Source organism: Citrus sinensis, chromosome 4 (genome assembly GCF_022201045.2).
Source record: "Citrus sinensis cultivar Valencia sweet orange chromosome 4, DVS_A1.0, whole genome shotgun sequence".
Lineage (NCBI taxonomy): Eukaryota > Viridiplantae > Streptophyta > Magnoliopsida > Sapindales > Rutaceae > Citrus > Citrus sinensis.
Window position 1 is genome coordinate 9,871,104 of NC_068559.1, and position 72,089 is coordinate 9,943,192.

Here is a 72,089-nt window from a genome sequence, read left to right on the forward strand (position 1 = left end):
AGCTAGTGTCCAAGAGGCTCATTTAATGAAGAGTATTCTTTCTATGTATGGGCTGTTTCAGGACAGAAGGTCAATTATAATAAGTCATGTATTTCCTGTAGCATGAATGTCAGAGATGTTGTTATTCATCAAATTTGTGAATTAGTCGGAGTCACAGAAACAGTAGATTATGGTATTTATTTGGGATTACCTTCGTCTATTGGCAGAAAAAATTCTGATGCTTTTCGCTATATCAAAGACAAAGTTTGGAAGCACCTCTAAGGGTGGAATCAAAAGTTGTTATTCAAACAGGCAAGGAGATTTTGCTCAAGACAGTTGCACAAGCAATGCCCAATTATGCCATGAATATTTACCTGCTTCCTCTTAAGCTTTATAGAGAGATTGAAAAGATGATGAATTCCTTTTGTTGGGGCAGCAAGGGTAACGGCATTAGAGGTATTATTTGGATGAAATGGGACCGGCTATGCAAACCTAAGAACTATGGGGGAATCAGCTTCAAAAAACTACATCAGTTTAACATCACTATGCTTGGCAAGCAGGGTTGGTGTCTTTTCACCAATCCAGGTACTCTTGTGGCTAAATTGTTTAAGGCAAGGTATTGTCCTTAAACTTCTTTTACTGAACCAGCCTTGGGTAGTAATCCAAGCTATGTTTAGCGATCAATCTTGGCAGCATAGAAGACTATTCTACAAGGCAGTCGTGTTCAAGTTGGGGGGGTCAGCAAATTGTTATTGGTTTGGCACATTGGCTTCCTGAAAGTGAGAATGGCTTAGTTACTTCGTCTTTGCTCGATAATATTGTTACTGCTACAGTGGACAGTCTAATGGTTCATAACCACCGCCAATGGGATTATGATGTAGTCGCTGATATTTTTAATAACAAGGACCGCGAGCTTATCCTTCAAATTCCTCTTGGTACTCGTCTCCAAAATGACACTTGGTATTGGTTACCCAATCCTAAAGGCTTGTACACGGTTCGCAGTTATTATAGGATGTTGGAAAATCTGTCTAATCCTCCTAATAGTGGTATTTGGTGAAAATTATGGCAACTTCCAGTTCCTGCAAAGGTTAAAAATTTTCTTTGGAGAGCTTTGGTTAATGTTGTTCCAACAGCTGACAATCTTTTGCAGCATCGAGTAGAGGTACATCATTTATGCCCTATTTGCAATGCATCAAATGAAACCATTTATCATATTTTGGTTGATTGCCCTTTTGCTAAAATTTGTTGGATGTCATCTGTGATTGGTTTTGTTGGTAGTTTTTTAAATTTTGGAGATTGGCTAGAAGCTTTATTTGCTCGCTGTAATGGAGATGATTGTAGTTTGGCTGCCATGATTTGTTGGGGTATTTGGTTAAATAAGAATAATAAAGTTTGGAACAATATCAATGGCAGGGCCACAAATGTGCTCAATTTGGCTGGTCAGAGCTTGTTTCAATGGCAGCAAGCTCACAAGAGTTCTTACTTTGCACAGGCTTCTAATACTCTTGATCATGGTCTGGTTTGCTGGAAAAGGCCTCATGAAGGGTGGCACAAGTGTAATGTTGATGCAGCTATTTCACGCTCTCGAGGCACAATCAGCTTTGGGGCTATCATCCGGTGGTCTAAGGGTGAGTTTGTTGCAGCAATGAGTGGTTTCCTCCCTGGCAAATTTGAAGCTCGCGAGGCTAAAGCAATTGGCGTGCGTGAAACTCTTAGTTGGCTTAAGAATTTTTCAGTCTTTCCTATTATTCTTGAGATGGATAGTTTACACGTCTTTAATGCTCTATGTGATACTGTTGTTCATCCTAATGACTTTGGTACTATTATTACTGATTGTAGAGCTTTGGCTCTCTCTTTAAGAGATGTTTCTTTCTCTTTTGTTCATAGATCTGCGAACACCGCCGCTCATACTGTTGCTAGGGTGGAGGGTTCTATGTCAGGTCCGGGTGAGTGGAGTCATGTTCCACCTACCTGGTTGATTAATTTCTTGGTCGATTAATGAACTCTTGTTTCCTTCAAAAAAAAATTATTGAGGATAATGCAACTTGTAATTTCTGAGTACATTCTAAATTGGATAAGTCCATTCGAAACATTGTATGTAACACTATAATAACTTTTTTCGAAAAATCTATATATATTTTAGTCAGTGCTCTTTTTTACCAATGTACTAATGCAGCACCAAAGGAATTCTAAAAAATGGAACTGAAATTACTGAGGATTTACAGCAACATCAATGATTTAAAGGAGGACTAAGCAAAAACTTATTGCAAATGGGCTCGTTCAAGGAAAATTAAAGGAATTAAAGTGTTCGATGAATTGTCTCAGAGAACCATTTAACCAGCAGCGCCAGCAGCTAACCATCCACTTGTGGAGATGAGTTGGCACATGAATCCTATTTACATGACGAGCTCAAGGAAACAACAATACCAATGTATTTATGTCACCTGTATAGTGCAACCATTTAAGGCCATTAGACCAATTCAATCGTAGCTATCGGATCATTGTTACAGCTGTGAAGTTGTATTGAGATTACTTGATGAGAAACTTAGATACCCTACATGTGTGTATATGTGTGTGTAGTCTGTTAAACTAAATCTATCGAAATTTACCATATAAGTTGGCGATGGTAGTGCAATCAATCCAGGGCGATGGACGGTCGCTTGGTTTTGCTCCGCTTGACAACAAATAGACATGATGGGGTGATGGTCTATTGCCCGATTTAGATTCTTTTTAAAGAAAAACGTTAACTTTGGTAGACATAATTCGTACATATATTTCTACTATATATATTAATAGTTAAAAATGAAATAGTACGCTCCGAAAATACATTTCATATTTCTTTAATCAAGCATTCTTCATATCTCTCTGTTCTTAACATAGCATCACTCACAAATCAAAGCACAAACTCACAATCTTCAAGCTCTGCCAATGAAACACATCAAACCCTTGGCACATCAACTTCTTGGTTTCTATCAACCTTTACATCTCTTGGAAGATCCAGGTCTAAACTTGCATTTTAAGTTATTGGATATGCTCCACTAATATATAGTCTCGTTTCCATAGGGTTCTCAAGCCGTCAATCATTTTACAGGTCGGAGGGGTCGTCATCCTCAACAGACAATTGAGAGATTTTATTTTATAGAAAAGAATATGGGATGCCGCTTAAACTATGTTATTTGTTCTTGTTTATAGGAATGCATAGCATTTGATTTGTATTGGCCAACTTTAAGTGCCATCAAGCTTATATTTAAACTAGAGTGACTTCCATTTATATAAGCTAGGCGATCATACTCATTCTTTTTTTTTTTGAGGGAAATATGGAATTCATTAAACAGCCAAAGCATCAACTAATCAAGGGGGTGGAACAAACCTCCACTCACCCGAACCTGACATAGAACCCCCCACCTGAGCCACAGTATGGGCAGCGGAGTTCGCAGATCTACGAACAAAAGAGAAAGCTACTTCTCCTAGAGAGCGAGCCAAGGCTCTACAATCATCAATAATTGAACCAAAACCATTGGGGTAACTAGTCTTATCATGTAAAGCATTGAAAACTTGTAGACTATCCATCTCTAGAATGACATAATGGAAAGCATACTCATTCTTAAACAAATTAAATATGACAAACTTCAGCACAAAAATCCCAATTTTTTTTTTTTTTTAAACGGATTCAATACTTATGGCTTCAATACACAAAATTACACCTTAATTGATTAAATGTCGTTGCATCAGTCCCAAGAAAACATTCTTCTTATCACCATTTTAACTATCTTGCCCTGTGATCAGTAAAAGTGTAAAAACATACAAATATAAAGAAATAAGATACAATATAAATTTGCATCTCTAAAAGGTAAAGGATAATTTGTATCATTCAATTACCTCATTGCATGGTGGATACAACTCTAGTTCTGAGAAGAATGTTCTTGATTGATTGTAATTGGCGGCCAACATTAGTCATGTTCATTCGATCTTGGACATCCCCATTTAACAAGCAACTCCGATTCTTACCATCGAAATGAGACATTGTATAATGTTATTGATTCTTTCTTAGCTTTACCTCTAGTTACTATTAATAGCTAAATCTTCGTCAATCATTTAGAAGTGTTAAATCCACACTATCCATCATATGATCAAGTAAGAGTGTTTCATATCACCTTCAAACATTTTGTCTAATGATTTTTTTCTGTAAACATCTACACTTGTTGACACCTCACTTTCTAGGCTATACTCTGTCATTAAAAAATTTACATAAAATAATAGAAGATTTTATAGTAGAAATGAAGAGTGCTTGGAAATGTAAAAAATGTTGAAAATTTTATTTGGACAGTTACGGTAAAATCTTCATCGGAGGAAATAGAGACAGATTTCTCTCTAATGGGAGTAAATTTCTGAGCAAGTCACAATCTAGATTACTTTATTTATTTATTTATTTATTATACAAAAGGAATCTAACCAGCGCTTAGGTTAAACAAAAACGAGGGAACGCCGCAGTCCCTAGTCCATCACTAAATAGCCAAAAGTTCATGCTTGGGGGAGGGTGTTGAAAGAAATAGAAACCAAGGGGAGGGTGAGAGCCGTGCCCGCAAGGAAGTCAGTAGTAAAATTTGCTTCCCTATACACATGGTGCACCAAAATCAACCAATCTCTACTTAGCAAATCCTTGATGCTCCAAATTAAAGAAGAAATAGCATTACTGTGATAGTTAGCAGCAATATGGACGTTACCATATTAAAGATACGTTTGGGATTGAAGTACTGTAACTTTTAAGCTACAGCTGCTATGGAAAAAAAAATATAACTAAAAAATAAAAGTTAGTAATATATAGTAAATATAAATTTTAAATAATAATTTTGATGAAATTATTAAAGATATAATAGATTTTTCATTATACAAGTGAAAAATCATATTAACATAATTTTTAAGATACAGTAGCTAGTGTATACCAAATACTTTAGTGTTATAACTTTTAAGTTACAGCTGCCCAACCTCAATTTCAATCGCACCGTAAGATTGTAACAATTAAAAAAAGAAAAAAGAAATACTCCTATTAATTTTTAACTAAAATATTATTTTATTGGATGTAACGGCCCAAATGATCAGCCCATTTTATATATAAGACCAAACAAATGGGCCACGTTTTGGGGGGTAAAATAGACCCATTTTGCACTACGTATAAATTTCAAAACTTTCAAATATGAAAAAACGGAGTCATCAGTCACCACTGCCAATTTCTCGCAAATGGATAACATCTTGTCACTCTCTGCTCCACATTTCCCTCACACCCCCGCGACGCTCCTCACCCATAAACCCCACCACCCCACCACCACTTCCCTCTCTTTCTCCCTGAAACAGCCGCCGCCGCCATCCCCAACACCACCGGAACCGCACAATCTCCACCGGCCCCCCAAATCCTCTCTGCCAACCCCCAGCAAAATCCCCAAAAACCCCTTAAAAAACCTCCTAAATTCCGCCACCACCCATGTCCCCTCCCCTCCTTCTCATTCTCTCTCCGCCAAACTCCGCCTCTCCAGCAAACTCTCCCCGCCTCCTCCTCCACCTCCGCCACCGCCGGCAGTAGAACAACTTCAAGAAACCCAAAGTCAAGGAAATGATGAAATCCCTGATGCTGAAAATTCATCTCCTTCTTCGTCTTTGGCTGCTTCTCAAGAAGAAACAGAGTTCCGCCAAGAGGGGAAGATTTTCGTGGGAAATTTACCCAACTGGATTAAGAAGCACCAGGTCATGGAATTCTTTCGCCAGTTCGGGCCCATAAAGAATGTGATTTTAATCAAAGGGTATAATAATTTCGAGAAGAATGTTGGGTTTGGGTTTGTGATATACGATGGTCCTGCGGCAGAGAAGTCTGCGATGAAAGCTGTGGAGTTTGACGGGGTTGAGTTTCACGGGAGAGTGCTGACTGTGAAGCTTGACGATGGAAGAAGATTGAAGAACAGGGCGGAGGTGCGAGCGCGGTGGGTGGCGGGCAATAATGGAGAGGAATTTAGGTCCACATGGCACAAGGAGAGAGAGTGGCACAGGAGGGAGTTTCGAAAGGCCGTGGAGACACAACCTGAGAATTGGCAGGCTGTTGTTAGTGCTTTTGAGAGAATTAAAAAGGTATTGTGTTATCTTCGATTCGTTAGCTTAAGAGGTGTTTGATAAATTATACATATTTGATAAAATTTTATTAAACCATTTTCAGAATTTCAAGATAATGTGGAGGATTTTTTTGTTTGTAATGGTTGTTGAATGTAGCGCTATATTTGCAATTGCTGCCCTTAGACTGATTTTGAAAGCATAGCAGCTAAATGTTTGGTAACTACCCACTAATATTTAGTTGGTAGTTTACTAACAAGGCATCCATTACACTTAACACTGCAATGGTTGATTAAGAGCCTTGACAATAACTCCAGATATACCCTTGATGAAATCTAATGAGAGTGAAAGTTATCTTTGACTTTTGGATCTTGGATGCCCATGGGTTCTTGCATTTTTTAATGAAGTTGCGTGCTTGTGATTTCTAAGGTCTATGTTGAAAAGAATTGGTATCAATCATGATGATAATGAGGTTTCCTTGAGTTAATTTTGTTCTGGTTGGCATTAAAATACTCATTTTTTTGTTCATTTGTGTTTATGGTTTGTAATGGGAACTTCATTTGACGGTAAATGGTGCTTGTTTTATGGGGGAATTAGGAGACTTTGCCATCAAGGAAGAGCTTTTGTAGTGAAGTCTGTTAATATACCATGTTTAAGTTGTTTGAAATTTTTATAAATAGTGCTGCTAGCGGTAAGAGACAAGCAAAGTCGTTTCTCAAGTCCCTTTTCATTTTTTTCGTCACATAGATATTGGTAATAATGTGGTCAACTCCTCAGTTATGAGAATCTTAAGATTATAATGTATTATTTCTTGATCATGTTTGTACAAGAGGTATTTGATAAATTATCTGAAGTTTTACTGAGGTTTTGTGATCAATTTTAGAGTTTCAAGAGGTGTTTCTAATGGATATTAGAATCTAAAGATTTAGGTATATTTCAAATTTTCTGCCATTCAACATAATTTTGAAAGCATAAATACTCATTAGTAGGCAACTGATGTTTACTAACAACCCGTCCACTTATACTTGACACATCAATGGTGGAATGAAAGCCAGAACACTTCATTTCCAAAAATGTCCTTGATGAAACATGAGAGTTAGTGAAACTTACCCTTGACTGTCGGCACTTAGAGGCCCCTTGGGTTCTTGTATTTTTAACTGAAATGGTGCGTTTATGATTTATTTGGTCTATGTTGTTCAAAGTCTGTGTTTATGGTTTGTACAAGGGAACTTAATTTGATGGTGAAAAGTGAAAAGAAGTGCTTGTTTTATGGAGAAACTGGGAGACATGGCCGTTGAGGAAGAGGTTTTGTTGACTAAAAGTTTTTAATGTATGTGTTTAAATTGAATAACTTTATAAAATATGGCTGTCAGAAACAAGAAAACTGGTTTCTCTGTTTCCTTTTCCTTTTCCTTTTTCGTATTACTTAAGTATTGGTAAGAATGTCGTCAACTCCTTTGGTTAAGGGCATCTTAGTATGAAATGTATTATTTCATCAAGATGAGTGCAAGAAAAAGGTTAACAGTGATTACAATAACTTATCCTGATCGTGCTGACTTTTTTTGCCTGCTTCTCATTTTTTTTTTAACTTAATTTTGTTTGATCTTGAAAGCCTTCAAGAAGAGAGTTTGGTTTGATGGTGAACTATTATGCAAGACGAGGGGACATGCATCGTGCTCGTCAAACTTTTGAGAACATGCGAGCAAGGGGAATAGAACCAACTTTACATGTCTACACGAAGTAAGAATTTCTTACAGGATAAATGACTATCCATAACTTTGATGCAAGTTCAGTGAATCTGTCTCATTTTGTGTTGTTTGAGCCCTCTTAGATGACAATTATTTTTGGGTAAAGTATCTTGTTTGCAAATATATGGCTCAAGTCAGGGTTCCTCTTAGAGGACTTCTACCAGTTAAGAAATATGATAGAATACCTTGAGTTTAGAAATTGTATTTAGCTTGTGAGTTTGTTGTGTTTTATTATAATGTCTGGAATGCCTTCTTATACTTGCTGCAATGCCTTTCTATCGGTTTTAATGAGTATACATGGTGGCTGGTCCTTGTTCAGACATTAAAGTGGTTTATTTGATGCAGCCTTATTCATGCTTATGCAGTTGGTCGGGACATGGAAGAAGCTTTATCTTGTGTAAGGAAAATGAAAGAAGAAGGCATCGAAATGAGTTTGGTGACTTATAGTATAATTGTGGGAGGATTTGCTAAAATGGGCAATGCTGAGTAAGTAAATCAGAGTATTTTCTTTCTTTTTGGGAAATTGTATATATTCTTTTTCAAGAAAGTATACTATTTGGTTTCTGAAGTAAAATCATCTGCTAGTCTTTAAACATTTTGATTGTCGTCACAGTTCTTACCGAGCTCTTGATGTGAGATTTCATTTTGGAAATGTTCTATGGTGTCATATTTAGAACTTTAGCTATTTTCCCATTGTTCAAATTTGAACTCATATAAATTTTTTGTTGAATTGCATCATCAGGTTGCACATATATTGCTAAAAAATTCAATAATTCATGGAAGCATCAAATGTTCAAAATTGTTGACAATAACTTGGAGTATAAACAATGACTTCCTTTATTCATATTTCAAGTAAAACAAATATTACACTTGTTCGTGAGATAAAGGCTAATTTCATCCTAAATCTCTTTTGAGTTGGTCAATTTTGTCTGGATCAAATAACTGTCTGTCTAGGCCTGTCGAATTACTTGTTTTGGTTTCTTAACTTTTGGGCTAAGTTCTTCACTTTAGTGAGCCACATTACAGTCTCAGTTGAAGTGGGTTCTCTAGTTCTCTTGCTCTGGTGAAACATTGGTATTCCTGGAGTAGTTGTTTATTTATGTGTGTTTAAATTCTTCTATCAACTATGTTTAGTTAAAATTGTAGTTTGATTTCCAAGTCCTTTTTTTTTTGGGGGGGGGGGGGGGTTTCTTTACATAAAATTCTTTAAAACCATCTCAAATATTTTCTGGGAAAAGGATAAACATGTATAAATCCATATCTAGGACTAGGACAATCTTTTTATTCTAAATTGGCCTTCAAACATGTCTAGTTTATTTTGCTTATAATATTGATTGACACAAATATGATTTGGTTATGTTCAACTGTAATATTCTACAAAGGGGGGAAAATGATTTTAGAAACTCCTTTAGTTGATTTTAGATGGTAACAGGTGGTCATGAACTATAACATTGCAGTCATGATAATCTGTCTATGATTCCTTGATCCTTGATCCTTGATACTGATTTCTGTTATTAAAATTATGGATCAGTAAAATTATGGATCACTGATGGATCACTGAGACTGACATGGCTCATTTCTTTTATGAATTTAATCATAGTACTTTGGAGGCTGAATTAGAATGTTACTAGTTCTATCCAATTAATGCAAGAAAGACGATGCAGAGGTGATACAGAACTTGCATTTTAAGGCCAGGCATAAACAATTTGAATTAGTGACTGAAAACTGGAGAATAAGTCCACACACGGAGAAGGAGCCAAAGGCTGAGGGAAGTAAGGGATTGAGCAGAAATAATGAATGCAATGCAGCTGCTAGGGATTTTTGAGTGTATTAGGCTAAGTGGTAGAATATTTCTCTATCTTTCTTTTCACAATTACTTAAAGTGAAACAGTGATTACTAACTTTACATGGCATCAAGTTCTGGGGGTACTTGCATCCTTTAATGTTGTTTTGATGTGAAACAAAAAGACAAGTTAGTCCAGAGGGTTGATGATATAATTATATTTGTAAGCAAACCAGATCAGCAAACTTCTTGATAATATGGCACATGTTTAGTTCTCCTGTTCACATTACCAAAAGGTTTAGAGCAAGATGTTTAATGTGCAACTGTGAGATACTAGGCTGTTTATTTATTTTGTTCTGGGTATCATATTGGCTGTGTTAGGACCAAAACGTCTCTTCGACAGCTGTTACAATTTAATACTGTCTTATCTTTCTGTGGAAGAGCTGCAGATCATTGGTTTGAAGAGGCCAAAGAGAGACATGCAACTCTGAATGCAATCATTTATGGGAATATTATATATGCTCAGTGGTGAGTACTGGACATTTCATCGTAAGTTTGTCGTATTTTCATGAATTATGCATGTTCTAGTTCTTGTATCTGAGCCATTCACTACTCTTTATTGGATGAATTATTGTGTGTTATGTTTTATAATTTTTGGCTTATATTGCATTGTGTTGATATTTAATTCATGCATTTGTGAATTCTTAGCAACCAAATTTCCTCAACATTCTGCAGATCCAATGCAGAAGGAACCTTTTGCTCAATATTTAGTTAGAAATGGATATCCTTTGTAACTTTTTTAGTGCTCTGTCTATCAAATTTTTAAGGATTTATACGCTGGTCTTATTTTTTGCCAAATGTTCTCTTTTTAGTATTTCTCAATGTGATTTATGTTCATGAGGCTGAAGAAGTGTGGAGAGAAATACTCTTTTTCCTTTGTTTCTTACTGCTTGTTTTTCTGTCTATTTTATCTCTTGTAGTCAAACTAGGAATATGGAACGAGCCGAAGCCTTAGTGAGGGATATGGAGGAAGAAGGTATAGATGCTCCTATCGACATATATCACATGATGATGGATGGTTATACAATAATTGGCAATGAAGAAAAATGTCTGATTGTGTTTGAGAGACTTAAGGTAAAACCTCATGCTTAATATATGACGTAATTTATATTTGTTTTATTTCTTATTTATTTTGAAAACTGACACTTTTAGGATTTTAAGTGCTTTACTTGTGCTGAAGTGGTAGAGAGAAAATTGATGATTTTACGGGGTGGGGAGAGAAACTTAAATTGACATAACTACTTGAGCAAAAGTGGGTTGAATTATGTCCTACAGAACTGCAGTACACTACTTTGATTTGTGAATGGAATTGTTACAGTAGCTGATACGGTGATTCTTTGTTTATATAAAATTGCTGAGGCATCAGTTATATCATTTCTTTAATCATTTATCAGTTGTATGGATAACTCTGTATTAACATTTGGTGTTACTTTGCTGCAGGAATGTGGTTTTACTCCTTCGATAATCAGTTATGGGTGCCTCATTAATCTTTATACAAAGGTAATGCTCTTTTTTAATTTTTTGGGTCAGGTTGAGACTGATTATTGACAAAGGAATACTCATAATCCCTCATTTTGATTTATAGTTGCATAGTTCTATGCTTCAATGATCTTCTGGGTCTATTTGACCTTGCTGTTGGTGTTTGGACAACATATTGAGTAGTTGTATGCTTGCTTTTTCAGATTGGAAAAGTTTCTAAAGCCCTGGATGTTAGCAAAGTGATGAAATCATCTGGCATAAAGCACAACATGAAGACCTATTCTATGCTAATTAATGGATTTCTGAAGTTGAAAGATTGGGCCAATGCATTTGCAGTTTTTGAGGATGTGATGAGAGATGGTTTGAAGCCTGATGTAGTGCTCTATAATAACATCATCAGGGCATTTTGTGGGATGGGTAACATGGATCGTGCGATTCATATTGTCAAGGAAATGCAGAAGGAAAGGCATCGGCCAACTTCGCGTACATTCATGCCCATCATACATGGTTTTGCAAGAGCTGGAGAGATGAAAAGAGCCTTAGAGATTTTTCATATGATGAGGAGGAGTGGATGCATTCCAACTGTACATACATTCAATGCGCTGATTCTTGGCCTTGTTGAGAAGCGCCAGGTAAGCTGTAGTTTTAACATCAAGAATTTTGAAAGGCCAGATACCAGGGTTGCATCCTGACATTCCTTCTTTTAACCAGCGTTCATTGCTATCGTGAAGCCTATGACTGTAATCAAATCTGTTAGGCCCTTAGAAAATGGCACGATTGTTTAACTTCTCTCTTTGCTCCGTGGAGCACGATTTTATTGCACAAGACAATCAAAATTTCTGCTGTACCTCTCTCTGTTTTTGGCTGCCATTCTTTGTCTCAGATGATCATATATGAATATTTTTTCTACCTTTGTAAAAACCTTTATAAAAGGAACCATGTGAAATGGCCTCTGGTGTTCAGATCATAAAACCAACATGTTTGTTACCTTTCTAAGTTTAAAATTATGTGAAATGAATATGAATAGCTTAACTCGTATGTCGCAGTCTTGAAGATTTTTTACTTAATTGTTTGTTTGTTCCCAATGCCTTGTATGTACAGAACTCCAATGATGAGAAGATCCTTTTCTTATATGACTGTTTCTGTCACTGTACTGGGTGCCAAGGGAAATCTTGTTGTTCCTAGCAAAAAACTATAATCTTATTACTTTGATTTTGAAAGATGATGATATGCAATAACTTGTCTATTGTGAGTTATGTTGCAGTGCCTTATTTTCTCATCTTATAAGTTAGATGGCCTTTCTAATTCAAACTTTTAGGTTGTTTCTTATACACGCCTGGAGCCTGCTACACATGCAAGTTCACGTGCACACTTACCTATGCATATGCACACTGATGAATTATTTAACAGAACCTGTCTTAGACTCTATTCTGCTGCTCTTTGATGAAAATTTGTTAATAATCATTCTTTTTTGTTCCTTTCATTTTCCCTTTGGCTATTAGACATTTTATAAAGTGAAGTATTATTCACTTTCTTTTTACATTAGATGTATTTTGACTTCTCTTACAGATGGAGAAGGCCATTGAAATATTGGACGAGATGACGCTGGCAGGCATAAGTCCAAATGAACATACATACACAACCATCATGCATGGCTATGCATCGTTGGGTGATACTGGAAAAGCATTCGAGTATTTTACTAAATTGAGAAATGAGGGTCTGGAGCTTGATGTATTTACATACGAGGCATTGCTGAAGGCATGCTGCAAATCTGGCAGGATGCAAAGTGCTTTGGCAGTCACAAAAGAAATGAGTGCTCAAAAGATTCCACGAAACACCTTTGTCTATAACATTTTAATTGATGGGTATGAACGATTTCATAATTGTAGACTATGGTGCCTCCCTGTCATTTCTTTGAACTTATTTCATTTGGTAGATGTCTCCAATATGAGGAATGTATATATTCGATTAACTCATTCATTTTTGTTTCCTGCCTCTTAATTCTGTTGCTTTTTTTTTTTTCAAAATACAGATGGGCTCGAAGAGGTGATGTTTGGGAGGCTGCTGACCTTATGCAACAAATGAAACAAGAAGGGGTTCAACCCGATGTCCATACTTACACATCTTTCATAAATGCTTGCAGTAAGGCTGGAGACATGCAGGTAAGGTTCTCAATCCCAATGTTGACAAAGTTTTATTTATTTTCTTTTATATGGTTTTTAATTACTATGAACTCCCACAAGAATGATGAATGAACATTTTTTCCTTTTAAATCTGTTTAGGAGACATTATTATCCAAGAGCTCAATTCTTGTTTTGTCAAAAGCTAATTAAACTCGGATTAAGTTAGGATTTTATAGGGTCCCTTAAGCATTGTTCAGACTTGGAGTGGTCGTGGATTCAAAGGTAAGACTTTTGAAAAATGGTCAGTTTGAATTATCTAATGTTTATCATGGGAAAACAAATGCAAAATACTAAAAAATATAGAGTAAAAGATTAGATAGTAGGCAAATTGGTAACTCTTTGGTTTAATTGGCACTTTTAATTCTTGTTTTTGTTTTACATGTATTTTGTTCAACAAGTTTTGTAAAAACTACTTGATTTTGCCTTTAGGTGAATACCTCTAATTATATACTTGTCCATTGATGATACACTTCAGAGGTTGGAGAATGTTTACCTTCCATTTGTGAAAGCATCCTCTTCTGACAAAAGTCTTGGTCCTGCTTTCATTTTTTTTTTTTTTCGCCAATTGTTCAGTCTATAGTGGGTTCATTTTACACACCAAACTTGTGTTAGCAAGTAGTGTGGGTATGAAAACAGTTAATTGTCTACTTCCACCTAAAGATTTTCATGCGGTGCAATCTTAATTCGATTGAATTAAATTTCTCAGAGTGCAGCAAAAGCAATCAGAGAAATGGAAGAAGTTGGAGTGAAGCCAAATGTTAAAACCTACACCACATTAATCAAGGGGTGGGCACGTGCATCTCTTCCAGAGAAGGCTTTGAAATGCTTTTCAGATATGAAGTTGACTGGGTTGAAGCCGGACAAAGCTGTCTACCATTGCGTGATGACATCATTGTTGTCAAGGGCTACTGTTGCTGAATCTTATTACACAGGAGCACTATCTATTTCTAGGGAGATGATGGAATCTGGTTTAACTGTGGATATGGGAACTGCTGTTCACTGGTCTAGGTGTTTACGCAAGATTGAGAGAACAGGTGGAGAGCTTACAGAAGCTTTGCAGAAGACTTTTCCTCCAGACTGGAGCTCACACCAGTCGCTTGATGCAAATTCCAATTCTGACACCGATAATGAAGCTCACGTTAGTGGTGACGATGGTGACTTATATTTTGCTGGTGGGACTACTGATGATGATGATGATCACGATAATGACAATAACAATGATGATTTTAAGCACGGGTTGTTGTTTTAACTTACGTGCAATATCGGGAATTTCAGCATGTACTAGCATTGTGATTGCAGCAGCGTGAAATATATGTGTTTGAAGAGGAGGTTTCCAAGCTTGAGTTCTGAGCTTGCGAGTGTCCTCATATCAACTAAAGGATCGTAGTTTCTTTTCAGCTACTGACATGGTGGGTTAATTGCATTTTGAAGTGACAATCATGGGAGGTGTTGCCCAGAATGCAGAGTTTGTATACTAACATATTCCAATTTGAAAATCCCAGAGGCTTTTGTTTTCAAGAACCAGCCTCCTTAATTATCCAAGAGTCGGATTATTGGCACCCTACTGAAACCTCTTAAACTCCATCCGCTATTTTACGATTTTGACTTTCAATAAAGTTATTAAAAAAATTAATATGACTAAAACCAAAAAAAAAAAAATGTGAGATCAAAATATGGTAGAAACAAATTAAAAATATTCAAATTTTCAACTTTGGAAGCGGCGGGGCTACTATTCAACGAGGAATCGATGGACACTGCTTAGCATTATAAGCTGTTGGGTACATTTGTATGACTGTGCTGTTTGTTTTTTCGTTTGTTGTTCTTAGGTTTATTATCATGCGGTAAATATTTAAAGGAAGCAAGAGATTAATACTGTGAAGACTGAGCAATTTGATAAACCCTAAATTTGATTTGTGATTATATTAACATTCATTTGCAAGTGTATTCAGAGAAAAAAGGTAAAATAAACATAAATGAGATGCAGCTCCTTCATTCTCACCAAGCCTTAAATTTTTATATTGCCTACAAATCTAAAGTTAATTTCCAGACATAGATCATTTACAATATTTGGTTTGTTTTATTATCATACGGTAGTGAGTGGCCAATGAAGAAAAAGAAGGAGATAGAAGGGAAATCCAAAGAGTGGGAGCAAAGCAGGATGAAAAGATGGGCTAGCTACTGAGTAATTTTGGAAATTAATGGGGTTTCAACAGAAAATTCGTATCTTTCTGAGTGGGTATCAATAGTCTAGAGTAAAAAAGTTTAAGAGAATTTAAAGATACCCAACGGGTAGGAATGGCAAAAGATCGGGTCAAGCCGACCCTAAAAAATAGTTTTCATATTATATTAATATTAAATTATTTTTTAATTTTTTTATATTCATGTTATTTTAATATTTTCTTCTATACATGCACATTACTTCAATAATTTAGCAACTCAAATTTGTCAATATCTTGTAATTTTATGACCACATCCCAAATTCATTCATGTTACTTTTTAATTTTTGTTCTCTTTCTAGTTATAATACCATGAATATAAAACAAAAGAAATAATTTTTCTAATTTAAAATAAGTAACAAGGCAAAGGCAAAATATACAATATAATTAATCACAAAATAATTCACAAAACAATCAATTAATAGGAATAATTTTTTTAATTCAATTACATAATCCAACTTTAAACACACACAATGCGATTAAATTAAAAAATACAATTCAATTCCAAAACCATTTCAACTCCACACACAAATCAATTCCAAAATCCAACATGAAAAACACACAATGCAATTAAATTAAAAACACACATGTAATTCCACAACCATTTTAGCCATACACAATTCAATTCAACAACCCAACATAAAAAATAAAAAATAAAAAATTCATTTCTTATACAAATAAAAACACACAGTTTAGTTCCACAACCCAACATTAATAAAAAAAGTCTTATACAAATAAAAACTCATAATTCGGGTTGGGTGACGTTGTGATGTGTGCGTGTGTAAAACTTGTGTTAGCTCTTTTATTTTTCAAATAGGGTCGGGTCGGGCCGGGTTAGTTTAAAGCCCGACCTTTACCCGAAATTTGTTAGGGACTAAAAAATTTGATCCTAGCCCGACCCAAGACCTAAAATTTCAGGTCAAATCTCTAAAAATTAGGATTGGGTCAGTCGAACTAAATTGCCAAACCTACCAACGAGTCGCACTAACCAGCACACTTTATTTAGAATATGCTCATTTGTATTTATGGGTTGGCACGACATAACCCACTTGTCATCACATTAGGCAAATGGCTGGCCCAATACTGTCCATGGGAATGTGTGGGCTGTGTTTGCTCAATGAGTCAAATAGGTTGTGCATAGGCTTTTATATAGTTGAAAAAAGTTAAATTATTTGCCTTCCACGAGATCCTAGGGATGGCAAAAATTCCTACGGAGGCGGGGACCCTTGGGATTTTTCTTATTCGGGAAGGGTGTGTGAACCATTTTATATCCAATTTTTTAATTGGAAAAGGGACGAGGACAATTTTTTACCCAGTTTCTTGTTCGTGGAATGAATGGGGATGAAGTGGAATCCCTATCCCCTACCCATTTCGCCATTTCTTCGTATTAATTTTTAATTTTGATTTTATTTTTTAGAATTATTAATAAATGAATAATGAAATTTAAATTATATTAAATTTTAGTATAAATAAAAAATATCAAAATATTTATACAAATTTGCTATAAAAATTTCGAGCCTACTTAACTAATTTGTAGTCCTGAATTGCTATTCGACTCTACCTTATTCTAAAAGCCTTGAGCCAAAATTGTTTTAGATTATGAGTCATATTACTTATATTATTTTTATTATTTTATATTTGAAACCTGATTTTATCTCTCAATTTGTCACATTCCTCGAAGAAGAACAGGAGGAGCATGAGGTGCAAGAGTAAATGTTTTTATTAAAAATATTAATTTCAGTATCTATACATATTTTATTTATTTCATTATTGATATAAAAGTAATTTCTTTTTATTATAGGATTATAAAGATTGACAAAGATAATTATTCTAATGATTTGTATTTCGTGGTGTGATTTTTGTAATGGATTAATGTTAGTGTAAGATATATTGTCATATCTTACTTTTGTTTAAATTTTTATTTTAATATGATTAAATCAAGTTTAAAATTTAAATTTAAAAACGTATCAGTTATTCGGGGATCGGGGACCCTTCGGGGATCCCCTCAAGAAATTTCTAATGGGGACGGGGAAGGGATGGAGATATATGCAGAATATCGGGGATGGGTGCGGGAATGTCAGTCCCCTCCCCTTCACTCCCCTCCCCACCCCATTGCCATCCCTATGAGACCCAAACCTTTGATGTTAGCAAAGGGAGTGTAAAAATGGTATTTTTTAAAGAGCAATGTTAAGGATTTTAATATTTAAATTTCAACCAATTTAGTATTCATCAATTAGATAGCAGAATAGAATAACAAGTAATTTTACATTTATCATCTAATAAATGAGTAAAACATAATATTGGACTTAAATTAATACTCAAATGTTAGGATCTTTAGTGTTATTACTTTTGAAAAGGTAGGAAAATAATAAATTTGGAAGGTCTCTGTTACTTTTTGAATTTTATTATTAGGACGGAGAATTGGTAATTTCCCATTATTTTTCAGTTTTAATCCTTGTTTGCTTCTTTTTGTATTTTGAGAAATCTCAGGGATTCAATTGAAATTCTCGCCATTAAATGATATGGACAAAATCACAGCTCTATTTCAAAGGTTGAATTTGCTGTTTTTGGTTGTTTCCATAATTGCAACGGTTACTTAAGTTTTTGCTTTTGTCATTATTTTAGTTGGTATTCCATATTTAAGAAATACAGTGGTTTCAAATGACATTTGTCCAACAGAAGGCCTAGTGGAATTGATTTCCAGGCCCATTTTTGCCCATGGTTTTAAATGCTCAAATTTATTTTTAGGTCTCACTAAGTAGACTAATTTCTTTATATATTTTTAAGTCTTAATAATTCTTTTTCAAATATCCACATAAAAGAAAAACTTTAATTTTAATCAAGTTTTTATATTTTTCAATATGGACGAAGCTATAAGACAAAAAACACGAATTCTAATTTTCCAAAAAAAAATTATATATAAAAGTCTTTTTTTAAGGGTCATCTAATCTTGAAAAAAAATATGTAGACATTCTAATAAAATAACTATTATATTATTAGCTTTCTTCAATTTTAAACTTAACCATGTAATATAATTTATTTTTAAAATACTAATTTTATTAATTGTAATTTTTATACAGTGAGTCCTTGCCCGTTGTGAGTCAGTGTACTAAAATACCGTGTCCTCTCATTCCTTATATATAATAGTTACTTTTTTGTAAATGAATATAGTTTAACATCGTCCCCCACAATTTTTCCCGTTATGGCCTCTCATTCTCGCAACTCAGGCCAAAATCAAGAGCATAGTTATGAAAATGGCGTTGATACTGATGTTGCGAAAAGAATAATTGAAGGCCTGAACGAGATTGAACTAACCATAGATCAACTTCGTCAAGAATTTCACAAATCTCTCGATCTGAATCAGACAGTGTCTGATTCAGCTTTGGTACCTTTAAATAATCTTGCTTTTGCAAATATATGCGCTTAGATAGAATTTTTAAGTTCTCTGTTAATAACTCAATGTTAAATTTTTTTTTTCCATAATAATTCTTTACTGATACTTACCTTTTCTTATCCTCGTCTCGTCCGCCCGTTCATAATTATATGATATATTTAATTTGTAGGAATATTATGACTTTTTTACCTTTATTAATCATTTTTTAACTATTGAAATTCAACATTTTTTTTACAACATTGTTATTTTTTCTTTACTAATCATGTATACTAAATATTATTGTGTCATTTAGATATTAGCTTATTTATTTACTCTTTTTTTTTGTTTTTAATTTTAGATTGAAGAAGGATGCCTCATGGAAGAAACCAAAGTTACTGAAATGGAAGCTGGCGATGGGCAAATTGCAAATATAGATTTGAATTTGAGTCTATCTCCTCCAAATGGGAAGCCAAATGGTCAAGAATCATCAAATCAATCAGAAAACTCATCCCCAAAATCTCAACGTTCGTGCATGTCTTTGGACTTGAATGTCAGTGCTCAGGAAGACCAAGAAAGCACCAACCCGCGTCATGCAAATTTGCCATCTTTAATTTTGATGGGCTGCACGCACTGCTACATTTATGTGATGGTCTCCGAAGCCGACCCAAAATGCCCCAAGTGCAGCAGCTCCGTTCTTCTTGACATGTTCCGCGAGAGCCCGGCCAAGAAGTCGAGGAAGAATTAAGCAGCTTGTTTGAATAATATTTTTCTAGATTTTCTCTGTTGCGGACACCTCAGCTGAGAATTATTCCTATGTTATCGTCGTTTGTTTTGCCTTTTTTTTTTTCTTTTTTAATTTTCTAATGTCTTTCTTTCCTTTAATCTGTTTTGTCGTATCGTAAAAATTGTGTCGTTGTTGTTACCTATAAAATTTCCTTTTATTTGAAGGAATCTCTTTCTCTAAATTGGGAAAAACATTAAGTATCTTAAATAAATGAACTTTTTTCAATTAAAGTTTGTTTTGTTTAATTACTTTCCTTAGTAAGGGGGAGTAATAATTTTGGTATAACTAAGCTCTCATACAATTTTCATGCTCACGTGAGGCTGCCCATGTGAATTTCTCTTTTGTCATTGCTGGTTACGCTTACAGGTGTGGGCCTCAAAATATAATAGTAAGTGTCTACCAATTTTACATTTTATAATCCCTTTTATTTTAATGTTTGTAGGTTTATTAGATCATTATTGCATTATTTGGGACATTGCATTTTTGTGGGGACAAAAAAAAAAAAAATTGTATGCTGTAGGCCTTCTGCATGCAATTTTTCACCTTCGGCTTCAGAAAAACGCCCAAAGTTTCTGAATTATTCGTTTTTCGAAGATTAGAACATAAGTATGACACGTTGCCTCAATTTATTATTAAGATTGTTTAAAAAATAAACAATAAAACCTGGATAAAAATGTTGAAAGTTGAAACAAAATAATAAAGTAGTGTAAGAAATTTCACCAAACAAACACACATGAAAAAAAAATCTATATACTAGACAATAATTTATGTATGTGCTATTTGAATTCACCAATTTTCTCTCTAAATCCTCTATTTAAATTAAGTGTTTATTTTCAAAGTAATTTTTGATAAAACTACTTAATTAACCCTACTTCTATTTTTCTTCCAATTCCTCAATTTCATTGTTGGTAATTCAAACTGTTAACTTTCATTCTTAAATAAACATTGACACTTACTTCTCAACTTCTCAAAATCAACTTTAGAATAGTTATTACAAATTGGGAGATAAATAACCTACTATAAAAGAAAGAATATCAATCAATTTTTACCAGTCATGAAAACCATAAAAGTTTTCTTGGTTTAATATTTATCCTTGAAACAAAAAATCTAAGAGGAACAAAAGGAAAAAAAATGGTAATAAAAAAAAAGTTTAATTTACTAAAAAAAGAAAAGAATCGGTGGCCAAAAAGAATGAAACTGAGATTCCAGGATGTGTAATGCGATAGACAAAGAAAATACGAATCTTAAAGAAAAGAGAGAATATGAGCGAAGGGTAGTTTTGATATTTTAAAAGTTTTTATTTTAATAACTAATATAATTTTTTCAAGTGGGTATAGAGAGGAATTTGGTAGGTTTAAATAACCTCACTCGTAATTTATACAACCAAACTTAATAATTAAGCCTATTGGTGACAATATGCCATCGTAGAGGATGTAATTTACTGCCATTTATGTATGGGCCTAGCCCACATCTTATTTGATAAAGTCGGCTATTAGCACCCCTCCAAAATACTCTTAAAACCCCTTTTTATTTTGTTTAATATCAAAATTATCTCTTTTTTTTAAATAAACACCTTTTTCATTTATAGATCTTTCAATTTATAATAACCTTTTCACTCTTACAAGCCTTAATACCTGTATTCTTCTCTTCAATCTTTCTTTATTATTTAATTTCTTAAAAAAAATTAAAAGAAAAAGTAAGAAAAATCTTATGTTAAAAAAATAATGAATATTTTGCGGATGTAATACAATTTTAGTATACCTATAAACCTTGGGTGCAGCAATTAGTTTGAGAATCCTTAAAAAATTATTTGCAGCTAGATAAAATACTTTCCCACTATGTTGTATCGTAATTTGGTTGCTATGTTTATTATAAAAATTTTGTTTTGGATTATAAAATTACTTCTTAAATTCGGATTGGATTATGATAATAAAAATAATAATATTGTGCAAGTAAAATAAATTGACGAGTGAGAGAGAGAATATAAGTGCAGTTAATCCAATTTGTATTTATCCTTGATATGAGTTTTATGAGATTAATGAAGCGGTTCCAACAGTCCAACTTTAATTGATTGTTTATTAATGATCATGATGTTTTCCCAGCGAGCAAGCCTAAATAAGCAAGTACAAATTTGCAGCTACAATTATATCCTTCGGTATTTTATTAACGATCATGATGTTTTCCCTTGTGGAATAACAATATTTAGGATATTCTCTAAATTATTGCAAATTTTAATTTACTTCTTTTTTTTTTTTTCAAAAGATAAGGGAAAAATGGGATGAGCTGATGTAAATTATTTATTTTGTTTACAAAATTAGGGAAAATTTGAAGTTTATAATAATTTAAGGAGTATTTAAAAAATTATCATTTCAAGAGGGATAATCCAAAGTTAACTCTTAAACTAATTACCCTTTTCTTTCTTTTATTTTTTATTGCAAGCAATCGTATCCCCATTTTCATGTCCTCTAATTTCATCTTCTTAATTTGGTTATTTAGATAATCTAAGTCGTTAGTTTCAAATATTATCTTTTTGCCGTTGGTTAAAAACTAATTAAATTAAGAACAATATTGCTCTTTAATTTTTGTTAATTTTTAAACAGTGTTCTCTACACAAAAATGAAAAAAATTTCTAATGTACTGTTTCTATAGATTTTACTATGTTGTATTTACTAGTACGTACCTAATAATATATATATAGGGTTCGGTTATGTTAGAATTTATCTACGGTGGAGTACGAATCTCAGCCACACACGCAAAGTGATAAATAATAAATAATGAGTTATAATATTTTTTTTAATATTTATCATTTTACGTGTATAGTTAAAATTCGTACTCCACCATAAATAAACTCCAACATAGCCATAGCCATATATATAAAAGGCGTAATACATTTTTCAAAACCTTACATAAAAATTGAGTTCTACTTCTGGAACTGCTTTTGTCTTCTTGTGAATGCACCTCTCTTAATTGTATACTCTTTTACTTTTTTGGATTCCGAGTTCGAAGAAGAAGCAAAAAGATAAATTAAGAATCAACGTACTGAACATTCTCACATCTTTAAGTTTAAGTTCATGTTCATGTTCTCTTTGAAACCTCATCCCCCACCAATCCAAAGATTGAAAGTGAACCGCCAGCCAGCACTATTTTTTTTTTTTTTAATTTCTATGGTTTGTGCTCAATCCACATGGCATATCATGGTCTTCCAATTTAATTTAGACAAGCTATCAAATCTTTGATTCAGTTGGATGTCCAATATAAAGTTGACAATTTAAGTTAAGTTAAACTAATCAGTACAAAATATTTGAAAAAAAGGAAAAAAAAAACAAAAAACAAATGCATCTCAATGAGCTTACAAGAAGAATCTCCATGGATAAGCACCAAATTGTAATTTCTTATTGAATAATTATTTGGTTAAGTGTGACAAAGACAAAAGTTTGTAGCTGATTGTTCCATGTTCTTCCCATATTATTGTTGGCGGCTTTTCCTCGAAGATATAAGAAATGGTTTATTAAAAATAACATTTTATCTTTAGAATACATTCCAGCACCGACTAATTAATAAGAAAATTCCAATTGCTTTTTTAATCAAACAATTTTCTACAATTCATATTCAAATCCTGGAGAAAGTACATAGATAAAAAAATTGATTTAGGCTTTTTTATGCCTTTAGCCACCCGATACTAACGGTATGTGCAAGTGATGTATTCTTTTAGTGTTACAGTGAATTCAGTTTCTATCATCCCAATTTCGTAGTGATGTTTAAATATCAGTGCTTGTATAATTATAAGGGTATATTTGCTTCATGGCAAGTCACATGCATTTGAGTGATTTAAAAAGAAATATTGCAAATAGGACCCAATGAGTGGTCGTTGTGTTCCATAATTTGTTTGATATATAATTGGCAAATTAATTTATAAAAGGCCAATGATGAAGAGTCAACTGGGCATGTTCGAATTCTTAGTATTTAGATAATAAAGAAATGCCCTTTGAGTCAATCATGAATGTGCTTGGAGGAGACAAACCAGTTCATCTCCAATTCATGAAACCGACACCGAGGATCTCTCTTGCATTTTAAATTTCTTTTTTTTTTAAAATTTTTTTTCGTCAAGTTATTATTATAAGCTTAATCACTAACCTTCAACTTGGTGTGCTTGAATGTTAATTAATATAATCAATTCTATAACTTTGCACTAAATATGAGATTAAGAAACAAGTGCTTTGTCACAATTAATGTCCTATTTGGGATTGAGGTGGTGTAACTTAAAAGGTACAATTGTTGTGGAAAAAAAATATAATTATAAAAAAATATTAATAATATGTAGTAAACATAAATTTTAAATAATAATTTTGACAAAATTAATAGATTTTCTATTATACAAATAAAAAATCATATCAACATAACTTCTAAAGTGCAGCGGTTAATATTTATCAAACACTTTAGTTCTGTAATTTAAAAGTTACAGTTGTCTAACCTCAATTTTAAATGCATCCTAGGTTGTCTGAATTTTATATGGACAAGGCAAACATCAAAACAACACGTGTTATTACTAAATTATAAATATCTAGAGTGTTGCACTTGCACACTTGCACTATAATGGAATTTGATCTAAATTAAACTCTTTGTAAACAGTAGTAAATTATGGTAAAACATATGTTACTGAAAATTTGTTAAGCCCGTGCATTAGTATGGTTACACATATTACATTTATAGGCGTAAAAATGCTACAAAAGTATTGTATAATGACCTCCTAATTAATGTTAAGGTTTGAATTCCTTTCGACTGTTTTCTTTAATTCTGGAGTAAACTTGTTGAGCGTCGGTTTGGTATCAACAAAGTCTCTCCGACTCTCAAATTAGAGGTTGAGAAATTGACTCTGGAAAAAATTAGCTAAAAAAGATAAATTCAGAAAATTTGGTGAGTATGCTAAATTGATCTAGAATTGCTTCTAGATCTCTGATTTTTATTTTCTCCCCTTTTTATCCAAACCCTACTCACTTCTTTGAATTGTTATTTATAAAGAGATACTCAAAGTTTAGTGCGAGATTAGATCCTTTGCAATCTAATCTAGTCCATTCGTTTTGAGGGATGAATATGGTCCCTTTCTTCTTCTACATTTATTTTTATATTTTTTAAATGCATGATGTTATATGCGGTGGCGGAGCCAATAATTCAATCTATCGGGGCCAAATCAAACAATAATATAATTTAACAAATGGTTAACAAATAAAAAATATCAAAATAAAAATTCATTAATATATTGAATTAAATACATTTATAATTGTACTCAACATACTTTCTTATGTTGAAAACATTGATGAATAACCTCATCATAAAGTTTATAAAATATATCATGTTATATATTTTCAAAAATACTATCATTCAATCATTGATATTTCATTTGATTTCACATATGATTTTTCACAAAATTCATAGTTGAAATTCCCTTTCAACTATAATTGTTGCACATGGTAAATCAATCTAATGTTATCAATAGATAAATTAATAAATATAATTCTTCTCAGTACAAACTATTTTTCTTGCCACCTCACCAAGCCCTTTCAATCTTGAAAAATTGTTATCAGAACACACATCCATAATGTAAAAATCAAGTTAAATTTCAAGTGCCATAAAAAAAAGGTCAACAACAAGGTTGAATTTCAAGTGACATAAGATGTATTGAAGAAAAACCATTTGAATAAAATTTTGCAAGATGAAATAGTTTCTAATTTTTTGTGTGAGGAGAGTTAGGAGCCTAAGGATTTCAATATAACAATATTTCTTTGTGGGTTGGGAGTACAAAAACATATATGATATTTTAGTTATTTTTAAATTTTAACAAGGGCTTTTATGGTAAATCAAATTTAAAATGAGACAAATATCACAATAGATTAATAAAATTTGGATAGTAAAGCAGGGATTGAAGCCCCTACTAACCCCAATGTGGCACCATCATTGGTCATGTGCATCTTCTAATAAATCACATGATATTGAAATTTTATAATTATTTTCAGAGTTTCATTTTTTAATTTAATTGTCATGTGACCAATTTTAAGCGGCCCACGTAAGCTACTCATGCACATCCGGATTTCTCAACTTCTGAGTGCTTAGGGTCCATTGGGTGTGCGCAACTGCCCTAAACGAATCCTTATTTAATCTTGTATATATGTTGCCAGTGGGCCCGTAGTCCATTGGCACGCCCATGCCCTCAACAACCTTGATGGCATGGGTTTAAGTCCCAACGCTCGCACAACGCTGAGACTTGACTCCCTTGAATAATGGGGGTTAATTGTCTCCTCATATTAGAATAGAATCGATCTCCCTCCAATATTAATAGTGAGGGTAACATTCAGACTGTGCTGTAATAGGATTACTCAGAAGAGTCCCGATTAATTTCTGATTATAAATATCAATAGAACCCTACTGATTGTAATATATTAGTGTATCAAAAAAAATCTTGTATATATTGACAGGTGACACAATAGAGGTGGTTAATTTATGATATCGACGTACAAGAACTTAATAATTATCATTCAACATTTTTTTAGCTTAATTACAGGAATTTACGGAAATCTGAACTGAAGGAAGCTTTTCAATTATAGCCATCAATCAACATGCAAGTCAATTCAAGTTTGCTATTTTATCAGAAAAGAACAAACAACTATGAAAGAAGAAAACACCTCTCTGATCAATAGAAAACTGAACAAGATTTTACAGTGATGGTCAAGAAACTCTTACCCTATCTAGTGGTCAAAGAAATTAAATTTGGATAGTAATTAGAAAAGTAAAACCGCAACCAACATTTTTTCCTTTTTTGGGTGAAGTACATGTGATCATTAGGACGTTTTAAAATGTCCCAAAATAATGAATTTGTTAATCTAATGAAAGATTGCACATGCATCTTGTCTGCGTGTAGATAACGTATCTGTTCGTGGCAATCTCTGATGCCAGACTTGATGATTCTCTAATACTAGCCAAGTTTATTTATTTCATGTGAGTTAGTTATCTTTCATAACCTGAATTTTTAATGCGATCGATTTTATTCTTTATTATTATTATTATTATTATTATTATTATTATTATTAGAGATAAGCAAGGACCGCATTAACAATAGGCTTAGGGTAGTAAACAGAATTTAATACAACAATTATTGTTCCAGGACACCCATCCATTCACATGGACAATGTTACAACCAGTACGGCTTATATATATATTCGAGAAGAGATCGAAACATGTGCTTTAAATAATCGTAGATATATGTTGTATTACAAATTTCTTAGTTTTAGATTGTAAAAAATTTGCGTCTAAAATCATATTTTCTTGGGGTGTCTTTTTTTTTTTTTTTTTTGACCTTTCAGTCCCTCCCAACTAATTATCTAATTAGCCACTGTAATTTTAAAAAAAATTAACCAAAACATCATTATTGTTACTTCCATTCTCGAGGGTAAAGTAGTATCTTTCTTTTGATATAATATAAAATTCAAATAAATCTAAAATATTGGCTGGTGGGTTGGTTTACAGGTGGCAATACGGTGTAAGTGGAACAATTAATGCTACGGATTTTGGCATTTGAGTGTCACAATTTAAGTCTCAATTATTATAGTAACATAATTGTAAGAAATTTGGTAACATAACACAAAAATCATGTGGATTCTACTGTTGTATTAACATGATTTTTATGGAAACGGTAAGTTACCGCCGGCTGTAACTTAACATTTATCTAATTGTATAATTGTCACATTTTAATATTGTTAATAACTAATTTAACGTGGCAGATAACTAGTTACATATAGATTTTTACATCGGTGAAAGACTGAGATTTCCGGGAGGTCTGGCTAGTGTTAGTCAATAGTCATGATGGCGTTGGCCGACCTAAAAGTTTATTAAAGTCAACTCATGAATCAACCGTGGCCGTTCATTGAACTGGCTAATGAATGATATTGATGGCTGATTTGTAATCACAAAGTTGGAAAAATAGGACAAATACGTGAGAACTTCACGACACAGGAACAGTTGAATCACAATTCACACACACACACACACACACTTGTGCAGTTGTGCGTCACCTTCGGTAAGTTGGGGTCATGAAAACGGACTCGTCTAACTAAAATAAATGGAGGTTGCTATGTTACGGACTCTGTATGTAACACAGCAAATGGGGTGCTTCCACGCGTTGCAGGAGAGAGGAAAAGCAACCCAAACTCAGCTGTTGCATACAGAATCTGCAACTAAGGTGAGTTCTAAATATGGCAAACTCTATCTTACATGCATGTAAGATACATGCCTCTCACATGAATAGTGTATATGTGGGACCCACACACTATTTATGTGAGAGGCATGTATCTTACATGCATGTAAGATAGGGGATCCCTCTAAATATTAGGGTAACTAATATTATTAATTAAACGAAGAGATATTTTCAGAAAAAAGTCCTTGGTTTGTTAATATAGGTGTTTAGGTACCTGGTTTCAAAAGAAGAGGCGGCACCATACATATAGTCCACAAGTTTTTAAACTTAAATCACAAATTTAAAATATAAAACTCTTCTGACTTATTTATGATATTTTAAAGTAATTACTGTTGATTTTAGTCTTAAGATCTCCCAAAAAAAAAAAAATAACCTTTGCCTTTGCCTGTCGATGACGGATTCAAAAAGATTACTTACTGGAGGTTAAATTACATAATAACCAGATGTGAAGACTAATATTCTATGAGTAAGTAGTTTTTCAATCAGGGATCTTGACTTTAATAAAATCAAGGATTAGTTAAAAAATAAAAATTTAGATTTTAATACATTACATAACAAAATACAATGCATTGGAGTCTGTGCTTATTTTGTCTTTTAGCTAATCCAAATTAGAAAACAACTCTCTATGGGTTACTTAGTTTATAGAGGTTATTTTAATCGATTTAATGGGGTTAAATTAAATAATAGTAAAACCACTCATTTAGGTTATTGTGGACTTTTATTTTCTTAATTAATAGGCATTCTTAAAGTTAAAATTTAAAATTTATGGGTTTATGAGTTTATAGTGCTATTTTTATAAATTTAATCGGCTACTTGAATAGATTAAATGGGAGCTAATTAATAACTCAATTAATTTTTTCGAAATTATTTTCTCCGACGAGGATTTGAACCCCCATTAGTATTGCCTTTCATTGTAATTTAAGTTAATTACATTAATGAAAGTAAGGAAAGGGGGCAATTAGGTTTAGGCTCAGCAAATGGACTCATAAGCACAAGTTTGAGTCCCCTCACAAGAGGGGAACTCTAACAAAATCCCATCCCACAAATGTGGTTGAGATAGATAATAACAAATTCAAAACAAAAGGTCGAATTTTTATAATAAATTTATGAAATTTAAGGACTGTTGCGGCTAATTAAGCACAATGCTTGACTATAAAAATGACAAATTAGAACAAAATTTAGGGCTACATTAAGTGACGGCCGGCTAAATAAATAGTATAACCAGCGTCCAAAAGGTTATTGAAGAGAGGAGCAATTGACATTTGTTTATAATTTAATTTAAAAGGATCCCTCTAAGTTACGGATATATGATGGCTTTATTTTAATTTATATAGATTTCAAAAAGAGGAGCGAAGCACCTAATAAATGAGAACTCACAATCTTCACTCTTTAATTAATGCACAGGCAAGGACAAGTGTGTTGTATAATCAACCATTCCTTTTAAATAGTTCACATGAATTTCGCCTCTTTGTTTTTTTGTTTTTTGTTTTTAATTTTTTTTTAATTTTGCTTTCTTTTATAATTTTGCTTTAATTTTGTTTTTAATTTCTTTTTTTACTTTTTCATTATCATTTATAGTATAACCCAGACAGGATCAAAAAGCCAACTGAAACCACTTCAGTATGTGAAACTCTTGGACGAATTAAGAGACAAGGCCAAAATTTAACGAACAAAAAACCTCATGCCCAAAATAGTATATGTGAAATTCCTTGTTCCTATTTTTTTTTTATTTTAAAATTTTTATTTTTTATCATTCCATTTCTTGTATTTGTAGGCTTTCAATTTTTGTATTACATTGCCTTACTTTTGTCTTGTCTCTTGGATGCCCTCCTTTGATGTTGTTTTGAAAGTCAAATTTCTTTGCCTAATTTTCTTTTCAACTTTTCTAGTCTTGACGGTGCGATAAAATTTTAGTAGTAGCAAATAATTAAAAAAAAAACATATACTTAAAAATGAAAACGACAAAAATTAAATGTTGGAAATTGATCTAATAACATTACAATTGATCATACAATCATGGGGTAAAAGTTTGTTTAGTCCCTATATTATGAGGTTAGTGTCCATTTAGTCCCTGTATTTTTAAAAACACCTCAAAACGTCCCTGCTACTAAATATTGACACTTATGCCATTATTTTTTTTTATTTTTAACTTGCTTTTACAATATTATATTTTTACAATAATGTTTCTTTTTTGGATATTAATAAAAAATAAATTATCAAATTAAACTCAAAAATAAAATTAAAAAAAAGGCATATATTAATTTTTGTGGAAGCTCACGTATGTCTAAAAAATTAATATCATAAAAAATTACATTATCAATTTTCTTAGAAAAATTAATATTTTAACTCAAGAGTGTGTTCCACAAAAATTAATATATATATTTTTATTTTATTTTATTTTTTGGTGTTAAACTGGTAATTTATTTTTTTCTTTTTAATAATGTCTAAAAAAATTATTATAATAGAGTTATTTTTTTCTCTTTAATAATGTCTAAAAAATTATTATAATAGGACAATATTATAAAAATAAGTTAAAAGGAACAAAAGATAATGGCAAAAGTGTCAATAATTTAATGGTAGGGATGGTTTGAGGTATTTTTAAAAATATAGGGACTAAACGGGCACTAACTTCAAAATATAAGGACTAAACGAGCTTTTACCCTACAATCATGTTAATTAATATTGTAATTACATTATAAATAATATTTATAGACAGAAGTCTAATGAAAAAAAAAATAAAACTTTGCAATGCACACGAGATACTTAAATCCTCGACTAAGAATGAGACGGAGTAGTGCCTGTCATTACACCATAAAATTATTTCTTTTATTAATTGAAATTATAAAAAGATGATATGAATACTCTTATAATTTAGTGAAATGGTCACGGTTTCAAAAATGGTATAACAAACTTTTTGTTGGACATGTTTTGATAATCTATGTAATTATTTCAAAATATAAAGAAAATATTTGTATTTATGCATGTGTGTAACCATTTGAGAAAATTAAAAAAAAAAATTCTTCCCAAATATTTTATGAAACCATAGGATATGGCGTATCTTTTTTTTTTCCCATTGTTTTTCCTAGTAACCTTTCAGTAAAAGCTTGAGTTACTAACAACATTTCTCTAAACATAAAATATTAGGTGAATATTAAAATAAAATTAAAATTAAAATTGACAAAAGTAGTGTCACTGTGGATATTAATTAACACAATAAATTGTACATACCCACAATTTAATACACACATGACAGGCCCTACCTTTCCCCCATTTCCTTTCCATCTCCCTTCTCTCACCTCACCTTTCCTTTAAAATATATATATCTCCATTGCCTCTCAGTATTATAAGTCCAATCCAAAGAAACGAAACTCAACACGGCAAAAATGGGGAAGAAGATGATGAAGCTGCAATGGCCTTCTTGCAAGTACCCCAAGACTCTTTCTTTCAGAGCTGCTGGTGCTGTAGATGATGACATTTTCAAGACTGTTAACTCTGTCTTCTTTGATCCTTGTATTGATAACAATGGAGTTGAAGTTCAAACACCTGAGTCTTGGTTCACAAACTCATCATTATCCGAGTCAGCCAGTTACTCTACGGAGTCTCATGAAGATCATCCAGTCGATAACGAGTCATTGGAGATCATTGTACGCGAAGCAAGATCGGAGAGGCTCTTCTTCGATCCCGGAGGTGAAACAAGTTCCATTCTCGAAGAAGCAAAATCATCATCATCATCATCTGATGAAGCAGCAGCAGCAGCTGCTGCTGCAGCGTTTAGTCCGTTCAAAGAAAGTGTTGTGTTAGCAATGGATTCGGAGAACCCCTACGTTGATTTCAGAAGATCAATGGAGGAAATGGTGGAGACACATGGGTTGATCAAAGATTGGGATTGTTTGGAAGAATTGTTGGGGTGGTATTTGAGAGTTAATGGGAAGAAGCATCATGGGTTTATTGTTGATGCTTTTGTTGATTTGCTTGCGAGTTTTGCAGCTGCAGCACCAACAAATCATAATCATCATCATGATTCTACTTATTTTTCAGCCATTTCTTCTTTTAATTATTCTTCATCTTCTAGTTTATCTCCTAATTTGGGTTCAAATCGTCAGATTTATGACGATGAAAAAAAGTTAGTAGTATCTTAGAATGTTATATGTGTGTAATATATATCATGCATTTTTGTGTATATTAATATTATTTGTAGGTTTTTAAAGAGAAATATATTAGCAAGAAGTGAGAATTGAAACTCTATATACATCTCTCTCTCTCTCTCTCTCTCTCTCTTAGCATTCCTTCGTCCATTGTCATAGCTGTCTTGCCGCCGGCATGAGAAATTCCGGTGCCGGAATTAGATTCCCTTACCATTCATCTATTGGATAATCTATTATTGTTTGGGAATAAGTAAAATTATGGTTGTAACTTGTAAGACGTAGAAAAATCAAACTTTCATCATCCGTTGACAATATAAAAGCTACAGATATTTACAACATGGAAATTATGAACATCCACTAAAATTTTGAGAATATATCTGCTATGCGCGTATTACATTATAAAGGTTATTGATAACCTAAACAGATACGCGATAATGATTATAATGTGCTAATTAAGTGATTTTGAAATTGGTTGAACTGATTGATAATGTACTGAAATGGTGTTCATGTGGGATCCGGGATACAACTTTAATGAAATGACTGTAATCTCATTTATGCAGTGCTAGAAATAAGGAAACGGAGACTAACAAGTGCGTAAATCAACTGGTATGAAGTTGTTCTGTCTTAATTAAGGTCTTCGGTTCGAGGTTTGAGAATGCAGTTCTGTTAAATACTTGTTGGGAGAGTTTTGCAGTCTTAATGGTCCTATCCGACTCAAATCTGAATTAATCAGGAGCCAATATAGTTCTCAAATACCAAATAATTTAATGCACAAAAAAAAAAAATGAAATAATACTATACTGTGTCAAGAAATTTTAGAGTAAATTAAAGATATTATATTTAATTAATATATGTTTAATAGGTTTAGCTCAATTGAATATAACTATTAATTTATATATAATATACGTGTATTAAGTACGTACAATGTCTCCAATGTGTTCTAAAATTTGTCGTTTGTGTTAGTGTGCAGTCCAAATGACGAACAGTAGTTGGCGACGGCGAATTTGGCAGTTATAGAAACTGTGGGTGGGTTCACATAATCGCATTTATTATTATCAAGACCCAACCCAGCCCAACACGTTACACGTGTTTCTGAATTTCTAATCCATAGAACTATCAATACGTCCTTTTGACATGTGAACTTGGTTAGCCCCCCATGCACAGAAATATTGATAATCACTCGAGTCTCACAAATTTAATTAATGTAGCGGTCCAAATTAATTTAGCTGCGTCAATTACTGTTGTAACGGAACCAACCCGTCCCCACCAGTGGTAATTGTGGCCCCCAGCCTAATGGGCTATTACGGCTACAACGTCTGATAGCCCATTAGGCCCAACTATTTAAGGAGACCACCACTCTGTAATAAGGGCAAGCATTTACGCTAAAGAGTGGAGGCTATTGGCACCGCTCACCCCTCCTTCATATTGACCATTTTAGTCATAATTAAAAGTGCATAAAAGAGCAACAATCATCTCTTAACTGCTGAATATGTTTTTTCTTAAGACCACAGAATATTTAATAACTCACTATAAAATCAGCAACTTTACTCACTTCAATACTTAATCCCTAATTAGCTGACTAATAGTTTTCCTGTACCATTCAACTTTTTATCTCCCAGAAAATTACTAATCATAATTTCATAAAATAGTGTTTTTTTTTTTTTAAAAAAAAAATCAAATGGGTTTAAGTAGTGGCTATAATATAGATAATAATGCGGGATTTGTTTTCAAATTTTAAAGAATTTTTTTAACAAATGAAATCGCAAAGAAGGCAGGCCAGATTCTGGTATTGCACACTTGTGCAACGAAACTTCGCGACTTTACTTGGAAAGAAGATGGAATCAAGGGTATTTAAGGAATAAAAATGAGTGTAAACAGAGAGTTTAATTATTTGGTGGTTGCTATTAAGAAAGGGGTATCAAGAGCTTTTTATGGGGGTGCCAATAGTTCAGCTCCACGCAAAATTTGCAAGTAACAGATTCCCTGCACTCGAGAGCTTGAAACTTTATCCAAGCATGCTTACTCTTTTCCTTCAAATTATGTCTTTAACTCTTTATTGTCGTAAAAGTAAGATATAAAAAATTTCATTCCTCTTCACACCTTCACACTGCGGAGAGAAGGAGATGAATTTTTTTTTATCTTACTGTCGTTTATCTAAGAATAAATTGTTAGTGTGATAAGACCGAACTCCAAATGCTTGTGTGAATATATGCACCCATTAGCAGTCAATTCAACAAATTGAAAAAGCCATGACATTACATTGAAGAATTGCAAATATATAAATATATATATATATATATATTGTCCCCGCAGGGATGTCACAGAATATTGCTCGACTTACATAACTTAGTCGGGAATCATTCTTTATAGCTGTCCCAAGCAGATGCAATTATTATTTACTTATTTATTTTGTAATCTTGTCATGAGCCAAGATGCAAACTAACAATATGAAACAATAAGTAATATATTGTTCAATTGCAAATGATATAGTAGTTCAAAGCAAGAGTAAAATAATTTTACCACTTGACTGGGATAATATTGTCACAACTTGTGGTGTCAATCCCGTATTTTCACCTAGAATAGTAATAATATACTAATATGAGAAACTAGAAGCCTTGATTCAAATGAATGATCACCTGCATCCTAGCCTTCTTACTCGGAATCATTAGCAGCAGCTTCTCCATCACCGGAACCCTCACCAAAAGATCCATTGTCAAGTTGGTATCGAAGTATTCCCCCAATGCCACCAAATCCCTTACAGAATTGGGACCCTTCTTGTGATTTGTCTGTGACAATCTCAAGCGAGCAGCCAAACTGCTTGTAATGATCAACCAACCACTCCAAGAGTCCCATTTTGCCCTCAACTTTTAGATCAGCAGCTGCAGCCGAATCCTTGAAATTGCTGGGGTCAGCTTCCTGCCTTTTGTTCAAGTGCTTAATGACAATGCCATTCGTCACACTGTGTTTCAATTCATACCGATTTATGTCCAAATCTTCCCAGACAATAAGAGTGTGAATGGCCCCCATTTCTAAAGCCTTTACAGTATCATCTACACCAACGACAAACTTACCTGTATCCTGGCCAATTTCCTCAAAGAACTTGCCAATCACACGCTTTTCTTTCAGAACATTCACATTGGCTATAACATCAGATGAGAGTTCTATGGCCTGATTGAAGCCGCTTACCCCACCATACGAAATGTCTAAAACTTTCAGTATTTTAGCCCTGAGGCGGGGATCAAACATTCCGGATTGGCTCAGCTCTGTTTTGAATTCAGCAGATCCTGCGAGTATTAGCCCGGTAACATTTGGCTGGTTGGTTGCAGGATCTATAAAGCACTTGGTGGCGAGCTCTGCAGCTTCCCTGAGGTAGTTGTGGCGTTTCTCTACTCTAAGCCGAGAGAACCTGAGGGCTGATTGACCGCCTCTTCCATGCTTCTTCGGAAGATCAACTGTAAATTTTAGAACCACCTCGCGGCTGCTGCCACACAATGTCCCAATGAGTGTTCCATTCCCATCGATGATGATGTATCCGTACTTGTCATCACATTCCAGGAGTCAATCGACAGTTTCTGTGTGGAACCTACTGTCACAGACGTACAGAGAAGAATTTATGGGTTTAAAGGGAACAAGATCATGAACAAACTTCTTTTCCTCTTCATCTTCGGTTACACCCGTTCCGGTGAACAGGACAAGTCCATTGCTGGGAACATTTTTGTAAAGCTTGAGCCTTGACTGAGCGTAAGTGATTGCAGCCTGCACGGATTGGCGATTCATCCTCTTCTTAATTTTTGAAGCATTCTGATATTCCTCCCCGAGCATCTTGGTGACTCTGGGTATCTTATCGCGTGGATTTACGACCAGAGAGATCAGACTGGTGCCATCTCCTTTTACAGCGCTGAGAGTCTTGATCAATTTTTTCATTTTCCACATCTCAATGTTCGAGTCAGTCTCTGAGTGTTGTGCCATTGCAATATATGATAACTGGCAAGCAAATAATAAACACGTGCATAATTAGAACACAATTAGTATCCTGAAGCTCTGGAATCTTATTATTGACCAAGAACCAAAATACCAATTTACAGCATAAATCACCAAGAACCAAGATACCAATTTACAGCATAAAATTGGAAGAAAATGGACTAAAGAATGGCAAGCAGAAGCAGATTATCAATTTAGCTATTACTAATGAAGTAACTGCAAGAATCCAGGAAGAGTCTCGTTCTCGATTCTGCGCACCACACAGAATTAGATTTCAGTAAAGTTCTGAAAGAAGAACAAGGAGATCATGAAACAATGTCAACACTAACAGTTCCAGCGCAAGTTCCATCTGTTACCGAAGACTGTGAGCAGCTCAGAAAAGCCTTTGAAGGACGGGGAACAAACAAGCAACTGATCATATCGATACTGGCTCACAGAAATGCTGCTCAACGCAAGTTGATTCGACAAACATATGCTGATACTTGCGGCGAAGACCTCCTCAAGTCGCTCGGCAAGGAACTCACTAATGACTTTGAGAGGGTGGTGCTGCTCGGGACTCTTGATCGTGCTGAACGTGATGCATTTTTGGCTAATGAAGCCACTAAGAGGTGGACTTCTAGCAACCAGGTTCTTATGGAAATTGCATGCACCAGGTTTTCGAAGCAATTGATCGAAGCAAGGCAGGCTTATCATGCTCGTTATAAGAAGTCCCTTGAAGAGGATGTTGGTTATCACACCAATGGGGACTTCCGCAAGCTTTTGCTACCCCTTGTGACTGCCTACCGATATGAGGGTGATGAGGTGAACATTACACTTGCAAAATCAGAAGCTAAGATTCTCAATGAGAAGATTTCTGATAAGGCTTACAATGATGAAGATCTCATCAGGATCTTGGCTACAAGGAGCAAAGCACAGATCAATGCGACTCTGAATCAATATAAGAATGTATATGGGAATGATATTGATCAGGACTAAGAGGCTGACCCTAAAGATGAGTACCTCGACCTACTGAGGGCCACAGTTCAGTGCTTAGTCCACCCTGAACATTATTTTGAGAAGATACTTCATCTGGCAATTAACAAACAGGGAACAGATGAAGGGGCTCTTACTAGAGTCGTCACCACATGGGCCGAGGTCGACTTGAAGGTCATAAAAGATGAGTACCAGAGGAACGGTGTTCCTCTGGATCGTGCCGTTGTCAAGGACACCTCTGGGGACTACGAAAAAATGCTTCTGGCACTGTTAGGACATGGGGATGCTTGAGTTGTTCCCTATTTCTTGAAGGATTGAGAGACAAATATGTGTTTTATTTATCTAGGTTTGCTGTTGCTTGAGTTTGCAGAGTTCTCCATCCATGTTTGATGATCGTTTTATTTTCCGTCTTTTGGTTATGCCGGTTGAAAAACTTAATCTATGATCTTATAAATAAGATGGTGACAGCATTTGCTATTAAAAAAAAAAAAAAAAAACTGCAAGAATCCAGGAGTTCAGAAGACAAGTTGATCTTAAACTGGGTCTAAATACTACCAAGTTACTAATAAACTAAAGCAACTTAAACAAATGAAAGAGATGTCTATGAACCATAAACTACACGTGGGCACTAAACTAAATCAATTCTTATTGATACAATGATTCCTCAATTTCCCATCAAATAATAATAAATCTTTCTTTATCATATTAAAATTCATATATCAAATGCATACATCACATTAAAATAAAAAAAGAAAATTAAAAAGAATATGAAGGCCACTTACATATTGTGACGGGTTCAGGAAGTGAGACTGCAAAATCTGAGAGGGAGAGAGAGAGAGAGAGAGAGAGAGAGAGAGAGCAGAGAGTAGGGTTTATTTTGAAAGGGTTTTGTAGCTGTTATTTCTGGGTCACGAATTGCGAATCTGATTTGGGCCCCAATTTGGGCTTGGGCTTGGATATGAATTTTGTATATTATTTTTTAATTTTTTAAAAATAAAATATAGATAATATAAATCAAATATTAATCTAATCCTGAGGTGAACTGAATTTGAATCATTTCTCACTGGTGAAAAGGGAAGTAATTTATTTCTACTAATGAGTGGCTCTAAAATTAGAAAGATAATGCTGCATTTTCCAAAAATTACCTCAAAAAATAATCCATTGCATGTGAGATCTCAATTCATGCATATACTCATCAAATAATTGATAATATTTCATAATATTAATTAACTCACCTGTAGAGTTGAGAAGGAAATCAAAGTTTGCGGTTGCCGCCAGTGCCAAGAGAAGAGCTACTGCATTTATAATGAATGCTTTTTCCTTGCTGTAAAGGGTGGGATAGCTTGGACAGCAAGTTACTTAGGGAACAAGAGTCAAGATTTAATTGCTAATTTATTTCCTAGTCAGACACAAACTCCCAATTAATATTTAATTCTAGATCTTCCACCTTGTCTTCAGGAGCAGGGCTCGACCAGCATTGTCAATTAATGTGTTCTGAAGGCCCAATAATTTTTAAATGGTTTTAATTAACTAGCTACTTCAGTTAGAATATGGGTTAAAAAATTGATTGGGCTTATTCTCCCAACTTCTATAATAGACCATCCTTGTTGTCTTATAATGGGTTCTTAATTTTGCATTCTCAATAAAATTTACATGAAACGTAAAAGGATCTTTAAAAAAAAAAAAAAACTGACGTACTATTTATTTTTATTAGGGAAATTTACACTCGTCCACCTGTTTGTTTTGCCTTTTTCAAAAATACACAAACACTTTTTTTTTTTTCAGTGCGCCACCTGAAGTTTGCTTTTTGTTGCATTTTTCCACTTCCGTCTAATTTCCGTTAGTAGATTTAACGGAATGTTAACGAAATGACCTTTTTACCCCTCAAAATTACAATTTAACCCAAAATAAATGGAAATTGGAGATAAATTGGATGTATTTAAATTTTTTCAAAGGTGGATGCTAGAAATTGGAGGAAAATAGTGTTTGTTGCTTGCTAAATTTAGAAAATTTGTATTTATTTTTTTGAAAGAGAAAAAATAAATACAAATTTTCTAAATCTAGCAAGTAATAAACACTATTTTCCTCCAAAAAAATAAATACAAATTTTCTAAATTTAGCAAGCAACAAACATTATTTTCCTCCAATTTCTAGCATCCACCTTTGAAAAAAAATTAAATCCATCCAATTTATCTCCAATTTCTATTTATTTTGGGTTAAATTGTAATTTTGAGGGGTAAAAAGGTCATTCCGTTAAATTTGCTAACGGAAATTAGACGGAAGTGGAAGAATGCAACAAAAAGTGAACTTCAGGTGGCGCGCTGAAAAAAAAAAAAGTGTTTGTGTATTTTTGAAAAAGACAAAACAAACAGGTGGACGGTTGTAAATTTCCCTTTTTATTATCTACCTTTTTGTTTAATTTTAAGTAAATAAAACTTAAGGGTTGAGTTGGGTTATAATTAGGGGTGGGCATAAACCCACAGTCCATGGGTTTACCCAAACTCAAACTAAATTAAATGGTTTGAGTTGGATAAATCATGAAAATGGGTTAGATGTGGATTTTATATAGAAAACCATTTCATTATGGGTTGGATATGGTTTACCCATGGGTCATGGACAAAACCCCAACACTCAAATTTTTCAAATGAAATAAATGAAAACAAAATAAATGAACACAAATAAGTGAAAGACCACCATTAAATTTTTTACGGCGTGATAAATTGTCAACAGTTAAAAAATGAAAATAACATGTAAAAATAATGTCATGTTTGAGGAATTGTACTTCAAATTCCTCTTCTATTATAATGTAAAAATGCCAATATTATCCTCTAAATAAAATTAATTTTTAAATAAGTTCAAGATTTAATTAATAATTAAAACAATTTATTGCAAATAATTTATATTTATTTTATTAAATAATATGATAAAACTATTTGAAAAAAAAATGCAGCGCATTGCAATTGCCAGATCGTCACTGAAACAGTCGCTGGAATTTCATCATAGACACTAGGCTTGGCAAAATCCGGGTCCAGTTCGGGTTTTGGTGTTGCCCGGGACCGGACCAGATGAGAGAAATACAAGACCAGACTCGAGTTAAAACCCAGTTTTTCCGGGTCTGGGTTTTGATCCGGGCTTTCTAAACCCGCATGTGATAACTTCAATTTTTTTTTCTTCAATTTTTTCTTTCATTTCTCTAACAATGTAAATTTAAAAAAAGAAAATAATCAAATAAACTCATTCAATCTCAAACTTTAAAAAAGAAAATAGTCAAATACAAATATATAACACACTAACAATGCAAATTTTGCACAAATGATAAATTAAAATTATTTCAATCTACTTTCTAATACCTAAATTCATCCAATTCCTAACTTAAACTCATTCAATCTATATATTAAATAAATAAATTAAATTCAACAACACAATAATCACACAATAAATTTAAATAACATCCAACATATCATAAATTCATAATTATATATTTATATATATATTTTTAAATTTATTAAAAAACTGGGTCCAGTCCGGTCCGGGTTTTGGGTTTTTGGTGTTGAACCCGGACCCGGGCCCGGGCCCAGAAATGTTCGGGTTTGAGAATTTCAAACCCGGGTCTGGTTTTTATGTGCATGCGGTCTGGGTTTTGCCCGGACCGAATTGGCCAGGTCCGGTTCGGGCGGCTTTTTTGACACCCCTAATAGACACACATCACATCGCCACCATTACCAATAGCATCATTTTGAGCCAATTTACAACTCTATGGAGTTAGAAAATGAAAATAACTTTGCTTACCATATAATGAAATTAGAACATAAAGCATACACGATATATAATATCAGAATGTAAATAAAATTAAGTATATAAGTAGACAACATAACGCAAAACTACCAAAACGATAAATAAAAATAAATATTGCATAATTAAATAAATAACAAGTGGCAAAATTTATTATTAGATTGTTAATGTCATGTTTGTGAAAGTTTATTATTAAAGTGTACGTTCTTATTTATTCAGAAATAATAATTTTGTGATTAAACTTTATTTTGATTTTCTAGTATTCTTTAATTTAAGGATTAAGTTATTGAAAAATTTATAATTTTTATCCACTATATTTTTTTTATATTTTAATATCAATTTAATAATTAATAACAATTAATAATTATTATAATTTTGATATAATTAAATTTTATTAAAATAAAAATTATTTTAATAATAAAATTCAAACCAAACCCAAATCAAACCCAAATGGTTTGGTTTGGGTTGGGTTGGGTTAAAAATATTTGGGTTGGTTTGGGTTGGATCTAAATTTTTATGGTTTGGTTTGGGTTAACTTAAAATTCAACCCAAACCAACCCCTAGTTATAATGATTCTTCGGTAATTGTTCCGCTCCTATTCAGATTAATTGAGTTGAGCCATTCTCATTTATGTTTGGGCTTCTAAGCCCATTTAATTTTGATCTTTTAGGCCTTGTTAAGACTAAAATAATAAAAAATAAAATAAGTACAAGGCTTGATATACTTACCAAATTGAGATAAAAAAAACTTGTATCTTAAATGATATGTCCTTAATGAATTTATGTGCATGGGTAATCTAAGTGGCATTCAGATGTTGTACTAAGAAATAAGTGACTGTTATTATTATCCTCTCCAAAATGAAGTACATTTTTTTTTTCTTGGAGCAAGAGAGTAAGCACTAGTTGGAGTACTTATTAGGTAGACATTTCTCGCACGTATTTAAAATGTTTCAATTTTTATCCCAAAATAAATAGATAAATACTAGTGAAACAATATTTAGTCTGCGCCTCAAGAATAGTGGCGAAGCTATCTCAAATTTTATTCATTACTTACAAAAATGATCTTTATTGGAATCTATATAAGAATTTTATATTGATTAGTTATGCCGCAATAATCGTTAAATTTTTGTCAGTGTTTATTTTCTTTTAACTTCAAACTCTTGTCTTTTCATGTTTGCTTCTCAGAGTTTAAGCTTTTAAAATTGAAATCAAAGAGCAATTGACAAATATTTTGAGAAACATTTATTATGTCCTTATATGGTGTATTTTTAAATTCTTATTAACAAATTCTCTTGTACAATAAAAAAAATTTAATTAGAAAAAAAAATTCGACCCATCCCTGATTATATTACTAGCTTCATGACTGCTCAAGACAATATTTAGCATTCTCCTACACATTTCATTTCAAACTCTATTTTCAAAATATTTAAACCTTCTTGGAGAAGAACCTGCTTAGCTAAAAATCTAAGCTTTATAAAGCAAATTAATACTCTTCTCTTGTTGGGATTAGAGATGGCAAAAGTCCGGGTCGGGTCCGGGTTTGGAGCTGCCCGGGACCGACCCGGATATCAAATGTAGCTACCCGGACCCGCACCGTGCCCGGAATTTTTCTATGCGGGCCGGGCACATGCCCGGCACTATCCGGGCACGGGTTTTTTCCGGGTTTTCTCTACCCGGATTTGAGTGGTGATAACTGATGAATTTGAGTGGTCATAATATATGGGACAAAATCAGAAACGCACATATTACATATAGCTTCGAAATTCACTGATTAAAGATATTGAAATGAGGATTCATTAAAAGCCTTTTTCCCACTTGCAAACCCAACTTGCAAGTAGATGTAGAATGCATTGATAATTATGGTGGTGATGATGCTGAAAACAATGATGGCTTTGTGTCTGAGGATCTTGGAGAGAGCATGAATAAAAACCACAATGACTACTCTCATGGCTGGTTACTATCGGGAGATGAACAAGACAACGTTGAAGAAGAGTTCTGGAAGGCTGCGGAGGACCAACAACCTGAGTCTACTAAAGATGTCTGTGTGATGGAAAAAGATTTCCAATCTCAAGACCAGCATGCCCCAGATGTCAAAATATCTGCCAGGACGGGAGTTGGCTTGCAAGAGCTGCTGGAAATTATTGATGAAAGGCTGAAGACACTGGACGATTAGCAAAAGTCTCCAAATGTAGTTGAAAGGGATTTCTTTAATAAAAAATGGAGGCCTCCTCGCACAAAGGACAGTAGTGTGGCTGTTCAATAATAGTAGGATGTGTTATTGATTGCGACGCACCATGTGTTGGGATGGAACAAGGGCTAAAAAGGTATTCTCTCTTCCAAGTTCCACTGCTAATATTGTTGTTGTGGAAGGAAAGCATGTGGCATGGAGAGGGATAAGAATTTGTGCTGGAATCATTTGATACGAACAGGAAAATTGTTGAAATAAGCCTGATGAATTCATCTTCACTTGGAGGAGCATTCTGGTGCATGCTGAACCATGCTTGGGCTGGGAGAGTTCAGATGTCTGTGGGAAGCGGTTTTGTAGTTTTGTTTCGGCTTTGGTCTTTTTTCATACATCTTTGTAGTGCCTGTGAAACATCAGAAAATATTTTGTGCAAATAAAATTTGTGTGAACCGTGAAGATTTATTACTTCTAAAAATGAGAAGAAAAGAATAATTTTATACACCAAAGATCCAGAGATGAACTAAATGCTGCAAGCATCACTCGCTCGCTCCAGTCATCTCCGTTAAGTTATGACGATCAATTTAGCTCACCGCCAGACTGCTGTTTGCCGACACTTGGGAGTCGACGCATGCTAGTCATTTTCTTTATCCGCCCCGTTTCATTCCCATTCGGCTATTCCAGTATTGGTGGAGAGACGGAGGGAGGAGGTGCCGATTCTGATTTCTGAGACTTGTCCCGAATTGGCGATTTAGGGTTGGTTGGCCGGTTGGGTTTGGGGGAAATTGGGTAAAGAAAAAATGCAATTTTCATTTTATATTTTTCTTTTTTTTTTTTTACTTAATAAAAAAGCGGGCACGGGTCCGGGTTCCGGGTTCTTGGTGCTGTGACCGGACCCGTGCCCGGAAACAGCCGGGCATTGAAAATCAATGCCCGGATCCGCCTTTTTCATGCATGCGGGCCGGATTTTACCCGGACCGCATGTGCCGGGTCCGGTCCGGATCCGGTCCGGGCGGGCTTTTCTGCCATCTCTAGTTGGGATATCTTCGATATTGATGATGAGGTTAGGCTTGAAGCGTTCTAAACCTAGTGTTGGGTCACAACCAAATAAACTAATCTGTGTTGGGTCGTAACGATTTAAATGGTCTGAGCCCAACTGCTCGTCCCTTCCTTTAAGGACTTCGACTATTGGCACCCCAACAAAATCGTTTATAAACCCAGCATCTATTATAATTGCATTAAAGAAAAATATTCAATTATATTTCGCGTATATTTTCTCTCTCTTCAAACTCTTTCATTTTCTCTCTCATCAAACTCGCAAAGGCATTTTTTTCTTAAATTCTCTGTATTTTTTTTCTTCAATAGTTGAAACCATCTATTGATTACAAACAAATTCCAATCTAACAAATTATATGATTGTTATTTTATGCTCATATTAAAGCCTTTTTCACCATAATTTTAAAGATATTCACTTTAATTCATTAATTTGTATTAAGAAGTTCATCACTTATAAAAATTGTTTATTGTTGGAGGTTGAGGTAAATAATTTTAGGAGCAAAAAATAAATTGAAAATTGAAATATTCATAAATTAATAGCTTTTATTTAGGATAATTAAGGATATTTTTACATTAATTTAGTATTATTGAAAAGGGGGGTTTAAAAGGATTTTGGCAGGGTGCCAATAGTCCAACTCATTTTTTCAGATTTAGCCATTCTTCCTCGTGAGAAAATGGTTTAACTTCTAAGCCGAAGTAAAATTTTGATAATTTAACCGTTATTAAAACTAAGATGAAAAGACAATATTTATAATATAAGAGTAATAATGAAAGTCTAATTCCAAATGATGATGTATCACCAATTAATTTGTATGAATGTAATCTAAGTATTAATTGCATTCAAATATTGTATTCAGTATTAAGTACTTGTTATCATTCTCCACAGTAAGAAATTCTAAAATCAAAAGTATTATTTCTAGTTAATGCATTTGCATGGCATGTGTAGTCAATTAAATATAAATACCAATTATATGGTGATTTTTCAAAACAATGCACATATAACATACATATACAATAATTGAGTGTAATACCTCTGTTGCGCTCTAAAATCTCTTCTCTAAGATAAGAATATCATTTTTTTTAAAAAGAAAACATAACATTTCATTAAACAAATAACAACAATTGAACAACTTGCAGTATATCAACAACACACATTACGAAGATCAAAATACAAAGATTCTTTTAAGTATTGGATTGACCGATAAAATCTTATTGAAGAACATGGAGAAACATTTGTACATTGGAAGTAAAAACGTCCATTCACAATACACATTATTCGAGCAAGGATCCCTGGCTCTTTTGATATAATTTCCACCAACATAGTTAGGCTTTCCAACTAGTACCAAGATAGATTTGTTTCAAGATTGATCTATACCCTCTAACTTTACGAATATAAAATACATAGAATCCAGATCTAAGAGTTGAAGGGTTGTTTACTGAAAAACACAACAAAACAACATTATTATAACCATCACATCAAGTGTAATCATGAAAGTTTGTATTCCAAATGACGGTGTCTCACCAATTAATTTATATGAACGTAATCTATCAACACTAAGTAATTGTTATTATTCTCTCTAAAGAGAGATTTTAGAGTACATCAAAGATACCACACCTAATTAATGTATATGTTTGACATGTGCATGTAGTTAATTAAATATAAATACTAATTATATAGTGATTTTTCGAAACAAATACACACATGGCATACATATGTGTAGTACCTCTTATGTACTCCATAATCTCTCTTCTCTAGGATAACTATATCATTTTTTTAGCATCAATAGAGTAAAAGGTAAAGTTTTATCTATGCATATTGAAATATTTCAAAAATGTTTTTTTTAAAAAAGAAATGCATAACAATCCTAATGAAACAATGTTTGATGTTTGTCCAAACACAATTATATCTATTTTTCCACAAACATGTAATTTCAAGCCCTCCTTTCAAAATATTTAATAGTCTTGTGGAGCTATTCAAGAGTTTTTGTCAACATGTGATTGGCATAGATTGCTGTAAAGTAATATTCGTATTTCGTTAGCAATGTAAACACCAAAAAACATTAAAAAAAATTAATCAAGTATTCACTGAGAAGATTGTATAACACGCATCGAGATTCAAGCAATAAAAGTGATTTTATAGCTTGATTAATCACGATTAGTTATCTTCACACATTTTGAATCTTTTGCAAATTAAGTGATCACGTTTATAAGATGCACATAATATTTTTCCTAAACAATCAAACTAGTTGAATATCGTACAAAATGTTACACATTTAATTATCAGTATGCTATTTTGTTGCTCTACTTGATTGGCATGTCACTGTATAATGTAAAATATTATTTTATAAGTTAGAAACTTATTCTGTAGTAAGTTCGTCCTATGTAAAGAGTTTGTAATCATGCTGCTAATGCTTCAGCTAAGTATGCTCTAGTTTGTTTAAATTTCTTAGTTTGGTTGGAAGATTTTCGTAACCACTGAACTTGTTACTTTAAACTCTAAATGCTATTTAATTGATATGGTAAAGTTTCTTATATTGAAAAACAAGAAGTTTGAGATTTCAACCTCCCTCATATGGGTGGGAAATTAAATTGACATTACGATAATATATATATATATATTATTACTGATTTGATTGAGGGTTTTAAATTAAGAAATCTATTAAACCATGTCATTACATTATTAAACCGCATGATTTAATAATTTTACTAAATTATTAAATCATCTGTCTCTCTCTCTCTCTCTATATATATATATATAAACTATCTAATTTCTATACATGATGTCCTATTAGCACTCTTACTGATTGGCTCTATGTAACGTGATATTATGATTAATCCCTATGAATTTAAGTTTGAGACCTATGATCGCATGGCCAATCAAATCTGCTATTTATGTGGAAAAAAAATTAAAATGTGATCAAATAAGCCAAATTGGAAACGAAAAAAGTGAAAAATTAAAAAAAAATTGAAATAAAGAAAGCTTCAAAGCCTACTTTATGGGACAATGGAGAGTTGCATGCATCCTTTTTTTTTTTTTTCATAAATTTCATGCAACAGTATTCGTACTCTTTAATTAATTTTAAAGATTTTTTTTTTCTTTTTAACAATCAAATCATCAAAGACATAATTTCTCGTCTTTGAGAAAAGAGAAAAAAAAAAAAAAATTAAAAGGAGTTAAAAAAATGTGCCCAATTCCCTTCAAACAGACCGGCAGTCCGCTCTCTCTTTTGAACTTTTTCTTTTTCTACCTTTTTTAGACCTTCTCTTTTTTCTCTCTTTCATCATCTTGTTTTGTGTTCATTAATTTCTTCTCTTTTTTATCATTTAAGATTGTATATAACATAAAGAAAAAGATAATAAAAAGTGATTATTATTCCGTTTAAAGTGCTTAATGCTAATTGCTAAGTGCTTTTTGAAATATATTTAATTTATAGTCACACCAACTTTTAATTATCCGCACACCTTTATATCACATGCAAATCACTTTCACATTGAAACATCTTTTTTTTTTTCTCCTTACTAACAAGAAAAGAACAAATCCCACTTCTTTTCCTTAATATATATCCTAACTTTCATTCATTCTCTTCACACTTCACACATCAGTACTGAAATTAGTCACTTCTCTTTGCTGCTATCCCATTAATGGATCTCTTTTGAAAATTCTTCCAAAAAAAAATATTGTAATTGCAATAGAGAAGAAAAATGAGAGCAGGGCTTTGTGCTGTGCCTCAGGCTCTAACAGTTGAGGCTGCAAGCATAGTGAAACAAGCTGTCAATCTTGCCAAACGGCGAGGGCATGCCCAAGTGACACCTCTTCATGTAGCAACTGCAATGCTTGCTTGCCCCACTGGCCTTCTTCGAAGAGCCTGCACTCATCACTCTCATTCTCATCATCCTCTCCAATGGAAAGCCTTGGAGCTTTGCTTCAACGTGGCGCTGAATCGTCTTCCCGCCTCCACAATAACAAGCCCACTACTAGGCCCTCACCGTCACTCTCCTCGACCTTCCCTTTCAAACGCGTTGGTCGCCGCGTTCAAGCGTGCACAGGCTCATCAGCGCCGCGGTTCAATAGAAAACCAGCAGCAGCAGCAGCAGCAGCCGGTATTAGCATTGAAAATCGAAGTGGAGCAACTCGTAATCTCCATTTTAGATGACCCAAGTGTTAGCAGAGTCATGAGGGAAGCTGGTTTCTCTAGTAGCCAAGTTAAAATCAAGGTGGAAGAAAATGTTCCATTGGGTATTTGTTCTCAAAGTACCAACAAATCTCTAGGGCGAGATAGTGATGATGTAATGAGTGTTTTGAATGCCTTGATTAACAAGAAAAGGAACACTGTAATTGTTGGGGGGAATTTAGCTGCTATTGAGGGGGTGATTAGAGGGATCATAGATCAGTTTGAGAGAGGGCAAGTTCCGGGAGATTTGAGGTATGCACAGTTCATTAGCCTTCCACTTTTTTCTTTTAGGAATCAATCGAAGGGAGAAGTTGAACAAAAGCTTGTGGAGCTTAGGTGTCATGTGAAAAGCTATATGGGTAGAGGAATTGTTTTGTATTTAGGTGATCTCAAATGGGTTGCTGAGTTTTGGGCTAATTATTATGGTGGTGATGAGCAAAAGAGAAATAATAACAACTATTGTGTTGAGGAGTACGTCGTCATGGAGATCAAAAGATTAGTGTTTGAAATTGGAGAAAGTGAAAGAGTTTGGATTATGGGCATAGCAAGTTTTCAGACTTACACGAGATGTAAAGCAGGCCATCCTTCTTTGGAGAATATGTGGAAACTTCATCCTTTTACTATTCCTGTTGGAAGCTTGAGCCTCAGCCTAAACATTGACAGGTAAGTAAATTCGATTTTTGAAAAAATTTTGCCATAAGAATTCTAGCAACAGATGTTTTTATCTGACTGTGGTATTTGATTAATTTTACGTTTCAGTGATTCACCACCAACTCATCAGTTCATCACGACTAATAAGGTACAAAGAGATGGGTTGATGAGTTGGCCACTGCTTGAGAGTGGAGCTGAACATCTTAATCACCTAAATTGCAGCTCAAATGTCTCAGTTAATTATTTCAATAGAGAAGGTCAAAGCATGGCAACAAGCATCATTCATAAGAAAAAATCTGCAGTGGCCGTTGCTAAATCAACTTTGCCTTCATGGCTCCAACAGTACAAAGAAGAAAGCAGAAGAAACAGTAACATGATTAATGATAATCAGGTAATAGCCAAAAAAAAAAAAAAATTCAGCTAGAACATTGATATTCAGACAGAAAATTTGACCGAAAGCTGATAAAAACAGTGATAATTAATAGTTTTAACTCAACGTCACTGATTTATCACTGTTTCTGTTAGAGTTCTGTCTAGTTAGCATTTTCTTTTCAGCCAACTTAGCTTATATTGATATCTAATGTTCAAGCCCCAATTATCTTCCACAGGATCTTTGCGAGAAATGGAACTCATTTGGGAACAAACAGACTCATTTTTCTTCATCATCACCATCCTCCATTTCAGTGTCTTCACAGGAGTGCAAACAGCTGTTGCCAAAAGAACACCAATTTTGGGTATGTGAAGGCTATGAAAGCAGCTTGAGAAGCAACCATCACCCTAAACCAGACCTTTTATCAAACCCTAACTCCAGCCCAAATTCAGCTTCTTCGAGCGAGGCAGCAGAAGAAGACTCCGATTGCCTCAACAGTTTCAACAAGTTTACAGATGAGAACTTGAAGGTTCTATCCGATGCATTAGAAAGGAAAGCAGTAGTACCATGGCAGAAAGAGATAATGCCAGAAATCGCAAGAACGATCCTCGAGTGCAGGTCTAAAAAAGAGCAGACCTGGCTGCTGTTCTTAGGAGCTGATGATCATAATCATGGCAAAGAAAAGATTGCAAGGGAGATAGCTAAAGTTGTGTTTGGCTCTCACAGTAACAATTTTACCAACTTATCTTCGTCTCAATCAAGGCAAGATGATTGTAGAACAAAGAAAAGATCAAGAGATGTTGAATTGGGTTGTTGCTCTTATATTGAAAGACTTGGGTTGGCATTGAATGAGAATCCGCATCGTGTGTTCTTCATGGAGGATTTAGATGATCATAAAGTTGATTCCTGCTATTGTCAAAAAGGTTTAAAGCAAGCGATTGAAAATGGCTGCATAGCTCTTGCTGATGGTGAAATTGTTCCTCTTAAGGATTCCATTATTATTTTCAGTTGTGATAGTTTAGATTCAGTGCCTAGTGCTTGTTCTCATCAAAATAAAAGGCCAAAAACTGAAGAAAAGGATGATGACTGTAACTTGTCACTAGATTTAAATATCGCCATTGAAGATGAAGATGATCGTTCAGTTGGTGACATTAGAAATATTCTAGAGTCTGTGGATAAGCAAATTATTTTCAAGACTCAACAACTGAGATAGGATGGGGGGACAAGCTGACAGATCTTTCCATGCATATGGAAACAAATTTGTTTCTTGTACTTTTTATTTTTTATTTTCCTTTTTTAATTTATCTTTTGAGTGTAGATGTGTGAGGTGGGGGTAAAGGAAAGGAAACTAACCCAAGAGGTAACTAATTGGAATAGCCTTCAGTGAATGATTAAAGGAGGTGGGGGATTTACTTTTAGCTACTTGTTAATTAGAGCTTGTAAGAGCAATGTTTATATTGGGGCAATCCTTTATCTTGCTGTTAAGTGTAATAGCTGCTACATTTCCAATTATGGTTTTTCTTTCACATTTTTGATTTCAAGTTCGAGCATTAGATGAAAATTTTTCTTTAATGTATAGTATGATTGGTAATTAAATTTTTTTCAATTTGAATTTTAGACCACTTACTTTAGCTCGATATTTTATAAACTAAATTAACTGTCACTCACATTTTTAATTTAAACATTTGTTCACTGGTCATTTGAGAAAAGAAATTTTGAGAGAATTCGATCTAATTAATGTTTGTGCAATACATTTTTACCAAGTGTATTTCTCATCTAATTAGCAAAGAACTCACTGATTTAATGCATTGGAGCCTTATGAATTTATTGGAACTTACATCACTAGTTGATTAAAATTTGACTGATAAATCCTAATCATGATGATCAAGATGAATAAATACTAAATGTCAAGTTCAAAAATGTTGTTCGGCCACAAATAAATTTCACATCAAAGCAGCTTACAAACAGCTATAAATACTTTACTTTTGCGGAGAATTAGATTTCAAGATCTTTGAAATTGTTTGGAAATAAAAAAAGTATGATTCTCAACACAAGGAACATGCAAATGAAGATTTATTAAATAATGAACACCTGTGTATAAAGTGAGTTAATAGGTTAAATGAAGAGATTGATTGAAGAAATGCGTTACAAGACCGACATAATATTTTCATTAATTGCTTTTACTTTTTAACTAAATTATTTATGTTAGGGGTACTTCTACTAACTTAATTTTGATAAGACTTTTATTTAGAATTTTATTAATGATGTACAACCTAAAATTCTCATCAAAAAGTGGCGGCCGGGAATGATGAAAAAACTTAAAAAGGAGAATATAAAAACAAGAAGAATCTAATCTTTAGACTATAAAGACTTTTTTGCTTTAGAATCAAAAAAGGAATATCATCTTCAAAATTAACTTTGACGTGGAACCATAAGAATTTTTGGACAATGTCTTACTTTAGTTAAGAAATTTGAAACCTCATCAAATTTTCTTGTCAAGAATTTCTAAGGTTTGAGAGTACACAGAAATGGGGCCTAGTGACATCAAAGATTTAAGTGCAATTCTCCCCATTATAACCCTGTGATCATTTTAATCATCTGTCGGTATCCGTTGTTATATATATGTTTTTGATTGTTCTATAATATTATATGACTGGATGGTCATACAGTGGTGCGATGTAGACAATCTCACCTATTTTTTTTTTTCTTCAATCACTAAGTTCGTATTGGTAAACTTTAAATTACTCTCAAATAAAATGACATTATTAAATTTATATAGAGTATGAAAACTTCAATTTACTCTCATTTATTATAAAAAAATTAAAAAAATAAAAAAGTCATTGATGCGCCCACCCCCTCCCCCTGCCCACAATTACCATCATCTTCTAGATAAAAAGGGGGATAAATTAAAATATTCATACTTTTAGGAAGAAAATTGAATATTGTCATCCTATTTAGAGGGTGAATTTAAGTTTACCCCACTTCAGTCTATGTCGTACAATTTTTTTTCTATCACTTGATTTTTTTTAATATCCCATTTGCTACATGTTTTAAAGCATTAACAAAAACATAATATTAAGGATAAATGTGATTTTTTAATACAAAATTGTATTAGATAGAAACATAACACATTTAAAGAAATTAAAACTAATTTATATGTATGTTTAAAATGTTTATATTTAGTATTTACCCACTGAACATGTATACTACTGATCATTATGATAAAATAGATCTTAAGATAAAATCTCACCCACATTAAAAAACAGAAATGAAATAAACACGAAATAAATTGTAGGGGAGAAGGTCTCAAAAAGAAAAAATAAAAAGAAAAAGAAAAGAAAGAACTTTAATTAACAATATGAACTAGAAAGCCACGTTCTAGCTAGAGGTATCCAAAGCCATCATGATTCATGAGCAGGTTAATGTTGAAATAGAAAACTTGTGAAAGAATTGAGAAGCGAAAAAGGATAAAAGAAAAGCAACACTTTACACTTCCAATTTTAGAAGCTTAATTATAATTTTTGGTCGGTTCAAAGCTCTCTATACCTTCCCGCAACGACAAGAAAAAGCATAGAATAATAAAGTGATATATAAGTAAACCATTATATATAATCATGAGAACGAGATAATTAATCCGTTACAAATTACAATAATAAAAATGTTTGTTAATAAGACAAGACCTCGAGCCTAGTTCCCATCAAGGGATGATTAAATGATTAAACCTAAGGCTTATGAGCTGAATATGAGAAAGCCTGCTATTAATGTAATAAATCTATATCGTAACACCTTAAACAACCGGCTTCATTTATGAGATTCAATGTGGGATAATCAGATCATATAGAATATATTAAAGATGAAAATTTCTTTGGTTGAAATTGGACAAAATTACAGTAAGGAGATTTTGTTATTGAAGCAACCTATTGAACTACGCATAAAAAATTTTATGTGAGTTTTTCTTTATTTCCTAGAGTTTATTACTTCTAGATCTATTTGATCTAATTTTTCAAAAGTAAAATGGTATCTTTGATCTTTGCATCCTTATATAACTTAAAATCTAAACTAAATAACATGCAATAGGTTAAAAAATTTAGATAATATTATATATATTTTAAGGGGAAAAAATATAAGAAGAATGGTTCGGATCATTAACTAAGGAATCGATTTAAATCATTAATATTAGAATTTATGCATAATTTTAATCAAAAGATTCTTTATTTGAATATGAAATATCACACTAGCCGTTTTCCACATCTGGCATTTGAATGTAATCCAACTAGAAATTCATAAAAAGATGAAATTATAAATAAAAAGGAAGAGAAATACAAAGCTATAAAAAGCACTAATGTATTCTTTTTAGGGGGCGATTTATGCACAAAAAAGCATTCAAAATGTAGTCACTTTACAAAGGCATTACAGCTTTTCTGTTTTATTGCACTACAATTAATTGTCTGAGCCCAAGACAAACTTCCACAACACAGAACTTTTTAAGCAAAAAGGATTGGCATGGAGACAAAGTGAGACAAAGTTTCTAATGAGATGACTATATCTCCTTTAAAGCCCTCTTTTTTTAATATATTTTATTACTTTTTTCTTTTTCCTAGTGTAAGTGAATTTTGCATGAAAGTAAGGAAATTATTGGATCTCGAACTTCCAATAATCAGTCTATAATTGAATCCTCCATTATCCCTTATCAGTTTAATATCAAAACTTGGCCTTGGATCCTTCAAACATCTCTTTTCATTTAGCTATTCAACTTTCATATATAAAATTGAGTGCGCCTAAAAGAGAGGGAAAGTGGCTACTATTAAGTTTCAAAACTCGAAAGAATGTGAAAGACCAGTCAAAAAAGTAGAGTTGCCAATGGCATGACATTGCTCATTTATAAACTATAGAATGTTTGATTGATGAAATTTTCTATGTGACATGATGTTGCTTTCAATGATTGTCTGGTCTTTGTCTTTAAGCATTTCGGAGACAACCTTTTTCTCTTTTTATTTTTGTTATTTAATTTCAAGTGCTCACACCACTTTAGCTAAGACGACTTGGCATGCCACTATTTGAGCGGCTTAGTTACAATTTTCTAATGAAATGATCACTATAGGTTTTCAGAGAATATATATATATATATACCGCTGCTCTCAAAAAATATAAATTAGAGTGCAATTGTTGCCGATTGATATTGAGATAATGACTCAAAATTGATATCAAGCCAAAAACATGTATAGAAGGAATATATAATTTTGTACGCTGATACTTAAGATTTATAGAAGCTTTATAATAGATCAAAACTACACTATCAATTAGTATTTCACTGTAGTTGTAGCTCTTAGCACAATAACAAATGCAACCTAAGGCAATAAAGAAGCCTAGTGCCACGATCCGCTTGTTTCCTTACTGAATTATGTGGCCTTAGGCGATAAATCCCACTCTCTTGGCCCTACGTCAACCTTGTACACTTAAAACATTGCTAGATTCGAAAATAGAAAAGATCACTCACTCCAACACGCTCAAGATGAGAGGAAAGAACTCGTATTGCTAAAAAAAAAGCTTACAATGCTTTATGTGCTGTGTGTTGGTCAAATGAGGCCCCTCCTATTTATAGAGTACAAGGAAGTGTTTAAATGGTGGCCTAGAATTATCTAAACTACCACTTGACTCATTACTTACATGGAATTATCTACAACATGCATAAATGCCTCTATGATTCTAGAATCTTCATGGGTGGTGGCACACACCATGACTTGGGGCGTTACATTCTTCCCCACCTAATCTGGAGACATCCTCATCGACTCCCCATGAAAGTCCTTGAACTTGTCTTGGAACTGCTACAAGTCGTTTGCGGGCTCCCAACTTGCCTCGCTCTTGGGTAGTCTTTTCCACTTGAAGTATTCTTGGCATGGCGGAGAACTCTTTTTCCGAACAATGCGATCAACCAAAATACTCTCTACTTCTTTATCATACACCCTTGTGTTACCGAGTGGAGGGCGCTTGGACTCTCCCCGCATCGGATTCCTTGTCCCCATGGTATGACTTCAAGCAATTAACATGGAAGACTGGATGAAGTTTAAGCCAAGAGGGCAACTCCAGCTTGTATGATACGTTTCCGACCCTTTTGATGATAGGAAATGACCCTTCGTATCGCCGAACAAGGCTCTTGTGCAGTGAGCAGGTAGACTTCTGTTGTGATGGTAGGATTTTGACTAGCACCAAGTCCCCTAAATTGAACTCCATGTGTTTACACCTGTTGTTCGTCCATTTCTTCATACGCTTAGTTGCTTTGTCGAGGTGCGCCCGTGCTATGTCCGCTTGCTCATGCCACGACTTAGCAACCTTGTATGTCGCGAGACACCTCTTGGTATAGCTCATGATGAGTGCGTGTAGTGCTTGCAACTGCTGTCTCGTGACCACTTCAAAAGGGCTCTTAGAAGTAGCCTAACTCCACTGAAAATTGTAAGGGAATTGGGCCACATCTAACAACTTTGCCTAGCTTACAAAATACCGCAGGTACAACTCTAACAAAGCATTTACTTTCTCCGTTTACCCATTGGTTTGCAGGTGAAAACTTGTTGAGACGTGTAACACTAATTCCATAAGCTTGAACAACTCAGTCCAAAACCTCCCAATAATTTGGTTGTCACGGTCACTAATGATGAATTTCATAAGTTCCCATCCGTTGAGCACTCCTTCGGGGTGATAATGAAGGTAGCATATTTAGAGAATCGATCCACCACCACAACAATAGTCGCAGACCCCTTGGACTTCAAAAGACAAGTTATGAAATCCATGGATATGTTCTCCCATGGTCGAGCTGGAGTGGGAAGTGACTCAAGTAACCCCGCGGGACACAAGACATGTCCTCATGAACTGGTCTACCTCCTTCCTTATTTGAGGCCAATATTACACTAACTCTAACAATGGTCGTGCCCGCCTTTGTCTTGGGTGTCTAGCCCACTTGGTGTCATGGCACTCCTTAATCAAGTTCTGCCTCAAGTTTCCCCATTTCGGAACATAGATGAGCCGTCCCTTGGTGTATAAAAGGTTAACTTCAACCCAAAATCTCTTAGATTTCCTTGTTGCGCAAGAGAAACCAGCTGTTTGCCTAAGTTTTCATGCTTCATTCCCTCTTTTATGAGCGTGAGAAGTTTCCCTTGTATCTTGCTCATGGCGGCAAGTTCAGCTTTCCGACTCAAGGCATCTGCTACAAAATTGGCCCTTCTCGGCTTATACTTCAGGACATTGTCGAATTCGGCTAGAAAATCCTACCATCTTGCTTGTTTCGGACTTAGCTTCTTGTGGTTTTGAAAGTAGCTAGTTGCCACATTGTCCGTCTTTACCACGAACTTAGACCCAAGCAAGTAATGCCTCCAAATGCATAAACAATGCACTACCGCGTCATCTCTTTTTTTTTTTGCACCGTATACTGCTACTCCGTATCATTTAGCTTTCAGCTCTTAAAAGCTATCAGATGCTCGCCTTGCATCAACACACTTCTAATAGCAAAATCGGAAGCATCTGTATGTACCTCAAATGGTAATGCATGGTTCGGTAATGCTAGAATCAGCTCCTTTATAATGGCCTTCTTGAGGGCATCAAAGGCTTGTTGGCTCATCTTCGCCCATTCCCACTTGGTGGTCTTTTTGAGTAAGTCGGTGAGTGGTGCGGCAATGGCGGAATGACCCTTGATTAACCTCCTATAGTAGTTTGTGAGGCCTAAGAAAGAGAGCAACTCCGTGACCTTCGTGAGCGGCTCCTATTCGACAATGGCCTTAACTTTAGCCTTATCCATGAACAACGTCCCATCTATGATATTGTGGCCAAGAAAATCAACTTCCAGCTTTACGAACGAGCACTTCTCTTACTTAACATAGAGCTCATTATCCTGCAACACCTTAAATACAACCTGCAAGTGCTTGGCGTGCTCCTTCAAAGTGTTACTATAGACCACAATGTCGTCAAAATATACCACTACAAACTAATTAAGATATGGCTGGAAGATTCGGTTCATGAGCGTGTAAAATGTGGTCAAAATGTTAGTGAGGTTGTAAGTCATGACCTTGAACTTGGGTATCCCATATCCAGTCACACAAGCAATCTTTGGCTCATTTCCTTCCATAAACCATACTTGATAGTATTTTTATCTAAGGTCAACCTCAAAGAAGTACTTAGCCCGTCCAAGTTGGTCAAATAAATCCGCAATCAATGGGATGATGTATTTGTTCTTCGCAATCACCTTGTTAAGGGCCCGGTAGTTGATACACAATCGAAGCAAGCTATTATGTTTTCGTTGGAAGAGAACTGGTGCTCCATATGGTGCTCCAACAGCTCTTTAATTTGCCTCTGCAGCTCTTCTAACTCTGGCAGGGATATGCGGTAGGCCACTCTTACTGGCGGTTTAGCACCCAACTCCGCCTTTATCTTGTGGTTTACTTCCCATCGTGGCGGCAATTACTTTGGAAACTCGGGTGGCATCACGTCTTTATACTCCCCAAGGACTTGTGCCACCACTTTTAGTAATGGCTCTATGATTGTGGTGTCTTTTAGGGGTGTGCAAAATCGAATTCGGATCGAGTTCGGGTTGATCCGATCGGATTTCGGATCAATCGGGTTGGGGAAAAAATCATCCGAACTCAATCCGAATTATTAACCCGATCCGATCTTATCCGAATATAATTCGGATCGGATCGAAAATTCAGATTAATTCGGATTGGATTCGAATTTAAAAACATTCGGGTTATATATCCATTCTATATTTCTGGGTTAATTTAAGAAGCAATCAAGTAAAACAATCAACCTTTTCTCAAGATATAATTTCGTTTTAAGCTTTTTAAATTAAATTATTTAAAACAATATAGTCAATACCACTAAAAACTTGGTGACAGTGAATGTGGAGGTGAATTTAGTTGTAGCGGTTGTGGTAACCGGTGAAGCCAATGGCAGCAAGCGGTAGCAGTCGAGGTGCAGTAGATTCCATCAGCACATCGCGGTTGCAGTGATGGCTTAGCTTTGCACGATCGCGTCGGTGACTGATGGCTGCTGGTTCACGCGGTTGCATCTCCGATCTACTGGCTGTTGCTTCTTGCGGTTGCATCTCCGATCTGCTCGCCGCTGCTTCGCTGACATCTCCGATCTCCGATGGCTTGGCTTCGCATGATCGCGTCGGTGACTGCTGGCTGCTGGTTCGCGGCTTCACGCGGCTGCATCTTCGATCTGCTGGTTGCTGCTTCTCGCGGTTACATCTCTGATCTACTGGTTGCTGCTTCGCTGTTTGGCATCTCAACATTTCCAATCTCCGAGGCCAAACCTCTATTTGTGTGTGACCGTGTGTGGTGTGAGTGTGTGTGTGTGTGCACTTGCAGATTATTTTAATTTAGATCTAAGATTTGCTTTGTGTGTGGTGTGAATCCGATTTTGTTTTGTTTGTGACTTTGTTAGTTTGTTACACTGAGTTTTTTTTTTAAGCCAACCCGATTGGGTTTTCGGATCGGATCGGGTTTCATCCGATCCGATCATGATCCGATCGGGTTGGCAAAGTTACACCCGATCAGATTTTGTTAACAATCCGATTCGATCCGAACCCGATATTTTTTGGGTTGAATCGGATCGGATCGGATCGGGTATTTTGCCCAGCCCTAGCGTCTTTCCTGTCATTGACCTCATGAATAGTGGTGAGAAAAGTTTCCTCATGCCGCTTGCAGCCCTTGCTAATTTGCATTGTAGAAAGTTGGCCTGGTGGTGCTGCCTTGCTCATGGTCAAAACCATACATAGGGTTCCATGGTTGTGGCGTCTTTCCTGTCATCAACATCATGAATAGTGGTGAGAAAAGTTTCCTCATGTCGCTTGCAATCCTTGCTAATTTGCATTGTAGAAAGTTGGCTTGGTGATGATGCCTTGCTCACGGTTGGAACCATACATGGGGCTCTCTCCAAGATTCACATCAAGTTGTATCTCGAAAGTGGCATCACATTGAGCTACCGCAAAAATTTCATACCTTAAACAAAGGTAAAATCATCTAGAGGTACAACAGAGAAGTTTGCTTTACCTCGCCAAGGGCCTAGATATAACTCCACATTCCGTGCTACCCTGCTAAGTGGTTTGGCCTCCGAATTCACTATCTTGAGCCATCTATCAGTTTTCTCGACTTTGAGACCAAGCTGCTTGGCCTCATTCACTTTATTAAAGTTATGGGTTGCTCTCGTGTCATTCAAGGCTTGAGCTTTCTTTCCGTTGATTATGGTCTCGACATGCATTAACAACTTGTCTTGTAGCTTTGTTGGTATTTGCTTGGCATTCAACGCATTGAAGACTTAGAGACAAACATGGTGTTGAAAGTTTTCTTCTTTGGGCAGTCTTTTACCCATGGTCACCATCGCAAAAGAAGCAATTGTGCTTGTGTTTAACTTCATTCTTGCCACCTTTGGGCCATCATTCTTTTGTGGCGGTTTTTCCTTGCCATCATGATGCTGCGACGACTTATCTCCATTTGCTCCCTCACCTTTGCCATGTTGAGGCTTATCCTCATTCTTTGGTTTGGATGATTCACCTTTCAGAACTCCACAAGTGTGTCCGCCTCGGTGAGGGCAGTGGAGATGTCATTCACTTGGCATCGCTGAAGCTCCTGTTGCGCCCACAGTTGGAGTCCCTCTCTGAAGTCGAATAGCAAGTCATTTGAGTTCATGTTGTCAATTTAAAGCATTAACTTTGAGAACTCGTCGACATATTTCGAGATTGACCATATATGCTTCAGTTCCCTTTTCTTCTTATGAGACTCATACGCCACATTCTCCGGATAGAAATGCTTCTTTAGCTCGCATTTGAGCAAGTCCCATGTGTTGATGATGTACGCCTTATGCACAATCTCCGTATGCTTCTGTTGCCACCAAGTAGTCGCGTAATCCTCAAGAAACCTCGTTGCAATGTTCACATTCTCTTGCTCACCTTGAACATTGGTGGCTTCGAAATACCTCTCCATGGACCACAGAAAGTTCTCAATCTCTTGGGCATCTTGCTTGCCCCTGTACCTCCTTGGTCTCGACCCCTCGACCCTCATTAGAAGAGCGACATTGGTGGTGAGCACTCCGCTGGGCACGACCTTCTCGCAAAGTCCTCCACTTAAGCCCTTAGCACCTCAATAGAGTTCATCACCATAGCTTGGAACTCCTCAAGACTGTAGCGTTGAGCCATCACGTCTTGGCTCAAGTCACCTATCCGTCCCCCAAGATCATCCACCTCATCCATCTTTTGCTTAAAGATTTCGAGGCGCTCCTTCGTCTCGGCGACGACAATCTCCCTACAGACAACCTGATTCTCTATGGCATTCAACAAGTCCACAGACTTCTCCTTGTTGTTCTTTCCCTTCTTTGCATTGGGATTTTGATCCCTCCCACTTTGGTCATCATGAGTGAGGTCCGACATCCATCTTTTCAAACGCAACAACCCCAAGAGTGATTATGGCTCTGATACCAACTGTCACGATCGGCTTGTTTTCTTACTAAATCGTGCAGCCTTAGGTGCCAAATCCCACTCTCTTGGCCCTAAGTCAACCTTTTACACTCAAAACGTTGCTGGATTTGAAAGTAGAAAAGCACACTCACACAAATTCACTCGTGAAAGAACTCTTATTGCTCAAAAGAAAGCTTAGATGCTTTATGTGCTGGATTTGTTGTGTGTTGGCCAAATGAGGCCCTTCCTATTTATAGAGTACAAGGAAGTGTCTAAATGGTGGCCTAGAACTATCTCAACTACTATCTAACTCATTAATTACGGGGAATTATCTACAACATGCATACTATCTAACTCATTAATTACGGGGAATTATCTACAACATGCATAAAGGTCTCCAATATTCTAGAATCTTCATAAGTGGTGGCAGACACCATGACTTAGGGCGTTGCACCAGGCAACAAGTAGAACTGGTAATTAAGGCTTGGATTTCATCAATCCTTAGTTAGCCAATTTTTCATGTTATCAAGACTTATCTTAAAATATATTGTTGGATTCTTATCTCTCAGCTTGAGCATTTAAGTGAAGTTATTTTCTAATATAGTATTAGAGCTAAGGTCTCAAATTTAATTTCCTTTATATGACAACGAATTCAATTGTTTCTTTAATTTTTTGGATAACTTTTATACTCCTGTGTTTCAACCCATCTACATTTCCTCAGAGACAACCTGTTAAAGTCTTGCCTTAAAAACTATTGAGGGGCACAAGTGACATTGACCTTCTATGCTCAACTGAATCTCATATCCAAACTCTTCAAGAGTTCATTATGAGGTAGAAATCAATCCTCCACCCTCAAGTAAATTCAATATTGTCAAGCGATAATGACCTTTTAAATAATATGTAATAGAAATAGTAAGAAACTGTGGATGTTTTTCAATCGCTATATACTACTTTATTGTAATGTTTACTTCTGAAGTGAAAGTAAGAAGTCTGAATTTCTCCTACTCCAATATTTTCTTACCAATTTTAAGGGGAGAGTGAGAATCCCACTACGTGAAGCCTACATTTTTTCACGGAGTGGGAAGTGGGATTCCCACTCCCATGGGGGGAGGTGGGAGTGGGAATCCACTCCTCCTCTTCCTTTTTTACCCTTATATTTAATAAAATAAAATAAATAATATCATATTTATTTAAATAATATTATTATATTATTTTATAAATTATATTTATTAAAAATCATAATACTAAACTTATTTAAATATAATATTATCATATTTATTAATAATAATAATAATTTAAATTAATTCTAAGTTAAAATTACTTAAAAATAATATTATTATACTCATAGAGAATTAATAATATTACTATATCCTATTTTTATGTAAAAATATAATATTATTATATTTATTTTAAAAAATAATAATATATTTATTTAATATTAGTAATTAATAATAATCACTATTTTATTCTAAAAAATATTAATTTTGTATTATATTATTAATAATAATATTTCATTTGTATTGCTCTTAAAAATATTAATAATTATTATTAATTTATAAATATAATAAAAAAAATATTTTATTTTCAAATATTTTTTTATTAATTTTATAATTAAAAACTACAATTCTTAAAATAATGGTAAAACTATAATTTAAAATCATTTACTCCCAATCCAAGACTATGTAAATACATAAAATTAGATTCTGATTTCAATTTCATGCTCTTATTTCAATGTAAATAAACAACCTACTTCACTCCTAATCTACACTCTTAATCCTAGGTTCCCACTCTTTGGGATTCTCACTCCAATCCAAAATGCAAACGCTACCTATATATTGTCATTTGTTGATAAAACTATACATGATAAATTAACATAAAATGAACTTTTCCATCGCGATTAAAGATACACTTTCAAAGTATTTTCAACAAAATTCATACTATAACATGCAAACAAGAACAAATTAACTTTGTTTTAAAACGCTACAAATCAATATCCGCAATCCAAGTTACTTAGCTGACTGACAAAATTTAATATTGAAAAGACAGATCCCTGATAGAGCCCAAGACAATTGTACAAGCAAAGACCTGGAATAAGACGATTAAACCTATACCGTTATTCAACTTTCCGTCACCAAGACAACCAAAGAACACAGAATAAGCTTAAAAAAAGCATGGACACTGACTGTAATAACATAATATACCTTCTTAAATTTGAGAAAGCTTCACTCAGTTGGATCCTTCCCAAAACCCATCATAGCATGTGTAGCTAGCATCGAACACCTACGAGTCATTTCCTGAATTCGCCCGACCAAAGGTAAGTTAACTGTTTCTCGGTTCCTGAGAGGCTTCTTGTCCCACCTATTCACATGTTATGCATAGCTTTCATAACCATCTCAGAAAAGATAACTTTTGCACATAACATCATTGGAAAAACAGCTAACAGAAAATATCAAACATCACTTGAATTCAAGGATCAAGTAGTGAATAGAGATTACAACCCCTATACACCCTGTTCCATAGATTTCAGTGTTGTTAAGCACAGCTACCATTCCCAGTCTCAAAGGATCAATAATTCAACATTGAATCATATAGAACATGTCTGCACTACAATCATTACCTGGTGCACTCTTATACAACTTCCAAAAACCATTAAGTTACAAGCATGTGAAATTTCAGCCACCACAAACAGTTTATAGAGTTACATGAGCAGTCAAATGGGCGATTGAACTAAGATACTGTTCTCATATTAAAAAATTCAAAAACTATCAGGTCCTAATCTTAATTAGCTTGATTTCATAAGATTCACAATGTTAGAATCCCTTTCGTACTTATTTTCTCTAAAGCATAACTCAAGGTGTTCATGAATAATTACTTTTGAGGCTCATGCAACTCACGCCACAAAATAACTCCCAACTATAATTCTGCTAACTTTGCAATCAAATGAATGCAAATTCAATCCTCCAGCATTGCATAAACTTATAAGCTAAGGAACTAATCAGGCACTTCCTTCACAAGGTACATACCCAATGTTTTTTGAAAATGAGGAATTGATTCGGTACACCAATTTTGTGATAAATTGACTTTGTCTTCCTAGAAATGACTGTATCTCCTATTGCAGCAATTTTATCAGTAGGAATGCAGAAAGTATTCATACTAAAGAAGGATGCATCTGAAATATGATCTCAAGGTTTCTATCTCATGTAAAGGATTAAATGAAACCATAATCTTTTAAATCCTGACAACATACATATCTTCATGGCGAACAACTTTTCCATCTTCAGTATATAGTTTGATGAGTGATATCATATCTATATTTCTCCCCATGAACTTGTAGTGTTGTTTGGTGTCAATTGTTATCTGTCAAGCAGCAGTTACAATATCCATATCAAGGATCAGATCAAAAAGGAAAAAGAAGTAAAGAGAATGTCAAATAACATTTCAAACCTCTCGCTTCTGTGCTGAAATAATGTTTTCTTCAACACTGTATTCAGAAATACTCGACTCACTAAAAACCTGAAAAATGAGGTAGAAAAAGGGAATACAATTCTCATTCATAGATTAACAAAGTTGTTGGTCTTTGACAACTAATTTGCTAGACTGACTAAACTTAATCATTCTTAGATGAGAGGTATAAGTTAGGTTGAAAGAATGATAGTATACTCATTTGTTTTCACGGCATTCATATTGCATTAGGTATATATTCATAAAGTACAGAAACGTGGGTAAACATCCAAACCTGAAGAAAAAGAAATGATTTCGCCATCTAAATATAGTAAGAATTTGTAGCATTTTTATACATTTCCTTAAATGTAAAAAGTAGATACCTGAATTATAGGCTGGCTTGTATAATATTATCAATTTCAAACTCTGATATGTAGAGGTTAAGAATGATAAGAGGTATGAAATGCTAATAGCTTTTCCAGCATGCTTCTAAAGCTAGCTGTGTATCCCAAAAAATTTTCCAAGCAAATTAATCTATTACCACATAAAAAATATATGCTTCAACACACAATCTTTGCTTCAAATCAGCTGTTAGTAAAGTACAAGGATAATTTTCCATTTTGAAGTAAAAAAGTGAAAAATCATTGAATTTTCAATCACACTGCATCTGTATGCTAGACATGCGTATGAAGATGGCCAAGTTTCCACACCTTTCCATTAAAAGAAAGAAACAAATCATTAGCAATTCAAACTTGATTAATATATATTATGTCATTGTTTCTTTTCTATTCATGCACATGTTTGAAGATATGTACAGAAAGATCATTCTGAATTGTTCCAAAAAATTGATTCTCCCTGTAAGTTTAAAATGATCACAGCAAACAGTTGATTTGTGAAAAAGAACCAAAATGATTACCTTGGAAATTGCATAGAATGCTGATTTGATTTGCTTCACCCTGAATAGTCAATAATAATTTGCATCAGACGTGATTTTGATCCATAAATATCTAATCTCATGCACAGACTTCCTATTAGGCGGAATTGCCATTTGAACCACATATAAACAAGATTTAATTTCGATAAAATTCTTTAACTTCCAATACGTACCCGTGAGCACACATGAGTGGGTCCTCAAAGGATGCATGTGGAGCATAGATTTCGAAGTCATGAGATGTGGCACAAGATCCATATCTGAAACAATCCACAGAAACATATGATGAAAATCTCAACCCAATCAATAGATATGTTTCCAGCATCAAGTGGACACCAACCAGCATGGTAAATTTATAAATTCTTCAATTTTTTTTTTTAAAGAAAATTATATGCTACCATGAAATTGTCTAAAAATGAAATTAAAATGATATATGGCGATAGCATGACTATTGGAATTACTTGTTACACAAAGCATGAACATATAATAACAACTCATATCATACAAAAATGTATCAGCATATGGCTATTACTAATTCAATTTCAGCGGACGATAAACACCAAGGCAATTTAAAGCGAAGTAATAATAATATATAATAAACAGTGAAAGAAATTGGTCTCTACTTCTATACCATCTCTTCCAATAGCTTCGTTGGTCATATCAATTTTCTTCTACAGAAGAATAAGAAGAAAAAAGAGAAACTGCAATCACAGTAACTAATTGGTGAACTCATTCTGCAAAAGGCATTCCAAAGAGGCTAGGAGAATCTCTGGTGGGTTTCGAAAAATGTTTATTTATCTTACTTTGTTCTAATTAGTAATTCTTGTACGGGTGCTATCAACAAAAAAAAAAGTGTAGAAGATAATTTTTATGTGTGTTTTATTAGATCCATACAAGAAGCTGCAGAATGTGGACTTGGCCATATGTGCTGCATTTTAGACCAAAAAGCTGAAACTTTTCCATTTCTTTTCATTCTTTCAACAAAATATTAACATATTTAAAAAGAAGTACATAAATATATCTGAATTACAGCATCACATCATCCCCTACAGTGAACGAATCTCCGGCTCACCAACTACAACAACTAGACAATTATCACTAGGAAACATTTTTTTTAATTCTTAAAAAAATAATAATAAATAAACTTCTTTCCAAGATCTATAAATGTTTAATGTAGCATATATATAAACCACAAAAAAATTCGTAAATACACTAACTAAAACTATCGGTCGCTTCCAATAAATGAAAAACATATTTATGAGTAAGGCTATGCTTCCTCAATTGTGAGTATCCCAACTTATGGGTTAGCAATCATTTATATATATTTCAACATGTACGATACAACTTTAACTTCATTATTAATAATTAACATATAACTTTAACAACTCAATTAATGAATTGCATAAAAGATGCCACGTCAATTAAGATGCAAACAATGCTGCAATGTAACTGACATTAAAGTAAGCAACACAATCTATTTTGTTGTTAATTCAGTATTTAAACAACAGTCACACAATTGTGATAGTATACATCAATTAAGGGGTAATTAAGGGGGGGACTATGTGGCCTAGCGGCCCAGGGAAATTTCAGGGAAAATAAGGGTCTTCACTGAAGTTCAGCACATATCAAAAGGAAATTTACGTTTGCCACCTAGGGTTTCAGTATTTATATATTGGCCGATTTACATCTGTCGTTTCATCATTTCGGCCCTTGTCCGGTACTAACGAAAGAAAGACGATTACTCACAAGTTAAGAATGTGAGGCATAATATCATCAGAAATACGTTTAGAGGAAGTAAGCTCGCAAGCCTCTTTGCCGCAACGTTCCCTTATCTGATCCATTTGCTCTTCCTTATTATCTGATTTAATAAAAATAAAAAAATAGTAAAGAATGATAAATAAGCATCATCAAATTTAATAATTGGCAACAGTTAATTAAGCAACAAATCATGCAATATGCAAATTAACCTTTTGAGTGAGTGTGATTCACTTTCTCCATTAAAGGTGATGGTGATTCTTGCATTTTCTTGGCAACCAGACGGGTCTGATGAATCAAATGATGCTGAGAAGTGTGCGAAAGTGGAAGGAGCCGAGAAGAAAATGAACATATGCATGGCTTCATTGCATCCACTTGTCAATACTTTGTCCGTTAATTTGACATTTTATGTAACGTGTCCGTTAATTTGCCTTTTTATGTAACGTGGCCGATTCCTTGAATGTCTTTCATTCTATTTCTTTGAATTCGGGCGAGATTTGAATAATCAAATAATAAATTTACAATAATTTTTTCGAACAAGCAAATACTTCAAAACGTGACACTCTCTCTACTCTACCGACGGTAACCGAAATACGTCGAATTTCAGTTAGTGACATTCTATTGGGATCCCTGAAGTATGATATAATATCAGCGTTACCCTAAGGGATTTGAACTTCCTCCATCTTTCCCTCTATAATAATCACCTGGTCCCTCTATTCCTTTTTACTTTGGGTCTATAAAAGTATAAATTTATTACTTATAAAAAGAAGGCAATAACTAGATGAATAGAGATTATTGATACAAATAAATACACATTTAATTAGAGTTAATGCGTTTCAAAAACAAAAAAAATTGAGTTAATGGGAATCATGAGGTCATAATTTAGAAATATAATTTTTGCATTACATTACATTAAGTTCCTCTACTGATCTAAATTTTAAATGAACAAAAATTTATATGGTAATTAATGGTTAGTACGTTTTTTTTAAAAAAATAGTTAAGTAAAGATGAATTTTATTGGTTTAGGATTCCACGTGTGTTTGATATTCTTTTGAATATTTGAAAGTAAATACCACCAGTTAAAATAATAATAATAATAATAATAATAATTACCACCCTTAATAAACTTCTACGAACCTCAAAAATATCTGACTAGTTAAGCCGGCAAGTTACCAAAAGTCAACAAACGTTGCTTCCGAAAATATTAGAACCATGTAGCAAACAAAGAAATGGGGGTACATTAAGACAATCAAAGGCAATAAAAGATTTACAAACAAATGATTTGAACATGCTCTACTAGGATACACAAATCTGGTAAGAAAATAATTCTTGTAAACACTATCACACCATACCGCAGGTAGCACAACGTGTTTCCAATTCTCTGGACAAGCAAAGATGGTCCTTATTTACCATTCAACACAAAGCATGCATACACTACCATCCGATTTCTTTCTATTTTCTCTCTTTTATTTTGTCATTTTTACTTTTCATCACATAGCAAAACCACTGTCACTTAAGATAAATGCTGACCCATTGTTTTTGGCATCAAAAAGTGAAAGACGATACCAAATCTACCGCTTGGGCTCATTCAAAGTTTTTCCCTCGAAAAATTCACCAAGCATTCGCTCAAGATCCTCTGCCGAATACCGGATGTACTTCTGTGGGTTCTTCCCATTCTCAACTAGAGGCCTGGAGCACATCAAAGTAATGTCAAAGAAAGATCTACTAAATCTCTTCTGGGTTTAAAATTTGGCATGTACGATGGATGCATGTGAAAATGTTCGAGTGTCTGCAAAGAGTAGTGAGAAAACAAGCAAAACATTTGATGAATGGAAAAGATAACACACCCAAAACGTTTTACAAAAGATCGGTAGGCAGGCAACAAGACTTCAGCAACTGCAAGCCTCAGAGACTCCCGCAACTCTGTGTCAGGAACTGTCCACTGAGATTGTTTTTGATGAAGCTCCTCAAATTGAATATTAAACAGCTTGAACCTGATAGCATAATCCGGTTCCCAATCATGATCAGAAGGCTTATTGGATGAACAACAAAATTCTTATTAGAAGAAAAAGGTTCACGAGGATGGAATATCAACCTGTCCTTAATCAATGCTCTTGAAACTCCACTACTATTTCCTCCATCAGTAGCCACTGAACCACCTCCCCCAGATGATGTCAGGCCTTGAACAGATAGACACTGCAGAATCTACAGAGGAAAATATAACCAATTACTTAATAGTAATATATCAGTTTATCTGTGCACTAATATGTTTTAAACGAAAGAACAATTGTAATGATATATAATAGAAACCTTCCAAAAGTACAGTATCTAATAATAAATAAATATATAAAACAATGAGGGAGATTGGAGAGGTTGATGTGCATGGAATGTCAACACATTCTGGATATCAGTTACCATCTTGCTAAGTTATGAAAAATGAACCACTAAATAAACTTACCCGTTGTCAGTTCTATTAATAATTTCCTAGTCCCTATACAACATTTTTGTCAAATTTTGCAAATTATTAATTTCTTTTAACCCACAATCATGGGCATCATCAACTCTCTAACCCTGAATATCAGTAGGGTGGGCAAAAAGACCATTGCCCCCGAAAGAAACCAATCGGTCTATATTAGAGAAAAAACCGAAACCCAAAAAAATAGGAAATACAAAATAAATTACGATTTAAAACCAAAAAAACCGAACCGACCCGGAAACCAAACTAATTCGGTTCAGTTTGGATTATTATTCTATAAAAACCGACAGTTCAATTCGATTCAGGATCGAACCAAACCATTGCCCACCCCTAAATATCAGTATCAATTCTGTTTGATCATCACTCTTCTAAATTTTCTTCTATTATATGTCCCATTAATGTTCTCAAATAAAATCCTCACTTGTTTCCTGCAAACAACTCATTAAATCACTAAACTCCTTAATTTTCATCTCTGCCCTGACATTCAGCAACCTGATTCTTCTACTTCAGCAATCCTAACCAGGGCTCTTCGAGCCTGCTCTATACGATTGGCCAGCCTTGCGGCAGCAAAAGGATTAGACATCTCCCCAGCCTTGCGGCAGCAAAAGGATCAGACGTCTCCCGATGCTATGCCTTTGCATCCTTTCGACTAAAGTCTAAGAACACAACAACCTAAATTCTACAGAACTTTTTCCTACAAATATCACAAAGACAGAGTTCTCTCCAAGCTTTCGAACACACAAGGTATCACCAAATGGGGAAGAGCAGAGAGAAACCTTTGCCCAGGCAGTTCTTTTGTACTGATTTGCATGCTGTTGCACAATCCTTCTGTGTCTTTGCACCCAATCATCTCCTAACAAATCCTTCGCTTCAGACCTGAAAATGGAATGTTAACTTATAATGAATCACTACTGCAAGCAAGACAACTTCAGAAAGTATAGTAAAGTAGAGGCCCACAAAAATCAGGTAACATGAGAAACCTGCGCACAGATCTGACCATATAGTGAATATTGTTCATCAGGAACAAGTGAGTCAAAGCAGGGTCTTTGTACTGCTTAGATTTCCCATCCAAATTAGTTTGAAGAGCCTGCATTATTCGCATTGTCACAGAAGCTAGCTGTGAATCTGATTCAGTTCCATTTTCAAATTCCTGGAACAGTTGCTTCAAAGTTGATTGATAGCTGTAAAAGTTTAGTGCAAAGTGTCAGGTCAACCATCACCAAAAATTAAAACAGGAAAAGTTACGATCAAGAAATAAACAGCTTTGAACATAGAATTGTCTCCAGCTGAAATCTCATGAACTTAAATTATAAGAGTTATATAACTGAATCTTTAAACTGAAAATTGTATGGACAGAAAAACAACAAAAAAATTAATTGGTTGCATTGTACATGCCAAATTCTGTATAGCATGAAGAGAAAGCACATTAAATTGACAAGACAAAACAAGTAACATAGCAGATTGTGAAGCAGTCCTAACAGACTAAAGAACATGTTCAACTGCACTTACTCAAACAGAAACTTCACATAGTTAATCACATAGCTGGTCAAAGGATGTACAGTTCCATCCAACACAGCCGTTTTTGTTGCATCCTTCTCAACAGCTTCTTCAAAATCACCAAAGGTCTCTTGAGCTGTCTGGGCAAGCCGTTTTGTCAGGCCCAATGCAGATTCTCTAATTTCAGTGCAAGCTTTACCTTTGAAAACAGACTCTATCTGGCAAGAAAATGACCATATTTCAAGTTAGTTATATATATATATATGTAGCAATAATCTATGAATTGACTTTCCAGAACATACATGGTCAAGTTAATTACAGATACATAGCAATAATCTATGAATTTGACTTTCCAGGACGTATAGCTAGTAAATGAACTTAATGATACCTTAGGTATTAGTCAAGCCATATAATCTGAACTCTAGGTGAAATACGAACTCATTTATCTTGCGCTATTTTAATAGTAACATTATAACTATCTTTGCAACCAACAATACAACTCAAATCCATATGGCTCACTGTAACTAAAATATTACAATTTAAATTCTAAAAACGACGTATAGAAAATTATTATCAATGTTAGCCCAATGGAACTGAGAGCAGTGTTAGGTAAACATAGACAAGACAACAGAAGACCTAAAAGTAGTACTGCTAAAACATTTTTATGATTAGGATTCGTAAAATTTTCAAATCAAGTTATCAATTCAGAATACTAGGTGAAATGACATATATCTTGCACTTTTAAAGTATGTTACAACAATCTTCCCAACCAACAATACCATCTTGAACCCATATGGATCATTCTGACTATATATTCCAAAATAAATTCTAATAACAATATACAGAAAATTATCATCAATGTTATGTCCAATAGAAATGGGAGACTGGTAAACATAGATGAACGACAGAAGACCTAAAAGTAGTACTACCTACAGGATTTCAATAGTTAAAACTCGTTTGGAAGATATATACTTCAGGACACCATTATTCACTAAAACAATACAAATATAAACACATCCACACGTATCAATCGAAACTATTGCCATTAGAGGACCCCTTATCATCATTGAAGCATCACAATTGACACGTACAAACATCAAAATGAAATCCAACAAGAGACAGATTTCTATGAGCAAAAGCTCATTTGGTTTGTCCATCTATTATCCACTGTATTCCTTCTGTACAACAAACAATGGTAACGAATAATCAATGTGATGCTGATGTTACCTAGTCTACGTATTAATATGGAAGATGGATTGGGAATGAGAATAGGGTGTGATGGA

General features: G+C 34.2%; 5 protein-coding genes and 2 pseudogenes across 8 annotated transcripts in view; 4 read left to right on the top strand and 3 right to left on the bottom strand.

Annotated features, from left to right (window-relative positions):
- Positions 1-5,189: 5,189 nt before the first annotated feature.
- LOC102628266 (pentatricopeptide repeat-containing protein At5g04810, chloroplastic) lies at positions 5,190-14,870 on the top strand. Of its 2 annotated transcripts, none has more exons than XM_006485403.4 (10): positions 5,190-6,096; positions 7,688-7,815; positions 8,169-8,309; positions 10,048-10,134; positions 10,587-10,740; positions 11,107-11,166; positions 11,349-11,777; positions 12,715-13,010; positions 13,178-13,307; positions 14,035-14,870. In XM_006485403.4, exons 1-10 carry the CDS (start codon positions 5,218-5,220, stop codon positions 14,575-14,577), a joined length of 2,847 nt encoding a protein of 948 aa, XP_006485466.1. In that variant the 5' UTR covers positions 5,190-5,217; the 3' UTR covers positions 14,578-14,870. The 2 variants fall into 2 exon arrangements, with proteins under 2 accessions (XP_006485466.1, XP_052295938.1); XM_052439978.1 differs by lacking the exon at positions 14,035-14,870 and adding an exon at positions 13,428-14,024.
- Positions 14,871-31,188: 16,318 nt separating this feature from the next.
- Positions 31,189-32,191, top strand: LOC102628563 (transcription repressor OFP13). The gene has a single exon (XM_006485404.3). It carries the CDS (start codon positions 31,330-31,332, stop codon positions 32,083-32,085), a length of 756 nt encoding a protein of 251 aa, XP_006485467.1. The 5' UTR covers positions 31,189-31,329; the 3' UTR covers positions 32,086-32,191.
- A 2,160-nt stretch (positions 32,192-34,351) lies between these two features.
- On the bottom strand, positions 34,352-38,330 carry LOC102628857 (eukaryotic peptide chain release factor subunit 1-1-like; annotated as a pseudogene).
- On the top strand, positions 36,315-37,357 carry LOC102615315 (annexin Gh1-like; annotated as a pseudogene).
- A 9,315-nt stretch (positions 38,331-47,645) lies between the features above and the next one.
- On the top strand, positions 47,646-50,792 carry LOC102629119 (protein SMAX1-LIKE 3-like). Its single transcript, XM_006485406.4, has 3 exons — positions 47,646-48,908; positions 49,005-49,287; positions 49,505-50,792. Exons 1-3 carry the CDS (start codon positions 47,776-47,778, stop codon positions 50,477-50,479), a joined length of 2,391 nt encoding a protein of 796 aa, XP_006485469.1. The 5' UTR covers positions 47,646-47,775; the 3' UTR covers positions 50,480-50,792.
- Positions 50,793-62,574: 11,782 nt separating this feature from the next.
- LOC102629409 (uncharacterized) lies at positions 62,575-67,234 on the bottom strand. 2 transcript variants are annotated; one of them, XM_052439466.1, is made up of 8 exons: positions 67,046-67,234; positions 66,825-66,936; positions 65,255-65,338; positions 65,064-65,103; positions 64,151-64,219; positions 63,954-64,063; positions 62,908-63,064; positions 62,575-62,811 (listed from the first exon to the last, which is right to left on the bottom strand). In XM_052439466.1, the coding sequence occupies exons 1-7, from the start codon at positions 67,197-67,199 to the stop codon at positions 62,929-62,931; spliced, it is 705 nt and encodes a 234-aa protein (XP_052295426.1). In that variant the 5' UTR covers positions 67,200-67,234; the 3' UTR covers positions 62,575-62,811; positions 62,908-62,928. The 2 variants fall into 2 exon arrangements, with proteins under 2 accessions (XP_052295426.1, XP_006485470.1); XM_006485407.4 differs by having other exon boundaries at positions 62,575-62,791; positions 67,046-67,230.
- An 814-nt stretch (positions 67,235-68,048) lies between these two features.
- The window catches only part of LOC102629699 (exocyst complex component EXO70A1-like), a 10,661-nt gene continuing 6,620 nt past the window's right edge, over positions 68,049-72,089 (bottom strand). For both annotated transcript variants that reach the window (XM_006485408.4, XM_015532468.3), the window contains 6 exons: positions 70,819-71,024; positions 70,290-70,490; positions 70,086-70,185; positions 68,929-69,038; positions 68,681-68,827; positions 68,049-68,522 (listed from right to left, as the gene is read on the bottom strand). In XM_006485408.4, the coding sequence (XP_006485471.1) occupies positions 68,405-68,522; positions 68,681-68,827; positions 68,929-69,038; positions 70,086-70,185; positions 70,290-70,490; positions 70,819-71,024 (882 nt within the window). In that variant the 3' untranslated portion in view covers positions 68,049-68,404. The remainder of the gene's footprint in view (positions 68,523-68,680; positions 68,828-68,928; positions 69,039-70,085; positions 70,186-70,289; positions 70,491-70,818; positions 71,025-72,089) is intronic.

What these genes read in the sequence shown, in the direction of transcription:
- LOC102628563 (XM_006485404.3), top strand. Translation starts at nt 31,330, where the DNA reads ATGGGGAAGAAGATGATGAAGCTGCAATGGCCTTCTTGCAAGTACCCC.
- LOC102629409 (XM_052439466.1), bottom strand. Translation starts at nt 67,199, where the DNA reads ATGAAGCCATGCATATGTTCATTTTCTTCTCGGCTCCTTCCACTTTCG. An exon ending in GAATCACACTCACTCAAAAG is followed by an intron (nt 66,937 to 67,045) that starts GTTAATTTGCAT and finishes TTATTAAATCAG; the next exon opens with ATAATAAGGAAGAGCAAATG. An exon ending in GTTGTTCGCCATGAAGATAT is followed by an intron (nt 63,065 to 63,953) that starts GTATGTTGTCAG and finishes ACATGTGAATAG; the next exon opens with GTGGGACAAGAAGCCTCTCA.
- LOC102628266 (XM_006485403.4), top strand. Translation starts at nt 5,218, where the DNA reads ATGGATAACATCTTGTCACTCTCTGCTCCACATTTCCCTCACACCCCC. An exon ending in CTTTTGAGAGAATTAAAAAG is followed by an intron (nt 6,097 to 7,687) that starts GTATTGTGTTAT and finishes TGATCTTGAAAG; the next exon opens with CCTTCAAGAAGAGAGTTTGG. An exon ending in ACTTTACATGTCTACACGAA is followed by an intron (nt 7,816 to 8,168) that starts GTAAGAATTTCT and finishes TATTTGATGCAG; the next exon opens with CCTTATTCATGCTTATGCAG.
- LOC102629119 (XM_006485406.4), top strand. Translation starts at nt 47,776, where the DNA reads ATGAGAGCAGGGCTTTGTGCTGTGCCTCAGGCTCTAACAGTTGAGGCT. An exon ending in CTCAGCCTAAACATTGACAG is followed by an intron (nt 48,909 to 49,004) that starts GTAAGTAAATTC and finishes TTTACGTTTCAG; the next exon opens with TGATTCACCACCAACTCATC. An exon ending in ACATGATTAATGATAATCAG is followed by an intron (nt 49,288 to 49,504) that starts GTAATAGCCAAA and finishes TATCTTCCACAG; the next exon opens with GATCTTTGCGAGAAATGGAA.